General features: G+C 47.1%; 1 protein-coding gene and 1 long non-coding RNA gene across 3 annotated transcripts; one reads left to right on the top strand and one right to left on the bottom strand.

The window, feature by feature from the left end:
• The first annotated feature begins 19,570 nt into the window (after positions 1-19,570).
• On the top strand, positions 19,571-51,168 carry RGS10 (regulator of G protein signaling 10). 2 transcript variants are annotated; one of them, XM_053585621.1, is made up of 6 exons: positions 24,678-24,937; positions 26,283-26,325; positions 30,557-30,687; positions 31,851-31,937; positions 40,830-40,973; positions 50,830-51,168. In XM_053585621.1, exons 1-6 carry the CDS (start codon positions 24,851-24,853, stop codon positions 50,974-50,976), a joined length of 639 nt encoding a protein of 212 aa, XP_053441596.1. In that variant the 5' UTR covers positions 24,678-24,850; the 3' UTR covers positions 50,977-51,168. The 2 variants fall into 2 exon arrangements, with proteins under 2 accessions (XP_053441597.1, XP_053441596.1); XM_053585622.1 differs by lacking the exons at positions 24,678-24,937; positions 26,283-26,325 and adding an exon at positions 19,571-19,722.
• Positions 51,169-51,304: 136 nt separating this feature from the next.
• Positions 51,305-57,800, bottom strand: LOC128582083 (uncharacterized). Its single transcript, XR_008378982.1, has 4 exons — positions 57,673-57,800; positions 53,689-53,781; positions 52,747-52,830; positions 51,305-52,342 (listed from the first exon to the last, which is right to left on the bottom strand). It is a non-coding gene; the product is annotated as an uncharacterized LOC128582083 (long non-coding RNA).
• Positions 57,801-59,254: the final 1,454 nt, after the last annotated feature.

Below are 59,254 nucleotides of genomic sequence, written 5' to 3'. Positions count from 1 at the left end.
AATTGCTTAAATGTGAAAATTCAATTTCTATCTAGGAAATAGGGGTGGGGGAACAATACATATTATTTTTACCTTAAGGGGAAGAAAGGTCCTAATGGCAATTGACCCTTTCATAGAAGTAGGCTGTTTGGGGAAAGAGATTAATATTAATCTCCATAACTTTGATGGATAGGTTTTTTGGAGGGTTTTTTTGGAGATGGTCTCATTATGTCGCCCTTGGTAGAGTGCTGTGGCGTCACAGCTCACAGCCACCTCAAGCTCTTAGGCTTAAGTGATTCTGTTGCCTCAGCCTCCCAGGTAGCTGGGACTACAGGTGCCCACAACACCCGGCCATTTTTTTGTTGTTGCAGTTGTTTGGCAGGCCCGGGCTGGGTTTGAACCCGCCAGCCCCAGCGTATGTGTCTGGCATCCTAGCCACTGAGCTACAGGTGCCGAGCCTGATGGATGGTTTTTAAACAAAAATGCCAGTTAGACTAAAGTTTGACCCCCAAAAATAATAATAATAAATGATTTCCTTAGCATTTTAACTCAGTTTTATGACATCTCAAATTGTAACTTTTCCAGTTTTTTGCACTGGAAATTCACTATTAAATTTAAACTATTATTTCTCTGACATGTTCCTCTGGGACAATGATGCACATTTAATGTTTTGACATTAGCTATGAAAATTTGCAAACATGAGTAAAGCTGAAGTGATTTTGAGTAGCTGTTAGAGGATAGCCAGGCAATTATAGGCTGTAAAGTTATCTCAGGACTGAGCTGTCTCGTTGATCTTGCAGCTGGGCTTACTTAACTTGCCTGTAGACCCACCCTCCTCTTTTGACTATCCTTCCTTCATTCTTGTGAACTGGCAAGAATTTTGCAACAAGCCTGTTACTGTGTGGTGCTGTGGAATTGTGGCATGTTTAGGTAAATCAGATTTTGCTACATACAAGCAATAGATAGCATAACTTGTCCAACTATGTGGGTTTGTTTTTGTTTTTTCTTATTCTTTTATCTTCTTTAGGTTTGAGTATACCAAATGAAGAGAAGTCCGAAACTATCTGTACAAAATGGGCATGAACTAGGTAGCCACATACAACTGCATATTCTGAGAATTGATGTATAAATCTCAGGTTTTCACGTTCAGTTTATTTTATTGGTTAAGAGTTGCTCGGTGCCCGTAGCTCAGTGGGTAAGGCGCTAGCCCCGTACACTGAGGCTGGCCAGTTTGAACCCAGCACTGGCCAGCTGAACAACAATAACAACTGCAACAAAAAATAGCCGGGCGTTGTGGCGGGCACCTGTAGTCCCAGCTACTTGGGAGGCTGAGGCAAGAGAATCGCTTAAGCTCAAGAGTTTGAAGTTGCTGTGAGCTATGATGATACAGCACTCGACCAAGGGTGACATAGTGAAACTGTCTCAAAAAAAAAAAAAGTGAGTTGAGTTGTTCCGCATGTGGGTTGCTCACAAAAATAATGTGGAAGGCTTAACATAGCTAAGAAAAAAAAAACCAAAACTACCCATTTAATAACCTTCGTTTGCTTCCCTTTTTTTTTTTTTTTTTTTTTGCGACAATCTTACTCTGTCACCCTGGATAGGGTGTCGTGGCATCATCATAGCTCACAACAACCTCAAACTCTTTGGCTCAAGCAAGCCTCTTGCCTCAGTTTCCCAAGTAGCTGGGACTATAGGGATAGGTACCTGCCATGACCCAGGCTAGTTTTTCTGTTTTTTAGTAGAGATGGAGGTCTCATTCTTACTCAGGGTAGTCTTGAACTCTTGAGCTCAAGCAATCCGCCTCAGCCTCCCACCGTGCCAGGATTACAGGTGTGAGCCACTGTGTCTGACTTCAAAAACATTTCTAACAATTTTTCTCTGGCTAGGTTATCCTTAGCTTATGCAATATGGGTTCTAACTGCCTTTGAGCATTTTCAGTAAAAATTAGGACATCCTTTTAAATCCACAGTTATTAATAATTACACTCAGGGGTATCCTATAATCCTAGAATGACAGGCCTGTAGTTCTTGGCATGTTCAGTAAGGTGGATTCATGAATGTGATTGAGGAAAGTGTACGTGTATTTTAGCTCCCTCTTGAAACCAGAACACTACCTGATACTCTACCTGAATAGAACTTGATCAGACTGGGTGCTTGTTAAAATGCAGATTTAGGGGCTCTCCAGTTGTGGGTGGTGGTCATAGTCTGAAATTAAAATTAAGTAGCCTGGCCTAGATTCCTTTTTTCTTCCTGGCTTTTGACTTAGGAGAAGAAAGTGTCACTGGCTGTGGCACCAAAGGTTTTCTTGGAGTTAATGATGCCAAGCGTCTTTTAAAGGTGATGGGGTATACTCCTAGTGCAAAAGTACCTGGGTGTACCAAGCGGAAACCGTAGTAGCCTCTGCATGGCACTGTTTGAGAATGTGGGTGACACTGGGCTGTGGTGTCAGACAGCTTTGGAGGGACATTTTTTAGGAAAAGGGTCTGCCGGCACAGCAGGATTGGGTTTCTGGATAAAAGGTATCTAAGAATAATGGACAAAAAAGAAACTACCCTTGGGAAGTGACACGGTTGAGATTCTTAACGTGCCGATTATGTGTGTAGAGTCAGCAGAGTGCTTCAAAATATTTACTAGTCAACTGGCTAGAATAGAAGGAAGTTGCTCAATTGTTTAAGTGACAGTGATGTTAATACAAATTATAAAAGATTGATAGCAATCCTGAGAACACAGTAGGCAATTTGTTGGTGTGATCTTTCACTGTTGGTGTGAAGGCACAGTGTGTTACCTAAAATGTGGTTTGTCCTATCATGAAAGCCTTACATTTTATGTTCTTTGGTTGGGTCCATGTGTGTGCCCTGGATATTTTTGTGCTGTCAAATGCAGAGGTTTTTAATTTTAATATATGAAATAACTTGCATATGTATAGCCTTACTCAAATTCATAACCTCTTTCAGGCAAATGCTTTGTTTTGACATTAGATTTGCTGATGATTTTATAACTCACTAGACTGGTGAAAAAATGCAAAATCAGAAACAACAAAAAATTAAAACGTCACTTTATAAATCCCATTTTTATCTACTCTCTTCCTACCCTAGTATAAACCAATATCTTCTTTCATCTGGACTACTGGCGTATATTCCTACCTGGCTTTCACTATATATATGTATGTAGATTTAATACCCAGAAAAGTGCACATACGTGCACAGTCCGAATCTCACACAGTGGACACGTTGCTGTGAAGCACACAAAGTACCCCAGAGGCCTCCTGCTCTCCTCGTCTCTGACTTCCACTCTTACCCTAAGATACCCACTAGTCTGATTTTGTACAACCACAGACTAGTTTGCCTATTTTTTAACCCTGTCAATGATGGTAGCAGTGTATTTTCTTTTGTCTCTAACTTAATACAGTAAATTTCATTCTCGTTCCATGTAGCTGATGGTGTTCAGAGCTGTGGGATTCTCTTACGAGAATGTGTTAAAATGTATCCATTCTAGATTAACATTAAACATCGGGCTTTCTATTTAGAGGCATGTATAGTGCTGTTAGGAATTTTTAAGAATGTCTTTTTGGGGAACATATATACAGATTTCTATGGAGTATCTACCTAGGAATGGAATTCTGGGTAGTGGGATACGTGCTTTAGTAGATGACGCCCAACGCTTTTGAAAGTGGTTGCGTGGATTTACACTTGCGCCTGGTTCTGTGTGTGAAGATTCCAGGTGTGCCTCACGTCGCCAGAACCAGACACAATCAGGTTTTTCTTGTGTTAACTGTTCTGGCATCTTACCTAAGCTTTTAACCTTTCCACTTTCTTTTTTTTTTTTTTTTGTAGAGACAGAGTCTCACTTTATGGCCCTCGGTAGAGTGCCGTGGCCTCACACAGCTCACAGCAACCTCCAACTCCTGGGCCTAAGCGATTCTCCTGCCTCCGCCTCCTGAGCAGCTGGGACTACAGGCGCCCGCCACAACGCCCAGCTATTTTTTTGGTTGCAGTTTGGCCGGGGCCGGGTTTGAACCCGCCACCCTCGGTATATGGGGCCGGCGCCCCACCAACTGAGCCACAGGCGCCGCCCCTAACCTTTCCACTTTCTATACAGCAGGCACAGGGACTTTTAAATTTTAATTTAATGTGTTGTTAATATGGGTAATTTTAATTTAATTTGTTGTTAATATGGGTAATTTTAAAGTGTAGTGCACAACACAAAAGGTATAAAAAAGATACACAGTAAAAGCTCCCCCCATCTCTCTTAGCCCTCTAGTCCCCATCTAAAGCACCAGTGGTGACCAGTGTCACCAATGTCCTGTATTTTTCCAGAGATACTCACTCAAACCTTTACATTCCCTCCCTTTCCCCCAGAAATAATAGCATGCTGTCTGTGCTGTTCTTCACCTTTCTTTTTCACTAGAGATTATTATAGTATAAATAGTTATATAAATTCTCTAAAATGTCAGTCTAATAATACATCTAGCCCCCAAATTCCTCAGTGACTTCCCATTGCCCCAGCATAAAATCCCAGTCTTTGGGCTTTACAACCTTGCACAGCTGGGCACCTACCACCCACCTGCCCTCCGGTCCCCCTCTCCTTGAGCTTTCTCACCTCAGGCTCTTGTATTTACTTTCCTCTTAACCTAGAAAAGAAGTTCTTCTCCACCTTCTAGCTGGCTATTCTCTTCAGCTTGGCTTTTTTTTTGAAAAGTCTTCCTTACTTTGCCCCGTCTCCTCATTTAACTTAAGAATCCCTCAGTTACATTTTTCAGTATCTCTTCGTATTTTTCTTTATGGCCCTTAATAACTACATATTTGTGTGATTATTTACTTAATGACGTTCTACCAGACAATCACTTTGACAGGGCTATGGGGATTTTTTCTGCTTCTATTAGAGTAAGGTAAGTGCAAAGGCATTAGTGTAGGAAGCAGTATTCGGTCTATTTTCCGAGGCACAGTTGCTGCATTTCCCACGTTGCAGCTCAGGTATCTCCCTGAATTGTTGAGAGCATCTCCTGGCAGCCTACGGTGGCTACTGCTAGGGGTGGGAGCCTCTGCATTTTCAGCTGTCTTGGAGAACAGGCAAGTTGGCTTCCTCTAAGGAGCTTGTGGTTAGAGGTTGGGACAAAAATCACCAAGAGAAAAGCCAGTCTGGGTGCAAATGCTTCCCTTCTCCTGCTCCCGTCACACCTGTCTACCTCCACTTCTCTGCTAGCGCGAATCTGTTCACCCAAACTGCTACCACGTTCACTGTGGAATGAACTTAACTTGTCTCCTCCCTGATGGACTTTTCAGCAGGAATATTCTAAGCTGGGTTATTAGTGACTAGAAGAAGGATAAAATGTTCAAAAGAAAGAATAAATGCAATTTTGAGAGGCCAACATCACCTTCTGCTGAGACCCACAGATCCAGGAGCTTAGAGCTATGGGTTGCCAGTGGACCCTTCACAACAGTTTAACCCAACCTTAAGCCCTGAGTCTTCTCAGATGCCTCCTAAAGAAAACCAGGAAGGGGCGGCGCCTGTGGCTCAGTGAGTAGGGCGCCGGCCCCATATGCCGAGGGTGGCGGGTTCAAACCCAGCCCCGGCCAAACCGCAACAAAAAATAGCCGGGCGTTGTGGCGGGCGCCTGCAGTCCCAGCTACTCGGGAGGCTGAGGCAAGAGAATCGCTTAAGCCCAAGAGTTAGAGGTTGCTGTGAGCTGTGTGACGCCACGGCACTCTACCCGAGGGCGGTACAGTGAGACTCTGTCTATACAAAAAAAAAAAAAAAAAGAAAACCAGGAAGATTCAGCAACCCTTCATCACCTCTGCTCAGACATGTTAATAAAAAACCTTAGAAACTTTACTCTCAACCCTGGTACCAAATTCCCTTGCCCTCTACCAGAAGGTTCAATTCAATGGCAGGACAGAAAAGATCTTTACAGGCGATCAGAGAATCAGAGACAGCTTGCCCTCCAGGAGGAGAGGAGCCAGGAGAGAAAGGACTGGAACGCTGAGATACCACTTACTCACGCGACAGGTTTTCTTGGGTTGAAAAAAAAACTAACAGACGTTGAGCTTCAGGGAGTTCAGGATGAATCAAGAAATGAACCATTCAACTATGGCTGCAGTCACAGCTTTCATCATAGGATCCTTCTGAGAAAGCTAGAATGGAGAATGTTATGACACAGCTGACTTAGCTTTATTTTTGCTTGTACTATTCTTTCCTGCCAGTGATTTTATGCAGCTGGTTGAGAAAGGTACTTCATGCTAGGATAGATGTATACTAATAATTTTGATAACCTATGGTGAGTCCTGTGATGGATGTCTTTCCTCATCTCTTCCTGACTTGGAATTTACAAGGAATCTGTGTAGTCTGAATGTATTTGAATGACTTCAGTATACTTTATTTCTACTTTTTAATTTGACCCAGGGAAGTATTAATAAGTCTCAAGTATTTGTGGTTTTCCAGAGCTTCAAGGCAGTGAACAGATGGAGCCTAACATCAAGAATTTGAAGCAGGGGCTCAGCGCCTGTGGCTTAAGCGGCTAAGGTGCCAGCCACATACACCTGAGCTGGCGGGTTCCAATCCAGCCTGGGCCCGCCAAACAACAACGACGGCTGCAACCAAAAAATAGCCGGGCGTTGTAGCAGGCACCTGTAGTCTCAGCTACTTGGGAGGTGGAGGCAGGAGACTTGCTTGAGCCCAGGAGTTGGAGGTTGCTGTGAGCTGTTATGCCATGGCACTCTACCCAGGGCGACATAATGAGACTCTGTCTCTAAATAAATGAATAAATAAATAAATAAATAAAATAAGAATTTGGAGCAAGGTAACTTGTAGGGGAAAGAATATAAAGAAAACACTGGGTAGGTTTACTACAGCCTAATTAGGGTAGATAATTAGATTTTCTAGTTTTCAAAAATTTGAATTGGAATAAAAGGAAATTTTGATGTGCTGTTTCAATTTTCAGTTGCAAATATGTGTATAGAGGAACTTACTAAAATTGATGTATTTGTATTTAGTATTTTTAAAAAGAATAAGTAGAAGTCTAAAGTTAATAAAAATACCTTGAAGTTTAAACATTTTTAACTTCTAGGAACAATGATCTTTTCAATTATATACATTTTTAGTTTATATTTTATTTTAATTTTTTGAGACAGAGTCTCACCTTGTTGCCCTCGGTAGAGTGCCGTGGCATCACAGCTCACAGCAACTTCAAACTCTTGGTGTCAGGTGAACTCCTTGCCTCAGCCTCCAGAGTAGCTGGGACTAGAGGCACCCACCACAAAGCCTGGATATTTTTAGAGACAGGGTCTTGCTCTGGCTCAGGTGATCTACCCGCCTCAGGCTCCCAGAGTGGTAGGATTATAGACATGAGCCACCATGAGGGCCACATTTTCAAATATCTAGAAATCTTAGACAAGTTTCTCCAATTCTTTTTCAATTTTTCGTAACTTTTTTTTTTTTTTGAGACGAGTCTCACTCTGCATCCTGGGTAGAGTGCCGTGGCATCACAGCTCACAGCAACCTCAAACTCTTGGGCTCAAGCAATCTTCTTGCCTCAGCTTCCCAAGTAGCTGGGACTAAGGCACCTGCCACAATGCCTGTCTAATTTTTCTATTTTTTAGTAGAGACGGGGGTCTCACTGTGGCTCAGGCTGGTCTCAAACTCCTGAGCTCAGGCTATCTAGCCACCTTGGCCTCCCAGAGTACTAGGATTACAGGCGCAATTTTCAATAACTTTAAACTGGAAACTTTACTGTGCATGTACAAATATATTCATAAGCATTTGGATAGAAATTAACAAGTGCTGGGAAGGTTGTGGAAAAACTGCAGCACTTGTGCCCTGTTGGTGGAATGTAAAATGGTCCAGCTGCTGTGGAAAACCATTTGGAGATTCCCTCCCCCCCCACACAAAAAAATGAAATTACCATATGATCCAGCAATCCCACTTCTGGGTTTGTTTTTTTTTTTTTTGGAATAATGAACGTTTATTACATGAACTAAGACAGGAAAGAGGAAGGCTTCTTGCCTGTAGCAGTCGGTACGGCGCCACTTCTGTGTTTATGTCCAAAAGAATAGAAAACAGGTTCTTGAAGGGATATTTGCACATCATGTTTATAGCAGCACCATTTACCATAGCCAGGAGATGGAAGCAACCCAAACGTCCAACAGACAAATGTGTAAACAAATTACGGTACATACATACATACAAGGCAATATTATTCAGCCTTAAAAGGAAATGAAATTCCGACCCATGCTATAATAGGGCCGAACTTTGAGGATGTTACATTAAGAGAAGCCAGTCACAAAAAAAGACAAACACTGGGATTCTACTTAAATATAACTTACAAAAAACTTACAAATGTAACTTATAAAGTAGTCACATTCATGGAAATCAAAAGTAGAGTGGTAGTTGCCAGAGGCTTAAGGAAGGGGATATGGGAAGTTGTTTATGGGTAAAGAGCTTTAGGTTTGCAAGAGAAAAAATTTCTAGAGATCTGTTTCCCAACAAGGTGAATATATTTAACGCTCCTGAACGATATGCTTTAAAAAATGGTTGAGATGGTAAATGTAATGGCGTGTGTTTTTCAGCACAGTAAAAAAGTATATAATTGTTAAATTTTACAGATCACATTTGAAAAATACTAAACAGGAGAACTATTACTACTTGGGGCTCAATACTATTCTCCTTTGAGATATGTCACTGCCTTCCAAATTATTCTCATTTGCTCTCTGGCAGAATTAGAGTCCCAGTGTAAACATACTCAACTTTCTTTTAGTTAGGTAACTGTTGTCAATTTTTTTCCATTTGAGAAACAGTATTCTTGCATATCTTTGCCGTATCATGTGTTCATTCCATAAAACAGAACTTAGTTATTATATTTAAAACCAGAGGCGAATGAAGGTCTCAGCTCACCATCATGTTGTTGGTAGATTTTCCCGTGATTCAAATCGCTTTAAGGTGATTTTAATCTACTGTCTTTTTTTTCATCTAAGGGCATAAAAATATTAGACATGAAGAAATAAAGTGGGTTAGCAACCTCAATGATACTACTAGGTCCTGAATACCTGCAAGGTGTAGCAGATACCAGACTTTTATTCTTCAACAGCCACATACTCAGCCTATAAAGTCAAGAACGGTATGTGAGCATTTGGAAAATTTACTGCTGTTTATGTGAAGGGTGAAAAAACTTTTTGGTGACTCTGACTAAAAAAGGTTGAGGGTAGTGGTGGTTGAGGACAGCTGGAAAGATTGTTTGAGGTTGTAAATAGTGCCTGGCAACTAATTTTACCTGTAGGTATAAATCCTTGCAAAACATGGAGTGGATTCAAAATGGCACTCTATATCTTATTATGTGAATGTGTGGGACTTAACAGTCATTAAAGAAAGTATTCTGGTATTTATGACTGGAGCATATGAAACTAAGCACTCTTAATGGAGTCTCCCATCTTTACTGATAGAAATCATCTAATGATCCTGGTAACAAAGAATTAGTGATATTTTACTCCTCATAAGGAGTCTTTGGGCTTAAAACTTTGCACCTGACAATTGCCAGATCTCTATGTGGGATTAATGCCTATTCTCGAGAGATGTGAGCTGCGTAGACTGTCTCTAAAATGTGTTTATCTAGCTGCTGGACCAATAACCCTCACTGCTTTTCAGCTTGCTTACAAATTCATTTTTTTTTGAGACAGAGTCTCACTATGTTGCCCTCAGTAGCATGCCGTGGTGTCACAGCTCACAGCAACCTCAAACTCCTGGGCTTAAGCAATTCTCTTGCCTCAGCCTCCCAGCTAGCTGGGACTATAGGCACCTGCCACAGCGCCCAGCTATTTTTTTGTTGCAGTTGTCATTGTTGCTTAGCTGGCTCACGGTATGTGGCTGGCGCCGTAACCACTGTGCTATGGGTGCTGAGCCTAAACTCATTTAAATTAAACATGTGAACATACTCGTGTGTCTGCATGTGTACATATATGTGCACATGCAGACATTTTTCCTCAAGTAACTATCTTCAAAATCTAAATTTTGACTTTATTATTCCAGTTTTTTTCCCCTTTAGGGTGCAAAATGCCTGAGTCATTCTTAATAAGAGCACACATTATGTTCCTTTAACACCTGATAAAAAACCATCAAACTTGTGAGCCAAAGTACATTTTCTGAGAATTTAACCAATATCTGTCTAGAAATTAATGATTCCAGAAAGTTTCCAGTTGGCTAAAATGTAAGTAAAAACAACACGTTATGCGGATGATTTTGTCACATTTACTACTTTTCTGGACAGATTTTCTATGACAACATGTAAAACAGGTATAAAGTAGCCCGTACCTGAAATTTGATTTGATTAAAAGGTTTTTGGAAATCAGAAATGAGAACATTTTGATACGTGGTCTGTCTCTTCAAGGTTGCTTTCTGTTTCTTAGTTGGGTTTTATGATTTTAAAAAGCTTTTAAAGCGTTTTAGATTAGTTTATAAGCACAGATGAGTAACCGGAAGACTTACTGAAAATTGTCAAACTTATTTTTCAATATCAAAGAAATGCAGGTGAATAGACTTAGGTTAAAAACAGATTTTTAAATGTCTTTTTAAAAATTTTGTCTTGTGGGGCCTATTAGTTCACAAAATATCCATTATTTTTACTAAGTAGGGACGTCTGTGGGTATATCATACATACATCTGATAGCCACAACTTTGGTAATGTAACTTAATGCTTTTGTAAAGTGAGCCGATTTGAATCATGCCAGATAATATCTCCAAAATGGGGAATGTGTGTTTGTCTGAAAAAGCAGTCATCTGGAATCCTCTTCCCAAATGCTGATTCTGTTAAGTCATTTTGAGCATGGTTTATGAGGCACACCAGTGAATTGGCCACATCTCCTCCCTGTCCCTCCAAGCATCCCCAGCATTTCACAACTGTCATTACCCACCTCATTGCTTTTGGCAGTTTCCTACCAGTTAGTTCTAGATAGTTCTAGAAATTCCCAAGGGAATGAAAATGACATTCCAAAGAAGTTTGTGAGAAGCCCTGAGCAGGGGTAGCTGCCTGGTGGACTCGGTGGAGTGTGAGTGCGCACAGTGAACGAGACAACACTTTTTGGGAAGTGGATATTGCCTTATGACTATTTTAAAAGACAAGCCGCCCACCCCAGAACAGTGGTAGTAAGTTATATTCACACTTCGTATGTGTGTGAGTGTATGTACACAAACGAAACTTTGTTTCTTTTTTTGCTTTTTAGAGAACATCTTTGTATCTAGATTTGAAGGAAGATTTTCTGAAATGTTGAACTTTTTGCCTTTAACTTGTAAAAACAGCACAAGGGAACAATTTACAAAGTAGACGCCCGAAACAGTGATTTTTTTTTTAAACCAATTTTTCATGGGGACGGGGACCATCGTGTAAAGAATTAGCATCAGGAGCCAAGAGACCTGAATTCGAACTCAGCTTTCCCTCTTTTAACTGTGGCATTGAACAGTTCTCTTCATCTGAGACCCAATTTCTGTATCTCTAAATTCCTATAGCACAAAATTTAGTAAAGATCAAAAAAAGTGTGAATCGTGTTTTTCAATCCATGAAGAGCCCTGAGTTTACTTACAGCTCGTCTTCCACCTGCATTAGAGGCAGTCTAAGACGGGTGGTTGTTTAATAAGAACAGTGTTTAAAATAGTGCTTAGCAAAGTGCCACATATATAGTAGATATTCCATGAAAATTAGCTACTGCTATTATTGGTGATATCACCAAGTTTCTCCTCTTTTGTTATGAACTAAGCAAGTTCTGATTATCAGAATTTTTAAATTAAATCATAACTGTGCACATTAATGTAATCATGGGGTACAATGTGCTAGGTTTATATACAATTTGAAATGTTTTCATCAAACTGGTTAACATAGCCTTCACCGCATTTTCTTAGTTATTGTGTTAAGACTAAATTAACTTAGTAAATTTAACATGTGCCCTTGTAAAATGCATGGTAGGTGTGGTCCCACCATTTACCCTCCCTCTACCCATCCTCTCCCCCCTCATTATTAGAATTTTTAAAAAATTTTATTTTCATTAAAATGATATACATGAAGCCTTTTACATTTTGACAGGTGTACACCTATGAAAACATCACTACAATCAAGATAATGAATATATCCATCACTTCAAATGTTTCTTGTACCCCTTGGAAATCTGTCCTTCCACCCAGTCCCTGTATCCCTCCTGCTGTCTTTCATTCCCAAGCAGTCACTGGTCTGTTTCTATCACTGTGGTTGGGTTTGCATTTTCTAGAATTTTGCATAAATGAAACCATACAGTATGTATTGCTTTTGGTCTGGCTGTTTGCACTGAAGCTACTTGAGATTCATCTGTTATTGAATATATCAATAAGTCATTCTTTTTTATTGATGAGGAGTAGTCCATTGTATATATGTAGCACGATCGTTTATCCATTCAGCTGTTGGAGATCACTGGGTTGTTCCCAGTTTAGGGCTATTACAAATAAAGCTACTATGAACATTCGTATACAAATCTTTGTATGGACGTATGCCTTCCTTTTTCTTGGGTAAATGCCTAGGATTGGAGTGTTTGGATTATATGATTATATGATAGGTAACTTCTTAAGAAACATCCAAACCACTTTCCAAAAGTGGTTGAAACATTTAATATTCCTATCAGTAGTGTGCTTTTTGGAAATTGTCTTTATGTTTTGAAATTCATGCTGGTTTACTTTGTTGTAGGTCTGACATTGTGCCCACTTGATGGGCTCCTTCAATTTGGAGATGAATTTTCTACATCTTTCTCCCTTTTCTTCCCTTCCCTGTCCCCTTCCTTTCCCCCTTTCTTATTTATTTCAGACAGAGTCTTGCTTTCTTGCCCTGGCTAGAGTACAACGGCATCATCATAGCTCACTGCAGCCTCAAGCTCCTGGTCTCAAACAATCCTCCTACCTCAGCTTCTCCAAGTGCTAGGAGGAGAGCAATGGACACTGGTTTTTTGTTTTTTTTTTTAACGGATGGGGTCTCCCTATATTGCCCAGGGTGGAAAGCAGTGACTATTCACAGGCCTGATTATAGTGCGCTAGATCCCCAAACTCCTGGGCTCATGGGATCCCCCCAGCTCAGCTTCCTCTAGAGTAGCTGGGACTACAGGCCTCACCCAGCTATGTCTGGGAATTTTTCTTGGGTTATAAATTCAATTTCCCTTCCAACATTTTCTCTATAATGTTTTTCTAGAGTTCCTGTTACTTGGGTTGATTCTCCAATATTTCTCTCCCATTGTACATTTCTTCATCTGTTCTAATTTTCAGGTGGTTTCCTTGACTTTACCCTCAACCCCTTTTATTGAAAATGTTTTGTTTCCACTTTATTTTTATAGTCCAATTTCTCTTTCTTCTTTTTGTATGAATGAAATTGCTTCTCTCTCTCCCTAAGATAATCACAGTATTTAAAAAGATTTATTTCTGCTCTCTCTTTTGTCTTTCTCCTGGATTCCTATTTTCTGTTTTTTGTCTTTCTCTCTCTCATACTTAGAGGCATTCCTTAAATATCTGAGATCTTTGCATGGCCCTCATATTTGAAAGGAGGGTGTCAAAAGCTCTTTGGGAGCACTGTGCTGTGAAAGAGCCTTGTATACTATGTAACTTTTCTGAGATTGGGCAATGCTAACTTTATTCATATCTATTGTGTTTCTGTTTGTTAATTATTCTCAGGGAGATATTGAATCTGTCTAGAACATCTGGCTGCTGGGGAAGGAGCCTGGGAAGAAGGGCCTCACAATTCTGTGTGCAGATCTTGACCTAACTCTCTGGTGGAAGCTCAGAGCACATCTGCCCCTCAGCTCAGCCAGTAGTCCCTTAGCCCAGAGCCTCCCTGCCTCAATCATTCCCAAGGTAACTTCTGTTTCCTGGAGTGAGAAGAGGGGGCTGGAAGCCTCCGTGTACAGACGTGTACAATCCCTGGCTTTCAGCCCTTGCCTGCCCTGCTTTCTGTGGTCTGTGCCCATCAGTCAGGAGCTCTGAGCTCTGCAGGGTGAACTGGCTTCTTCTCACCACCACCCTGTGCCCACGTGGAGGTTGTAGCTCTTTCTTTTTGGTAAGTCAGTTTCTGCTTCTCCATCTTTCAAATTGCTTGAAATCTCTTCCGTTTTCGCTGCCTCCTTTTTCATATTCCTGTTCCAGGTGGGGTTATACCTTATTTTTAATGCATTTTCTGGTATCTTAGTGGAATTTTGGGAGAGGAGAAATAAGTATTTTTCTTTCCTCAATTCGTCAACACATTTTTGTGGAGTGTTTCCTCTGAGACAGACACTCTTGTAGGTGCTGTGAACAAAACAGTGACAAATCCCTGCCTCCATGGAGCCCAAGGCAGCATAATGCAGGTGGTGCAGGGACTGCAGGGAGAGGCAGGCGGTGGGCCCCCAAAGGAAACATTATCTGTAGGAGGGGACACTACGGAGATGGAGAACAAAGAGACGCAGAAGTGCAGGTGGAGGGGCTGCTCAGTGGTGACACTGGATTAAAGCCCAAAGAAACCAAGGGAGTGTGCCAGACAGAAGGATCGCACACAGGTTATGAGGTGGGATGATGAGGAGGAGGCCGCATGCCAGGATGGAATGAGGGAGGCGAGTACAGGTGGGGTTGCCAGAAAGGAGGTTGGGGGATGGAGGCTGGGCCTGTGGGTTGTGACAGCAGCCAAACAAAGAAAGTGGTTGAAGAGGGAGGGTAGCCATCAACAGAGTCCAGTGCTGAAGATGGATGGGGTAAGAGAGGAGCTGAGAACTGAGGTTTCCCAAGTTGGAAGTCATGGGTGACCCGCACAAGAGAAGTTTCTTGTGGCATGGAGGTCAGACCAGAGAGGGTTAGGAGAGTAGGGGAGTAGGGGAGCGGAATTGGGGACAGGGAGTACGGCTGACTCATCAGAAGCACTTGGCTGAAAAGTGCTGAAGTGAAATGGGGCAATGGAGATGTTTTGTTTTTAAATTTATTTTTTTATTTATTCTATTTAAAAATTTAATTGACAAAAGTTGTATGCTATGTATACTCAAGGTGTACAACACAATGATTTGATGTATGCACATACTGTGTAGTGATCATCACAGTCATATTAACTAACACCTGCCCCACCGCCCAGGCTGGGCGGGAGATCCCCAGAATCTGTTCTTCCAACTGGAAGTTTGTACCCTTTGATCAATTTTTCCCATTTCTCCCATTCCCTGTCCCCTGGAAACCACTGTTCTGCTTTGACCAATTTGGGTACCTTATTCTATGTATAAGTAGAATCAGACCATACGTGTCTGTGTATGCCTGTTTTATGTCACTTAGTGTGATGTCCTCCAAGTTCACACATGTCGCTACAGTGACAAGATCTCCTTCTTTTTCATGGCTGATTGTTTTTGTTTTGAGAATGGAGAAATACAAGTATGACTGCAAGCCGATATAACTAATCTGCCCTGTTTAACTGGAAATCCTAACGAGAACTTAAAACTCACCTAAAGGTCTTATAAGGTGCATCTTCAATGGGTGCAGAATGCTGTACCAGGCAGGCCACCGGCCCAGCATCCCCGCCAGTCACAGGGGAGTTTCGCTGCTGACTGATTATGGCCTCAGTTTCCTGATCTGCACATAATACGTTGATCTCCAAGGATCACTCCAGCTGTGATATGCCAGGAATGTGGGACTTGAAGTGCAAGAGAGATCAAAGATGGGAAAGGCAGCCGGTGTCTGCTTGCTCCTTCCATGGGGAATTACAAGTTTTGTGAAAGCAAAACTAATGTTGCGAAATGAGGGTTTGCACATTTGTAGCATCAAACCCAGATTCCACCACTTTCTAATAACTGATTCCTCACCCCTGATTTAAAAGCATATGCAGTGCAGAAATTTTATGAAACAGGAAAATGTAATTTGAAAATTTAAATCACCCATTATCCTATCATCCAGAGATAAATTCTAATAATATTTTGGTGTTGTTTACATAAATATACTATATTTTCTCCTCCTCCCCTGCACTGAAATTTTTCTCTATATTTGCATCCTGAGTTTGTCAATGAGAGCTTGTCATAAGCATGTTCTCACATCACCCAAGATTCCTCACACTGTTTTTTTTTTTTTAACAATGGTTAGATATTCTATCATAGGAATATGCTGTATCTTAGTCATTCTCTTAATGAGCATTTTTAGCTACTATAAAAGCACTGATAAAAAGAAGTGTTATGATGTTTAATTTTGCATATAAACCTTTGATTCATTTGTTCTTCTTTGGGCACAAATTGCCAGTTGTAGAATTTATTCGCCAGTCCAATGGGTATAAACGTTTCGGACACTCTTACATATATTGTCAAATACGCATCTCAACACATCTGCCTCCCTTGCCTTCCAGAGAGGCTGTACTGATTTCCTTTCCCCTGCCCTCCATGCCACAGCAACTCTATGAGGATCATACCATCATTAATCCTGCCACCTTTCTATAATTAAAAAAAAAATTCAACTTTTGACTGTGTATAAGATAAAGTTGATTGTTTATCAAAATGGCATTGTAGGGGGAGTAATTCAGACTCCAGTAGGTTTTTGTGTATCGACACGTGCTGGGCACTATGCCAGATGCTTTTTTGTTCATTGTAATTGAATAGGTGGCATCCTTTCCTCGTCCTGCCCCCTGAGGCTGTGATGTGTCTAAGGACACACAGTTGCTCTGGGGTATTGTTAAGGGTTGGTGCCCCAGGCTCTTGACTTCAAGTCAGGCACTTGTTTGTTTATTTTACTAACCTCATCAGCTCCTAATGACCTAGAATAGTTCTGTTCTACATATTCTGGCTATAAGAAAGAGACTGTAAAATGTATTTACAGCTGACCAATATTCTGAAGTTTCTAAGTAAAATAGAAAATATTAAACTCCTGGGCGGTGCCTGTGGCTCAGTGGGCAGGGTGCCGGCCCCATATATCAAGGGTGGCGGGTTCAAACCCAGCCCCGGCCAAACTGCAACAAAAAAAATAGCCTGGCGCATGGCAGGCGCCTGTGGTCCCAGCCATTTGGGAGACTGAGGCAAGAGAATCACCTAAGCCCAGGAGTTGGAGGTTGCTGTGAGCTGTGTGACGCCATGGCACTCTACTGAGGGTGATAAAGTGAGACTCTGTCTCTACAAAAAGAAAAAGAAAATACCAAAATGTGGTATTTTCAATGATGCTGCTGGAATTCTGCTTTACTGGACAACATCTGGGGCTCTTGCTTCTCGCCTGATCTGAAGGTTGTTGAACCAAAGGTGAGACCAGCAGGGGGAGAAAGGTGCTGAACTGCTCATCCTCTTCCCCAAATTGGCTACCCCGGTTTGCTTGCCAACGCTTGACTGAGACAGCTACAGAAGGCAGGTGCTGGACTCACGCAGGAGCAAAGCTATTCAGATGGGAAGCACCTTCAATCCAAATGGAAACCATGGGCAGAACTTAGTGGTGTGTGTGAGAGAGAGAGAAACTTGGAAGCTGTGAGGCTTTATACTTAGTCTCCTGCATGGTAAACAATGAAAACTGGCTTTTTGATCTTTAAACACTTAATTATTATTATTATTATTATTTTTGAGATAGAGTCTCACCAGAGTGCTGCGGCGTCAGCCCAGCTCACAGCAACCTCAAACTCCTGGGCACAAGTGATCCTCCTGCCTCAGCCTCCCAGGGAGCTGAGGCTACAGGTGCCTGCCACAATGCCTAATTTTTCTATTTCTGGCTCTTGCTCTAGCTGGTCTCAAACTCCTGAGCTCAGGCAATCCACCCACCTCAGCCTCCCAGAGTGCTAGGATTACAGGTGTGAGCCACTCCACTGGTCCTGATATTTAGATGATTAAAAGAGGCATTTATAGCAATTTCAGGAGGACAGTCTTTCAATGTCCCAAACGCAAACTTTAAACTTGTCTACATTAAACCCGCTAAGACCCGGTTACATGCCTCCTTATTTTTGTACTTACTATCTGATGTTCTAATAGGATAAAGTGATTTGAAGCTGTTATATTTTCCTTTTATTTAAGAGAGGCCTGGGGTTCTTAGCTGAGGAGGGATTTGTAAGCATCACTGAAGCCAGAGTTTTTCAGGACACACAATAGTGGACGTGAAAACCAGCATAGCACAACATTTATCTGGCCGTGCCTGACTTTACCCGTTTGTTTCCGTGTCCTGATTTTCCTGCATTAAGATTTGTAATTTGGTGCAGGGGAAGTTTTCTGGATGGGTGTGTTGGCTTGTCATTGTTATGAGAATGCAGTGACTTCATTTGGATCCAGGACTCGGTCAGGATTTAAAATCCTACTTTTACAAAACGTGAAACTCCTGCCTAAAGTTCAAATGTCGCAGCCTCATCCCTTTACCACGGAGTGGAAGCTTGTCCCCAGAGTGGGCCAAGAGAAGGAAATGGTTTTTTAAGGTGGGGCTGCTCAGGTTGAGTTCTAAGCCTGTTCATGGTCCCGTGGTCGCTTCCAGGGTATCCTTCAGGAGCCTGGAAATCCAGGGGGGAGTGCGTGGAAGGGCTGTAAGGAACACGACTTTGAGAGCCAAACGAGAAGCGACCACAGGACAGACATGGCGTGGAACTGGGATGTGGGGCGGGTAGAGGGAGAGAGGAAAAGTGAACAGAACAGGCGGCGCAGAATCGCAGATACAAAAGAAAGTGCCAACTAGTGAAAATACTGCAAAAGAATGGGGGGGGGACGACTGGGGAACAGTTTAGAAAAATAGCAATTAGTACAGCTAAAAATAAAGACCAATTTTAAGACAAAGCCAGATACACAAGGAGAAAAACAAAATTTGCCAGAAAGACAATTTCTTGCAAACCACATGTTCAAGAAAATGGGGCTAATGACACCCCTTCTTGGGCAGTTCTGAAGAAACGAAATAACAGAGGAGAGTGGAGCGCGCGGCGCCAAGCAGGTGACCCGGTGTGGGAGAGGAGAACGCAGCGGGGCCCTGAGCGATGTTGGTCCCTGAGGCTGCCGGAGGGACCCACGAGTCCCTAAAGTTAGAGAAGTGCCCCGGGAGCGCAAGGGTGCGGACAGAGCGCAGCTCCACGCTGAAACCTGAGGGGCTCCGCGGAAATCCCGGAGGCCTATCCCTGGAGCCTCAAGGCCAAGGGGAGAACGCGCGGGTGCGGCCGGCACGGGCCGGGAGGGGGCGCCCACAGGCGGCTCGGCTCGGGGCTCCGGGGACTCCCCGCCCGCCCTGGCGCCGTGGGAAGGCCCGAGCGCACGGGGATCCCCATCCCGGGGGCGGGAGACCGAGACCACAGGCCGAGTCGCGCACGGACTGGGCGGATCCGCGAGGTCGCGGCTTCCCGGCCTGTGATCCCGGAGGGGAGCCCGCCAGCCGCCCCGCGGAGGTGCGCCCCGCGCAGAGCCCTCTCCCCGGGGCTGCAGGGAGTGGGCAGCCGGGCGGGGCGGCATCTCGCACGAGCCCCGCTGCGCGGCCAGGGGCCTGGGCTCGCCGACCGCCTCGGCAGGGGCGCCTAAGTCCCCGGCGGGCGCGGGACCCGCTCCGGGCAACTGGGGGCGGCCGGGGACGCCCCGCCCCGTCCGGGCACCTAGGGCCCTGCCGGCGCGGGCTGTTCGGGCGCACCGAGCGCGCCACGCGGCGCCTCGCCGGGAGGAGGGCGGCAGGCGGGGGCCGGGGCGGTGCCGCGCGGGCTCCTCCCCTCGCCCTCCTCCTCCTCGCCTTCCTCCGGCTTCTCCGCCGCGCCGCACGGCTGCAGCTCCTTCCTCCCCGGCGTCCGCGGCGATGTTTAACCGCGCCGTGAGCCGACTGAGCAGGAAGCGGCCGCCGTCAGGTAAGCCGGGCGCCGGGCATCCTTCCCTCCTTCCCGGGCTCGGGCGCGGCTTGGCGATGCAGCCCGACAGGAACCCGGCCGAGCGCGCCGCTTCTCCCCGCTGCGCCCGGCGCCCGCGGTCCCAATCGCGAGGGGAGCGCAGAGCCCTGGGAGGCGCCCGGGGAGGAAGTTTGGGTGAAAAGGGGAACAACAACAGTTTTCTTTTTAGTGATGATCTGGGAGAAAAGGGAGACGAACATATCCCCAAAGTTTGGAGGTAGCTTAGGATCTGGATTCCGAAAGCAGAAGGGCGGGCGGGTTTCACCCTGGTCTGGAGGTGGTGTCTGCGCGGCGGGCGTGGGTGGGAACGGTGCCCGTGCGCGCCAGTTGCAGGCGCGGCTGGACCTCAAGCCCCCAGCTGGGCAGCCGGGCCTGGGACACCGGAGACCTTCGGTTTTGCAGCGCGGAGCAGAAAGGTGGGGCCCGCGAAGGTGGCCGAACTCCAGGATGGAGATGGGCACGTCTGTAAACCCGTGCCAGCGAAGTTCTGGCTGTCACGCTGGACCAGCCTGAGCCACAGTTTAAGGCAGTTTTATATGACAAAGAACCCACGGTAAAGATGATACCCTGCTCTTCTTTCCAATTCTCTTGTCTTGTCTTCTTCATAATAATAGCCACGATCTATCCAGCGCTTAGCGGGTAGCTCACTGCGTCCTGTGAATTCTCTTCACCGTTAGGCCAACTCGGTGGAGACCAAGGAACAAACTGAAGCCAGAAGCTTTTAGGTAACTTGCCCCCAAGTCACTCTTAGATGGTGGAGAAATCTTTCACGCTCAGGTCTGCTTCCTGTCCTGCCCACTCAGAGGCTGGACGAGAATGCAGGTCCGTTTTCTTTTCTCACCTAACATCATGTTTCTAAGGGACATTGTGACTAAAAGTCTGGAACCAAATTGGCTGGCTCAGAATCTCACTTCCACCACTTACTAACTGAGGAACCTCTATGCCTCTGTGCAGAATATCTGCAAAATGGGAAAAGTAATAGCTACCCGTTTATTTAAGCACTTAATTGGAGCCTGTCCCCCACCTATCAAATTATGCAAATCACTCCATTTAATATTTAGGGCAAGCCTAGTAATGCAGCTCTTCATAGGGTTATTGCACAGATCTTACACGGTTGCCCAGCATGCTGTAAGTGCACCATTAGTGTTAGCGGTCAGACCTTCCTGTGTTGTGTGTGAGTTTAAGGACTCTCTGGTGGGTATTGATGTCAGCTCTTCCCTATCTGTGGCCCAGGCCTGTGGAGCTGTGGTCAGAGCCTAGACTTGAGTTAAATTCTTGGTTCTAACCTTGGCTTTGTCATTCAGTCAAGTAACTTCTCTGTGTCTCCCTTGCAATGCTATGCTGGGACTAGCTCAGGCTCTTACAGGAGCCACTTTTAAATCTTCAAGAAATTTGGGAACTGGTAGCTACACCACAGATAGCTGGAGATTTTCTATGGTGGGCTGTTTATGCCATGGCAATTAGCAAATGCTAAAACGCAAGACTGTCTCCTGCCACCCTGGATAGATACCAGCACTCCTCTGCCTCAGTTTCCCTGTCTGTAAAGTAGTTTTCATGGAGTTGTGTGATTAAGTATACTAAAGCATATGACGCTCCTTGTACAATGCCTGGCACATAGTAAAAGGGAACTATTTCCTAGCTGTTATCTTTTCTCCCTTTTCCTATAAGTAGAGATGCTATGAATACCTCTGTACAGATTACTTATTGCTGTGGCTCATTTTGGGGTTTAAGAATCACAAATAGAGGGGCGGCGCCTGTGGCTCAATCGGTAAGGCGCCAGCCCCATATACCGAGGGTGGTGGGTTCAAACCCAGCCCCGGCTGAATTGCAACCAAAAAATAGATGGCCGTTGTGGCGGGCGCCTGTGGTCCCAGCTACTCGGGAGGCTGAGGGAAGAGAATTGCTTAGGCCCAGGAGTTGGAGGTTGCTGTGAGCTGTGTGAGGCCACGGCACTCTACCGAGGGCCATAAAGTGAAACTCTGTCTCTACAAAAAAAAAAAAAAAAAAAAAATAGCCGGGCGTTGTGGCGGGCGCCTGTAGTCCCAGCTGCTCGGGAGGCTGAGGCAAGAGAATCGCGTAAGCCCAAGAGCTGGAGGTTGCTGTGAGCTGCGTGATGCCCCGGCACTCCACCCGAGGGCGGTACAGTGAGACTCTGTCTCTACAAAAAAAAGAATCACAAATAGAGTCATTGAATCATGGAAAATGTGTGGATTTGGGTGCTTTTGCCTATGGCCAAATTGCACACCAGAAAGACTGAGGGCAGGTTTAGGGAGCAAACTGTTTCAGGGCAGTAAGTTTTAAGCCACCTTTAATGAAATGTGGCTATGTCAGCTGAAATGTGGCAAGGTCAGCTGCTAAACATTATGGGTTGGCATTGGATACCTGGGCTCCAAGATCCCTATTTTCTTGGGGACTTTAAGTTGAAATTCTGCTCCTATAATGGGAAAGGACATGAGCCTCTTCCTGCTTGGTCATTACCACCCAGCATTGGGGAAAGGCGTTGAAAGGGGGAATGTGGGCCCAGAGGCTAAGGTATTGGGAAGCCAGACAAGTAATCTTTGGGGGGACTCTGTACTGATATATATATTTTATAATTTTGAATTATTTTTCTTAAACAGGCTCCCAAATGGTATAAGCTTCAGGCCCCACAAAACCTGGATCTGTCCCTGCAAGACTCCTGGTTTGGGCCTGGCTGCAGTCCTGCCTCCCTAAGCACCTTCTACTTTAGACCTTGCCTACTTTTCTTTCTTTCTTTTTTCTTTCCTACTTTTCAGCAAAGTCTTATTGAGGGCTTTGAGTTCCCACCCCCACCTTCCAAGATTCAAAGTGGCATTCTGTTATTCTCCTTTCCAAGTTTTCTCAAAGTGTATTCCACCAATCACGTGGGGGTAACGAAGAACTGTTAAAATGCAGCTTCCCAGGCCTCACCCCCCCCAACCTCCACTGATTCACTCCTGGGGTGGGGAGCACCCAGGTGATTCTAATGCTGCTGAGACGTGAGGCCCCCTTGAAGGGTTCTGTCCATTTACCCTGTCCCTCACAACTTGCATTGTTGATGACAACAACTGGGATGTGTCCACCTGAAAAGCAAATCTAAAGCCACCCCACCCCTAACCCATCCTCGTAGCCAGAGCGAGGGGTGACCCATCAGGAGAATTCCCACCCTGCCAAGGAGGCCTTGGCCTTCCACTGGTGCCTGTGGTACATTATCCCATTAAACCCTTGGGAATGGTTTCAGATTTATTGCTGGGCTTAAGTTTTATTTAAAGATGACAGTCTACATAGCAATTTAATGTCTTTGTTTTAACAAGCCAGCAACGGGCAGTCTTGGCAGCTGGGGAAACTGTCTCGGCATAACATCCCTGGTCCCGGCCTCCAGCAAGCCAGGGCCTGGCCTGCAGGGACACAGAGGCTGGGCCAGGCCCGGGGGCAGTGCTCTGGCAGGTGTGGTCAGCCCACCAGTCTGCGGGACCCTCTGGGTGTGAGGGGCTCATGGGGCTTTATTTGCCTCCACTGATCTGCATTTGGTCTGCTGTCTCCTTTCCTCGTTGTTAGAAAATTTGGAAAGCTAGACAGATGCCTGCCTGGCTTGACCATTTTCTAAGCTTCCTGGGTGAACTGAGTCACTTCCCTCTCTGGGCTCAGCAAGCCCTGGGGCCCCCTGACACTGGGCTCTGGGAACTTGCCTTTTAACTTTTACTAAATTTACTCTCATGAGTTTCTTCTGCTTCCCCTAGATAGCTCCCTGCCGCAGCCGCCCACGGGTGGCGGTGGGAGCAGAGGGGCCTGGGCAGGCAGCAGCGGCAGCCCCTTGATAAGAGCTGTCAGGAGATATCTGCTGGATTGAAGCAGTTCCTTGCAGCCTTCTAGGGACAAATTTCCCTTCCAAGCCAGGGGCATCTGTCAGAGGCCCTACCAAGCACCCTTGGGTCAGCGTTGCTGCCCCCTGCCTGGTGCCCAGGAACCCCTGATCAGCTTGCCCTCCCTCCTAGGCCCATTTCCCTGCTCCACACTCTGCCCTTAGGGGGGGCTAGATACTCCCCCTTCTCCCCAGGTGTCCTCCACCATGCCCCAGTGCCTGGGTCTCCCTCCTCCAGGAGGCCAGCTGCTCCAGGTCCCCCAGTCCTCTGCATCTGAGAGCACAGCCTCTCCGAGCAGGAAGGAACCATTTTGTTTCTCCCTGGACCATGTGAATGAAGGCAATTCTATTTCAAAACAAAAACCAAGGCAGCAACCCAAGAGTATGCTTGTTCTATCCACACAGCTCAAGTGGCAAATCTTCTCTTACCGTTATTCTCCTTTCTTCCCAGGCTGGTGAAGAAAACTTCACGTCAGCTGGTGGCACTGTGTCCAGGTGGCCACCTGGGGACTCCTGATCTTGTCTTCTCCATTCAGTTTAAGTTCCATGAGAAAAAGGGCCCGCCTTTCATTTCTTTCACCTTTCACTATGTGTTCCGTCCCGGGCTCGGCAGCCAGACGACCTGCTCATCCATTTCCTTCCTGGCTGCTTTGTAGCAAGTGACTTAGCCTCTGTGTGCCTCAGTTTCCTCATCTGTGAAAAGGGGCCAGTGATGGAACTGACCCCCAAGGATAGTTATGAAGTTTAGATGGGGTCTAATAAGTGCTCAGTAAATGTCAACTATTTTGTGTCAGCTGTCGTCCCCCTCAGTCCCTTAGCCTCGTGCCTAACTTTGTTCACTCCTTGGAAGATATTTATTATAAAATATATACATGAGAGCCAGACGCTGAAGAGGACACGGCCTTTTCTCTCAAGCAGTACAGGGTCTATGTGACTCATACTGGAGGAGAAAAGTCAATTATTTTGCCTTGAGGTGGGGGCAGGGATATTGAAGTGAAGAGTGAGGCACATTTATACACAAATGTCTGGCCCAGAGGCAGTACAGGCTTCTGGGAAGAGGAGAGAATCAGTGACAGAGTCTTCATTCTCAGGACAGGGACACTGGAGCCTCTGCCTAAAAAGTAGAGATTCTGAGGAGGCTACAAATAACAGTTCGGCGTTCTTATTTCCTTCCCTGTGGTAGAAACTGGAAACAAGTAGCCATCTGTTGTTTGGTCCACTCAAAAGAGGATGTTGAGGCTTGTTTTTCCTTCGGATCCAAGGGTGCTCCGGAGCCTGGCAGTCCCTGCCTTTCTCGTGCAAAGCGTCTCTGAGAAGGTATTGGAGTGGAACTTCTCAGGTGGACCCCTGAGCATGGAACGTAAGGAATGGCCCCCAACCCCTTTAGGAGACATCCTCAGCTTGCCCATCACTGTGGCCTGGCCCGGGGGAGAGCAAGGGCTGGGGGAAGTGCATGGTGCAGACCAGAGGTGTGCAGGTGACCTTGGAAGGACCACCATGTGTACTTGACTTTCTTAGAGGACCAAGCTCTAGTGCAAAAATGCCACCATGTCCTTCCTGAGCCGAGCCAACCACGGCAACCTGTTTTCCTGCTTCTATCTTGGATGCTGGCTGTTATGATGATTATTTTAAAACTTTTCCACTTTTATCATTATTTTCTGCTAACTGCAGTTTCATCAAATCTCCCCAGCAGGGGAATTGCACGCCTGCAGGGTAGTAGTTATTCTCAGAAGCTAGACATTGGGGTTGATAAATACTTAAGTAATATTTAGATACAGTGTTTCCATGACCCACTTTCTCCCCGGCCATACAGGGATGACCAGTTGTAACAAACTGACTTTCTAGGTTGGGATGACTTTTTTTTGTTTGTTTTAATTTAATGTAATACAATTGATGTGGTCTAGGTGATAAGATGCTTCAAATAAGTTCTGTGGGTTATGTACTTTCTTTGAAAGTTCATTGTCAAATAGAGTATTTTATAGGAATAGAGAGTGTGTATGTGCAGGGTACCAAACCAGTTTAGAATTTAGGATTAATGTTTCTGCTTTTTCTTAAACTTGAGTGTTTACTTTTTTATTTTATTTTTTATTTATTTATTTAATTTTTTGTGTTTTTTTTTTTGGCCGGGGCTGAGTTTGAACCCGCCACCTCCGGCATGTGGGACTGGCGCCCTACTCCTTGAACCACAGGCGCCACCCCTTTTTTATTTTTTTTAAATATGCTGTGATTTTGCGGGTACCTAAGACAAATGCTTTGAGGATATAAATTAACTCCAGTGTTGAGGAAGCTGGATATTGAGATGTTACTAAGGTATTATTTGACTTGGGGATATTATCTGTGCAGGATCATTACACAGACCTTCCTGCAGATGAATAGCAGAAACCCTTACTGTGGGCATTCAGTTCTGATGAGTGTTGCAGGTGCTTTTTGAGTATGGGTTTCCAAGGAATTAATGTCTAGAGAAAGTCTCTGTTAGAATGACATCACAGCGTCTATAAATAATGCACCATAAAATGCGCTGCAGGCAACCAGCCCTGGCCATCTGCACCATAATGCTGCACCCATCTTTGAAATAATGGCTTTTACTAACGCCAGAGCCACGTGGCACAACATAAATGTAATGTGTTTGTGTGCCAGATAATTCCACCCCTTCTCTGAGAAGGCATTGGAGTGGAACTTCTCAGGTGGACCCCTGAGCATGGAACGTAAGGAATGGCCCCCAACCCCTTTAGGAGACATCCTCAGCTTGCCCATCACCGTGGCCCTGGCCTGGGGGAGAGCAAGGGCTGGGGGAAGTGCATGGTGCGGTCTGAGATGACTTTTACCTGCTTGGAATCAGACTTTTCCTGAGAAAATTGACCCAATTTTCTCAGTTTTTTTCCCCATAGTGTGATTGTTATCAGTCTCTTCAAGGCTGTTGCCTGCTGGCCTCTGAGTGTGATCATCGGCAGATAACAAAAATAAAAGTGGCAGCTAGGCCTCGTGGTAAAGGGTGTGTGCACTAGAGCCAGACTGCCTGGGTTTGGACCATGGTTCCCCATGGCTGGTGGCCCTTGCAAGTTACTGTGTCTCAGTTTTATCATCGGTAAAGTGGGGATAATATTAACTATATCTAGGGGTTATTGTGCACATTGAATGATTTAACCCGCGTGAAAAGATAGGAGCAGTAGTCAGCACATTGTAAATAATTTGCAAGTGTTAATTCTTATTATTAGCCAATGATAGGTTTATTTGAAGATACATGTATTGAAAAATAAATATTTTTCTTGCAAAAAAATTGAAGATCTAAAATGCTTTAGAGGGCCCAGGGTCTAAAAAACAAACAAACAAAAACATTTGATTCACTGCAAAAATGTTTTACAGTTGAATTAAACAATAAGAAAAAATAAACCAAGCATGACAAAATTGAAACAAACAAATGTTATCACAAATAGCTCCTGACTAACTGGAGAGGTTGTAGAGCAACTTAGAAAACATGTTTACCATTTTTTCCCATCTATGCTTTCTTGTACAATCCATCCCAAATGGAAACTTCGAAGGACAGAAGAATATTAGAAATTTGTGAATCCAGGTGCCAGAAGTTGAGCAGCTGGAAAATCTTGGTTTTGCTTTATTCTTAAATTCAGAATAAACCTACCTGCTGTTGTGAAAGGTTATGCATTTTCCTTGCACATTACTGGACCCATTGTGATATTTGAAGTGAACTTAGATGGTTTAGAAATCCCTCACTTAGTGGGTCTCCTGAGCTGGGGATCTGGAGGAGCAGAAATGCCTGAGTTAAAGGGCAATCCCAAGGGCAAGGCCAAGTGGAGTGGACCTCTGCTTAGTCTCAGTGGAAACTGGGAATAATGACTTGGAAAAGAGAGATGCCGTTAAGTGAATCGAGTTTGCAAACATTGCTCCATCAAGATCTGCCTATACCGATACTAATCAAGAAGGATTAAAAAACGGAGGCAAAAGTCAGAAGCTTGTTATCAAACTTGAAAGATAATCAGGATGTCTTAGAAAAATTCAAGCCAGTATTTCTGGGGAAAGTCAAAACACATGGCAGATAGGGAGAGGGTATCTCAGACAGAAGGAGCATGCAGCAGGCAGAAGGTGGGCAAAAAATCAGGAAGTCTCTCTATCTAGGGCACCAAAGCCAGAAAATGGATAACCATGGTAGTGAGAGGAACTTCATCTTGATGTGCTTCCTGGGCCATCTCTGAAAACTCCACACTCTACTGCCATAAATGTATTTCGTGACATTTGGTGCAAGGGACATGATAGCCCAGGAAAGAACTGAACAGAAGGACCCATCGTTTTTTCAGCTGTGTTCCGAGGAGCCCTGGGATTCTGTAGACTCGGTGGTAGACACAGGTCCCCTTTCATGTAGGTCCCCATCCCGCTTCCGTCCAGTGGTTCTTTATCCGCGTCGCCTTGGACAGGTCATTTTCTCTTCTGGACTTTTGTTTCCCAGGCTACAAAATAAGGGGCAGGACAGTGGGTTTCAAGTTGTAAAACTTTGTGTTTGGATGAAAGCTGACACAGAAAAACCTAATATGCAAAAAACGATTAGAGTACGAACCAAAGAGGGAGGTTAGCAACTATCTAATCGGGGGCAACTGTCTCAGCTCCCCAGGCACTCTGAGGTCCAGTTGGGAATCCACCACGTGTGTTTAATCGTAAGACAGGGTGGTGGTGAAAACCCAAACGTGGTTTGGTTTGTTATTGAAAAAAATGTCAAGAGTTTTGGAATTCTTTCAGACCAATGTTGAAAACTTATGGCCAAAGTAGTTGTTCTGCTGTGGCAAGAGACACCTGGGGCCACCTAAGATTGTTCCTGGAACAGCAAACTTGTGTCTCTGGGTTTATTTACCTAAGAGAAGATCTGCTGGGGAAATGAGTAAACTGTGAAACTGTATTCTCTCGGTGAAGAGCGGAAGAGTAAATTAATGAAATGCTTGGAAGAATGAGCTCTGCTGCAGAAGTTTCTTGTAATAGTGAGCTTTTCATTGGATTTATGCTTTGTTGGATAGAAGCTTGGTGTTCAGATTGCCATCTGAGCACTTATCAAAGAGAGCAGGAAACTGATTGAATGTCCACAAACTGGGAGTCGCTTTAGAAAAGCATTAGGTCCATTTGTTTGAGTTTGCTTCTCAGGGGAATGAATTTGTCTCAAATAATTTTCTAACATATTCTGCCACCACTGAGTATTGAAGCACAGACCCCGCTGGATTTCTGGGTTCTGCTTTAGCCCAAGTCATCCAGCAAATGTCTAAAATCCAGGTAGAGATTTAGAATCCCAGATGATTAAGAGATTAATGTGTATTTTGACACTTAACACCCTGTAGGACATCAGAGATCATAGAAGCTTTTACTATTAAGTAAGTCCAGTGTGTTATGATGGGAATTTTCTCCAAAAATATTTTTAGTTGTGTGGTCCTGTAGCTATTTGCAGCAATTAGTATTTATAAGATTTTTTAAAAATGTATCCTTTAAGGGCAGCACCTGTGGCTCAGTGAGTAGAGTGCCAGCCCCATATACCGAGGGTGGCCTGTTCAAACCTGGCCCCGGCCAAACTGCAACAACAACAAAAAAATAGCCAGGTGTTGTGGTAGGCACCTGTAATCCCAGCTACTCGGGAGGCTGAGGCAAAAGAATCACTTAAGCCCAGGAACTGGAGGTTGCTGTGAGCTGTGATGTCACAGTACTCTACCGAGGGCAACAAAGTGAGACTCTGTCTCAAAATAAATAAATAAATAAATAAATCCTTTAAAGGTGATTAGTTTTGCTGATTTCATAATTAATTAAAAGTTAATTTTTTCTCCTACATTCAAACTTTTTTTTAATAAAAACATGTCTCTAGCTTTGGAAAAAATGTCAATAGAGGAAAAATATTAAGTATTAACTAAAAAACAGTTCATTCGTAGATTGTTATTTTAGAGAAGGGAGAAAGGAACTAACATTTGCTGAGGGTCTCCTGTGACCCAAGGATGCTGCTAGGGGGCCTTATAGCCTTCCTTTTTTCGAATCCTTAGGATAACCTGAGAGAGAGGGGATTATCTTAAAATATATGTAAGAATTTTGCCCAAGGCCTTGTAGTTCTAATTGGCCAAACTGGGTTTTGAACCTGAGCCAATCTGAAATGACATTTCATGGTTTTACTTAACTCCAGGAGAGAGTTAAATTCTGTTGAATGAGGCATTCTTGTTTTGTCACTTCCTCCTTCAGGCAGGTGGCCAAGCGTGTTAGTTGAAGATGCTGTGTTCCCTCCAGGGTGCTTTTAAGTGTCTTGAGTCAGGGTGCCATGGAAGATGTGCAGATGCACTCTACACACCAAAATGTAAGGGGATGGGGTGACAAAAAAAAAAAAAACTCAGGCATTAAGATAAATGATACGTAATGGCAGTGTTCTAAAAGACAAAAATAAATGCAATGATACCCACGATGAACAAAATATCCAAAGTTTAAATAAAAGAAAAGTAACAGTGTGATAGAGCCATGTTGGCACTTGAGGCAATCCTGTCTTTATTTAAAATTGTGTTATGCAAAATCTGATTGTGAGACTGTGTACAAAGTGCGATGGGGAGGCAGCTGCTCTTGAGGGAAGGTTCTCTGGGAGAAGGGCTCCAGTGAGACTGGAGGGCTGCCTTTTAGTTGGTCAGCGGACACAGGTGTGGGAGAAGGATGTGGCAGGAAATGGTAAGTCCCTTCATCACTCCGAGCCTCAGTTATCCTCATCTATAAAATGGAGGGAATAGTAGCGCCAGCTTTATGGGGTTCTTGTGAGTAGAGCGAGTCCGTTGTGTTCAGCACCTGGAATAGAGCCTGGCATGTAGCTTAATGTGGGTTAGCCATGATGGTGGTGGTGGTGGCAGTGGTGACCACTGCATGCAGATTTTTTAAAAGCAGCATCTTTGGGTCCTGTACACAGTGTGAACTTTGTTTTTGCAGACGCCCATGACAGTGATGGTAGTTCCAGCAGCAGCCGCAGCAGCAACCGCCAGAGCCTCAAGAGCACAGCCAAATGGGCAACCTCCCTGGAAAACCTGCTGGAAGACCCTGAAGGCGTGAAGAGATTTAGGGTTTGCCCTTTTCACTGTTAATGGAGTTTGTGGGGGAGAAATAGGCCAGTCTTTAGTACTGTCTGTCCCAACTGGAGAGTAAGAATTTCTCATCTGCCCAGCTACTTGGGAGGCTGAGGCAAGAGAATCGCTTAAGTCCAGGAGTTGGAGGTTGCTGTGAGCTGTGTGAGGCCACGGCACTCTACCTGAGGGCCATAGAGTAAGCCTCTGTCTCTCCAAAAAAAAAAAAAATAGAATTTCTCATGTGTCGTGGCCACGCTTGGCACCATTCTCCCAGGGAGCCCTGGATAGGCACCAGGGGACACGCACAGGCTGTTTCTAGTTCTCATGTAGTTGGGTGGGAGGGATTGGGAAGGGATGGGAAGAAAGACATGGTGCCTATTCGCAGAGTCTGTACAAAGAATTCCCAGCACTGTATCTCTCTGATGTGAAGGTTTGTTCTCTCGTGCTTGGAGGAGTCTCGGGGTGTGTTACTGGCAGAGCTTGAGGCTGGCAATATGAGCCTGGTGAAGGACCTCCTTGAGAGGGTCTGATGGATGGGGAAGTGCAGATGCTACCTGGAAATAGCTTTTTCCTGTTAGGGTGCCCTGGGGGCGGGGTGGTGGCTGCACTGGGAATACTACTTCCTGGACACCAGGCTACTGTCATCAGTGTCCACATCTCAGGGAGGTCTCTGGGTAGCAGAATGGCTGGCCATGTCGCTCACTGCCCAACCTTCTGCCAAAAAAAAAATACACACCCAACTTAAAATAATTTTCATCATGGCATTTTTAGACACGCTGAAAATGTTTTCTTTTCTTTTGTTTAAAAAAAATGGGCCTGATTTTACAGGAATGTACTTTGTTTAAACACTCTCTGGAAGGAACTAATAAATCTTCCACTTTAATTTACTTTTTGGTAATTTATTGTCAGCTAAGAAATGTGAGTAGATTCCTGCTTCATTTTTACTCTTCGTTACGATGTCAAAGCCATTAAGGTCAAATGCATATGAAATTCTAGTTTTGACATTAAACATACTCTTTGTTTTTCAGGGTGGAGTTTTCAAAGGGTAGTTGAACCATGCTCATTTATTGAATTTTGCCAGATCAGACCTTGATGGAAAATATGTCAGTTTTTTTAAGTAGAATGAATATTATATCATTTTCTTTTCTTTTTATCCATAGGAATTTTTAAAAAAGGAATTCAGTGAAGAAAACGTTTTGTTTTGGCTAGCATGTGAAGATTTTAAGAAAACTCAAGATAAAAAGCAGGTATCTCTTCTAATCTACAATCACTTTTTTGATAATTTTTTTCCTTTCCTTACAAAGTCACAACTGCCTTTCCAATAGATGTTGAAATTGCCCAAAGAAAGCTGATTTATATTAGATTTGAGGGACGATGAAAGCTTCAGATTAGGTATCTGATGTTGATCAAATATTAATCATTTTAAATATAGTGAGTTAATCCATTTTTAAATGGAGCTGTTCAATGGACCGATATTTAAAATAAAAGTAATGGTTATGTATTCAGAGCTCATCATTATGTGTGACTTTTTTCCCTCGTGAATAATTTATGAGGATGTTTACCCCAGAGTTTGACATGTTAGCATTTTTGGACGTTGTAAAACAACATGCAGATCTGTAATGATAAAAGCACAGCATGCAGCACATAGATTGTCAATTACTCAGTATATCTTTATAGCCCATAGTTGGCAGTCATCCTACAAAGAAAGTTCCTGAGTGTCCTCTTGGGTAGATGTGTACTCTTTCCAGGAGGTAGCACGTCTTGTCTTTTTTTTAATAAGTTATTTATTTAGAGACGGAGTTTTGCTCTTGTTGCCTGGGCTAGAGTACAGTACATCATAGCTCACACACAGCAACCTCAAACTCCTGAGGTTGAGCGAACCTTCTGCCTCAGCCTCCTGAGTAGCTGGGACTACAGGCTTGCACCACCATGCCTGGCTAATTTTTCTGTTTTTAGTAGAGATGAGGTTTTTGCTCTTGCTTAGTCTGGTCTCAAACTTCTGAGTTCAAGTGATCTTCTTTAGCCTCCCAGAGTGCTGGGATTACAGGTATGAGGCACCTTGTCTGGCCAGGAGGCAGTTGGATTTTCATTCCTGATGTCAGCTTGGTTTTATGTCATCAAAGGTTGGGTGCCAGAGAGGTGGATGATATTATAGGGAAGGAGGCCTGTGCCCTGGGTGGGTTTATGAGGCCCGTGCCTGTGCATTTTTAAGTAACCAAATGCCTACAGGGGCCAGTATGTAATATAAATGAGTGAGACTTTGTGGGAGTGAGGCTGTAGGGAATGGTGGGGAGTGGGACTTCCAGAGGCTGTGGCTGGCTGAGCTTCCCCTGCTTCAGACTGACCCCACCAGCTCACAATGGGACTCCCCTAGGTTTTCGTGTCCCCACCCTAGGGCCCCTTACCCAGGACCCTGAGGGGCTTTCCCTCACAGGCCTCTTCTCTCATCTTCAGTCCAAAGCTGCCTGGTTTTATTTGGAGAATCTGGACATTTGGATTCTTATGTGAAATAATCTGATTTTTAAATGTTGGAACTAATTTTTAAAAAATTTAAAACTTTGCCTGCCAAACAAAACATATCCATGGGCAGATGGGGCTTGTGAGCTGCCAGGTTTTGAGCCTCCGTCTGCAAAAGCTGGAATCCAGGGGCCCATGGCCATTAAGTGTTTGCAGACGCCAGCTTAGAAAATGCATAGCGTGGGTTTATTCAATGGCTCTTCTGGGCCCAGCACACGTCCCCGAGGATGGAGCAGCTTGGCTGCCCCTCTGCCACCTTCTTCTTTGGAGGTGCTAAGGATGGATTCAAAGGTTGGAATTTCCCAGGCCAGCCTAGAAAGCTCGTGCTGGGCATCACCTGTGGCTGTTGCTTTCTGGCTGCTTCTGCCCTCTGGATGACCTTGGCTGGAGCCTCATGGACTGTGAGGGGCCCCAGGGGACAGTGAGAGAGCAGGTGGCCTGCTTTGGAACCCAAGGATTGGGGCTGAGGTCTTTCAGGGTAGGAGCCTTACTGTGCTCCTCTGTCCCCAGCACCCAGACAGGGCCCAGGACAACCATCAGTGATCGTTCAGGACTGAGCAGCCCATGTGCCAGTCTCACCATACACTCGGGGCTCAGAGACAGGCAAGTGAGCGGATGTCTGTGCATCTGCTTTTTAGAGGAGCTGGCCCAGCCCTGCAGTGCAGAGTGGGACATGAGGCAGACAGAGCTGGGACCTGAACAGGCACTCTGAGGTCATGCTGTTGTCCCCCTGCACACCCCGCTGCCCCACACCTCAGTTCAGTTAAATTCCCCAAATCCTTGCAGAGAAGGCACAGGGACGAACCAGGTGAGGGGAACTGGCCTTGGCAAGCGTGAGGAGTGAGCATAGAAATGGAGAGTGTGGGTTGGTCAGCCAGAGCTGGAGCGAGGCGGTGGGCGGATGGGCAGGGCCCCCGGGGGAAGTGACTTTTCAGCTGAGACTCATTTGGGGGTTGGAGTGGGGAGTGGGGCTTCTGGGCAGGGGGTCTGATGGGCCTGGGAGGGGACCTGAGGGGAGATGGTCTCTGAGGGGATGCTGCCTTGCTGTGCTCCTGGCTCGGGCGGCCGCACCTGGGAGCCTGGGCGTCAAGTTGGGGAGGGTCAGGAAAGCCCCTGCTCGGCTTCAGGGGTGTGTGTTGGTGGTTGGGAGGGGTAAAACTTCAGCTATGCCACCTCCAGCCTTTCAGGTTGGGCAGGTCTGGTGTAGGGTTGTCCTGCCTGGTCTCGGAGCTTCCAGAATCAGGCAGCCACCTGCCTTGCCCGGACCCCGACACCCAGCACAGGACTTCTTGAAAGTCTGTGTCTGCAAGCCTGGAATGTGTCAGCTGATCACATCGGTGCCTGAGAAGGTTCTGGCTGGGCCCGGTCTGGGTCATCGTGTGCACAGATGGAGGGGTGTGACCTGACAGGTGGCAGCTTTCTCAAGGCCACTGGCTGGTTACGGACAGAGCCGGTGTTCAGACTCAAGTCTCTGACTCCAGGCTGGGCATTTTCTGGTGGGTTCGGCTGCCAGGGAAGTAAAGCCAGGGAGAACTCTCCGAGTTACTAGCTTACAAAAGGGGAGAAGGACACAGGCACTGGGAGAAGTCCCTGAACTGAATTTCAGTCCAACTTCTCTCGTCCCTTCCTGCAGCAAGGCTGTGGGAGGGCTTATCTCTGTCTGCTGTCAACTGAGGCCACCTCCCTGTTGCCTGCATTGTTTAAAATAGAACCTGTGTTGGTTTGTTTTTCATTCTTTACTTGGATTATCTAGCTCTCACCGACTGGGAGTATCTCGTATACTTCATTTATCTGTCCCCTGCTGTTTGTTTTTTTTCTCTGTCTGTCTGTGGGCCCCATGAGGTGAGGCCCCTCTGTTTTCTCCCACTGTCTAGACCCACGCCTGGCTCACCAGCGCCTCCTCTCTTCTGGTGGGGTGAAGGTTTCTCACCCAGGCCGGATCCTCACCTTGTGCTGTAGCCGCTGCCTTAGCAATGGACTTGAGAGATGAATGTCATCCACTCTGCTGGGCTCTTGTCCTCAGAAGGGCCAAATATTGAAACAGCATGGTATCCTCATCATCTGTGCTTAGCTTCCTGGCAGGTGGGAAAAGTGGTCCCTTAGTTTGTGAGAATCTTGACACTCTGCTTTTATGGCAGGGGTGCTGGAGACTTGGGACATTGGGAAGATGACACATCCCACCCCTGCTTTGGGGTCCCTGCTGTGGTTGAACCGTCCAGGCGTCCACATTCAGCAGTCAACTTTCAAAGCCGTTCTCTCCTTTTGCAATTCCTTTATGGTTTAACATTTTTCTATAAAGTGCCTCTTCCCTATGAATGTATCCATCTTCTTTTTTTTTTTGAGATAGAGTCTCAGGCTGTTGCCCTAGTAGAGTGCTGTGGTGTCACAGCTCACAGCAACCTCGAACTCTTGGGCTTAAATGATTCTCTTGTCTCAGCCTCCCGAGTAGCTGGGACTACAGGCGCCCACCACATGCCTGGCTATTTTTTTTGTTGCAGCTGTCATTGTTGTTTTAGCTGGCCCGGGCCAGGTTTGAACCTGGCAGCCACAGTGTATGTGGTTGGTGCCCTACTGATTGAACTACAGGCACCGCCAATGTATCCATCTTCTAAAACAACCTCTCTGACCCTGCCTCCTACGAAATCACCCCTACATCTTCCTTTGCACCAGCAGGAAAGGGGAGTTTCACGTCCTGGGTTCCCAGCCTTTTCTGTGCTGAGTCATTCATTCCCTGGTTTTTATGGTACATAGCCGGAAACAGCTTCCTGAAAATGGGGACCTGGCAGGGAGGCCTGTGCAGACCTTGTAGAGAGAAAATTTTTTTCCTTCCTCATTGATAACCTGACGGGACATAGAATTCTAGGGCGAGACTCCTTCAGAATGTAGAAGACTTTGTTTCCTAGTCATCCACTTCTATTACAAATCCATATTTTATATGTAAATTTTGTAGTTTTGCTTTTTTTCTCTCTGGAATAGTATAAGATTGTCTTTTCTTCATCAATACTCTAAAACCGTACAGTCAGGGCTTGGGGGGCTTCATGCGTTGTGTGGGTATTCTGTGTGGTCTTGGAATCTGGAAGTTGATGGTTTGGGGAAATGCTGTTAAGTTGTTGCTGTTATTATTTTAGTAACTTTTTTCCTTCTCTTTTCTCTGGTCTCTTTTCCAGTGATGGCCCCTTAGCCTTGGACTGAGCCTTTAATTTTATCTTTTTTTCCTTCCTGTTTTCTTATCTTTCTGGCTTTCAGAGATTTCAATTTGTCTTCATATCCTTCTGCTGAAATTTTTCTGCTTTGGGTTTTTGTTTTCTCCAGACAAGGGCCCTCTAGTCTCCCCTGGTAGGTCGCAAGCCTGATCTGTTCATAAACCGAACGTCTCTCCCGTCAGAGAAGGGAGAAGGTTGCTGGGTCCCTTTATTCAGAGGGTCTTTGAATTTCACTGGGTCCCTTTATTAAGAGGGCCTTTGTCCCTCTATTCTGGAGCCCTCCCCGAGTCCATGTCTTTAGGAAAGACAACTCCACTCTCCTCTTGGAAGGCTGGGATAGCACATGGTCAGCAGGATGGCTCAGGGTCAGGGTAGGGGTTGAGGAGCTGGGGGTCTGGTGTTTCTTCTGCTGCTCCCTGCCCTAAGTGGACACGCTTCCTGCTGGCCTTCCTTCCCACCCCCGCAGGTGCCTGGACGTGTCCTCCTTGTTCTCTTCAGTTATCTGCTATTCCTCCTCTACTTTACATCTCCTGAGCCAGTTCTTAGAAATACTCAGTATCATTCATTTATTTGATATTTTTTGCTCCTCATTCTTTTTCTGAAACTGATAGTGATAAAGGTAGTGGTTTGCTCCTTTCATTTGCTCAGGTGTTCTGTCTCACGTCGTCTACCTCGGGCAGAGGGCTGGGATGCAGAGGACAGGGCTGATTAGAGATGGGTGCGGGAGGGGACAGGAACAGCCTGCGGTGGCAGGTGAGACGGCGGGTGAGCAGGCATTATAGGAGATTGTGGCTTTCAGCTTCCCAGGAAGGGACCACTGCGTTCCTCTGAGTTAAGCTGGGGGTGTCTGTAGGGCATCCCATACCCACATTGCTAGAAATCAGTTGGCTTTGTGGGCCAGGAACTAGAGGAAGGGGGTAGGGCTGAAATCCTAGGAAAGTGTATAAAGTTGCTAGCCAATGGTAGAACTCTGGGAAACCCCAGAATTTATGAAGGGGACAGAGGAACAGCAGCCAGTCAAGGAGACAGAGACACAGGGAGGTCTTGGGAGGCCCTGAGGGGACGGGCAGGGCAGTGAGGGAGCGGGAGCAGGAGGAAGGTGGGAGTGAGCAGTGAACAGGTGCAGAGGGAGCTGGGTGGAGAGAAAGACGTGCATGCTTTTCCTTTGAGGTGTCTCAGTGGGGAATTGGAGGTGGGGAGACCATTAGGGCGTCAAAGGGGGGCTCTTCTGAGCACTGGGCCTCATGACTTTGCTGTTCATCTGCGCAGATGTGTTTCTGGGCCTGATAGGCAGGTGGATTCGCTTCTGCTGATTGTGTGCCTGTGGGAGCAGGGCTGGCTTCTGACTGAGTGTCCTCACTGCTGAGTTGGTGCCAGGCCTCAAAGAAAGGCCCAGACCTATGGGGTGTCTGGGAGGAGCTCACTGGGTGTGCCTGAGTTGACGGGCCCAGGTGGGGACTTATCTGAGCACCTGCTGGGCAGGGATGGATGCTGGGCACACTTGGTCTCCAACGGGAGGGAGTGGCCATCCAGTCTCAGCCAGGGCTGGCAGGTGGGCTGCAGTGTGCAGGTCACACACTCAGGACTGACTTTACTAGTGGGTTGCTATTCCATTCCTGTCTTCACAGTAGCCAGAATAGGGTTAACAAAGCTCTGGAAAAATCTACCAAAATAGCTCAAGAGACTGGTTCTTGTTTTTTGTTAAGTGTTCTCGGCCTGGACACCAGGCCTTCCCGTGACCAGCCTGCGGTCGGCAGTCTCAGGGTTCCCTTTTCAGTCATGCTTCCCAGCCCGGCTGAGATAAGCTCTGTTGCAGCCGCCCCTGATGCTTTGTGTCTGGGCAGCTGGTACCTCAGCCCGCACTGTGCTCAGACTCTGGCAGGAGGGGGCAGGGCCGCAGCACCCAGAGGCTCGTCTCCCTGCAGCCCCTGGGACCTGCTTCCTGTCCCCAGATCCTTCCACCCCCACATCAAAACCTCAAGAAACCCATTACACTCCTTTCTTTCAGAACCACTCACGACAGCCTGGACTCACCTGATCACTATGCACGTGTGTGTGTGTGTATACATGTGTGCACTTGTGTTTACACGTGTGTGTGTGTGAAGGTTCATGGACAGGGAGGCCTCGAGTGATTTCTGCCCCCCGGGCCTTGCGTGGAGTTTGCTCATCTGACCGGCTGAAATTCTACTTTCATGCAGCAGCTTTCAAACAGGAAGTGGTTTTCCAAATATGTTCCTGACAGAGGTGGGTGGGGGCTGGGGGGTCTCACAGCCTTGTGGAGCTAGTGGATCTTAGAGAGGCTAGTGGTTCCGGAGAGCGGCTCCACCAGGGTCTCACTGATGGTGCCCTGGCTCCTGGGATGGTCACATTTATCTCAAGGGGCGTCTGTGTCTTTGAGTCTGGCATCAACCACTCAGGCCGATGGTCAAGAAGGAATGGCCACCGTGGCTTTGGGTGTTGGTCCCACTTGGGCAGTCTTCCTGCGATTATTAGCAAGTTCCGCTTGCCTGGGAGAGCAGGAGGTGGCCGGGCTGCAGCCACTTGGGGTCTCTTGTCATCGGTTCCCAGAACCAAACAAGGGCTACTTTTCTGTGCTTCCAGGCAGCAGTTATGGAAGCCTTTTGGTGGCTTCTACAAAGCCAGGAGGTTTTCTGAGCCTGGGATTTCCTAAGCCAAGCTCTCTGCCCACATGGAGCCCCAGGTGGGCCCTTTGGCAAGGGGGACAGTTTTCTAGGCCCCCAGACCCTGCGTTTTCCCCCATCCCAGCTGTGCAGCTGCATTTCAGAGGCATTCAGCAGCTGTCTTGCTCTGCAGGGCAGGGTAATTAATGCTGTAGACTAGGCGTGCTCAAACTTTTTAAACAGGGGCCCAACTCACTGTCCCTCAGACCGTTGGAAGGCTGGACTATAGTTTTAAAAAAAAAAACTATAAACAAATTCCTGTGCACACTGTACATATCTTATTTTGAAGTGAAAAAACGAAACGGGAACAAATACAATCACACCACCTCATGTGGCCCACGGGCTGCTGTTTGAGGACCTCTGCTCTAGACTGTAACATTTAGAGAAATGGCCCCCATCTCTGCTGCTAACCAGGTGCGTGCACATGAAGACTCTTTTAAAAGAAAATAGAGCTCTGGGGAAGTCCGGGAGGCCTGGGCTCAGGAGGGGGCAGGGTTCTGCAGCCCCTTCCACAAAGCACGCCTTGAAGACAAAGTGCTCACTGTGACATCTGTCTCCTCCCATCAAAGGTGGCCCTCAGCTGCCCTTGGCTGGTTTTAGGTGGACCCCGGTTAGTTGGGCGCCATCTTTCTACTCTGCCTTCAGGATAAAAGGGCGGCCACTGCCTCCGTAGGGCTCTCGCTTCCCATGAAGACTAAACTTGGGACCTCAGTTCAGGCAGCAGAGGCTATCACTGTCGCTTCCACTCAGGGTCTCATTCCCTGAAAGTGAAAACACCCCCCCTGGGGAGACCAACAGGCTGCACAACCCCGGAGGGGGCTAATGTGCCTCCTGGGGTGGAGATGGCAGAATTGAAAGCCTCTAGAACAGTCGGCCCTCAGTCTCCCTGCAGACTCCGTGAGGGAGCCGTGTCAACCTCTCCTGACCTCTGTGTCTTCATTGGGAAAGTGGCACTAATAGGAAAATGGCACTTGGCTGGATGTCCAGGGATTAAGGATATGGGACTGCACCCCGCAGGTGTCCGCAGCAGGCGGGTACTTGATTGTTGCCAGGGATATTGTGGTAAAGTGCACGGAACATAAAATTAACCATTTTGGTAATATTTTAGCGCTCTCATTTTGCCCATTTTAACCATTTTAAAGTACATAATTCAGTGGCATTAAGTATAGTCACAATGTTGTACATTTTTCACCACCTCAAACAATACCCCTTGCCCATTAGCAGCCATTCCCCATTTCTCCCCGTCCTCAGCCCCTGGCAACCATGAATCTTTCTGTCTCTATGGACTTGCCAGTTCTAGGTTTTCCTGTAAATGAGGTCGTACCACACGTGGCCCTTTGTGTGTGGCTCCTTCCTCTCGGCATCATGTGTTCAGGGTCCTCCACGTTGTATGTAGCATGTGTCGATGCTTCATGCTTTTTCATGACTGTGTGATATTCCCATGAGCCCTTAATCTGGAGACATCACGGGATGGTACTAAATAGTATTGTAGGCTTGGTAGCCAGGCATTTCCACATGGCTGGTATAGCAGTGTCGTCACAGGAGGTGTGCCCACTGATGCATGAAGGGCGGGGGCTGGGCTGTGCTGGCCTTTAGGACAGAGCTTCTGCCTGGACGGCTGCAAGGGCTTCCTCTTGCCACGGCATCTTCTCCTGGGCCTGGTTAGAGGGGACAGCAGGGCTCAGGCCAGGAAGGCTGTGTTCGCAGGTGACAAACAGGCCCCCTCTGTCTCCTTCAGATGCAGGAAAAGGCAAAAGAGATCTACACAACCTTTCTGTCCAGTAAGGCCTCGTCACAGGTCAATGTGGAGGGACAATCTCGGCTCGATGAAAAGATCCTGGAAGAGCCACACCCTCTCATGTTCCAGAAACTCCAGGACCAGGTAACACAACTTCCACCCCTGCACCTTGATTTAAAAACCTAAGTTTATTCCAGGCCTGGAAGAAGTCGGTGAAACAGCAAAGGTTAGACTGCCTGGACATCTGGCTGGGCAAGTGAGGCACATGGAAGGGCCGTGGCTGGTGAAAGAGACAGGACTGGAAGTCCAGGCTCAGGGTTTCACTCACGGGATCAGGTTATCTTGATTTTCACCCCAGAGCAGAAAGGAGGCTCGGACCATTTGAGGAACTCCCACTGAGGAAGCAGCGTGTGATAACTGGGAACAGACAGAAAAATCTAGAAAACAAGCAGGAGGGCTGATAATGCCAGGGAAGTTTGTGCAAAGGTTCAAACACCTCCACCTATTTCTGGTGGCCCATTACTGTCAGCTTTTTGTAATATGAAAGTTGAACATTTGGTGACATAGTCCATGTGAATTCTGAATCAAATTTGGTTGTAGAAGGACTTCTGGTTTGCATGGGAGTCTTGCTGAGGGCCTCCTGTAGGTGGTGATTTTGAGCCAATGGGAAAGAAGCACAGACATGGATTTATAGAGGGAAAGGAAGTGGTGTGTATAGTGAAAAGGTGATTTTACTTGGGGATATGCATCCTGCCCTGGACCTCAGAATCTTTTAAAGCTCCCTAGAGTACTTGAAAGTATAGCCAGGGTTGAGAGCCCTGTGCTGTGCTTTTGAGCCGGATGCTGCACTTGGCATGTATTGTCTCATGGACTCTCCAATGAGTATTATTATTCCCATTTTGCTGATGAGAAAAGCAAGGCTCAGGGGTCTGAGTAGTTTGCTAGCATTAAATCACACAGGCAGTAGGAAGCTTGGACACTGGGTTCATTCTTGGCCACCTGCTTTCCATGACCATGCTCCCCTAGTGACCCCACAGCCTGTGTTGGTGTCCCAGTGCCTGCTCTCAAAGTCCCTCCAGGGCTCTGGAGCAGAGGCATGGAGAAGCTGTGTGTCTACAGGCAATCCCATTTCCTAGGACGTCAGAGCCAAGAGAGGAGTGAGGAATCAGGGGCTTGATAGGACTCTGAGCGGTGGCAGCACGGGCTCCTCAAGCTCCAGCTGTCCTGCGGAACATCTCCAAGCACAGCCCAACCTCTGTTGACCAGGCACATCCAGTAGAGTCCTGTACTGGGAGGTTTAGCTGCACAACCTATGTTTAGAGGAAACATAAGAGATAGAGGCTACGTTTTTTTTTTTTTTTTTTTGGTTTATTTTTATTTTTTATTTTTTTTAGAGACAGAGTCTGTCTTTGTTGTCCTCGGTAGAGTGCCGTGGCATCACAGCTCACAGCAGCCTCCAGCTCTTGGGCTTAGGCCAGTCTCCTAACTCAGTCTCCCAAGCAGTGGGGACTACAGGTGCCCGCCACAATGCCCAGCTATTTTTTTTGTTGCAGTTTCGCAGGGGCTAGGTTTGAACCTGCCACCCTCGGCATATGGGGCCAGCGCCCTACTCACTGAACCACAGGCGCCGCCATTTTTTTCTAATAAAATAACTTTTATCTACCTAACATTAAACATCATACATGCTCAATAAAAGAAACTTGGAAAACCAGAGCATAAAGAGGAAAAAACCCGTATGACTCCACCCCTGGCGATAACTCCTAACTAATAATCGACTTCTAGGATGTCCATCTTTTCTATAAATACTCATGTACAGGCGGCGCCTGTGGCTCAAGGAGTAGGGCGCCAGTCCCATATGCTAGAGGTGGCAGATTCAAACCCAGCCCCGGCCAAAAACCAAAAAAAAAAAAAAAATACTCATGTACACACACAAAACAGATGTGATTTAATCAATGGAATGATAGTAAATGTGTTTGTGCACACACAGATGTGCAGTCTCAACTATCGAATGTAAAAAAAGTACTATTACACCCTATTGTTCAGAATCATTTATTAGAGAGAGAAAGCAGAGCTGCTTTCATAGCAAGTCCCTGCGAAGGGCCCCTGGGTTGTATTTCACTTTGGAAAACTCTGCCTCTCCTGGGCCTTGCTGGCAACTGTCAAAATGTGTGCTCAGCACGGTCTGCGGTTCTTTGTTCCCTAAAAGCCCCCTTGAGAGCCTTGTTTGCCTAAATGGAAGAGATCGAAGCTGAAGGAAATGTGTTTGGAGCCACAGATTTCACGGATGGTGCTAAATAAACACCCTGTTCCAGGGTGGCCCCCATGACACAGAATTATCTGGTCTAGATGACAGTGGTACTGAGATTGACAAGCCCTGGCTTCATGCAACGTCCAAAAACGTGGCGGAGTTCTCACGCCTTACCCTCACTAAGCCTTAGGTCCCCACGTGAAAAGCAGCAGAAGCATACCTGTTGGTTTTCTGCAGTGCGGTAGTTCCAGGACAGCGTTAAGCTCACAGTTTACTGCATGTGCTTTCCTCGCATCTCCTTTGACTCTTGAGTAGCTTTGTGGGGGGTGGACCTGGTATCTCGGTGTGTGAATGATGGAGTTCACTGTCCTAGGAGGGCACCGTCACCGCCCACGGTCTCAGAGTGGGAGGAGCGGGGCCAGAACCTGAGCCCAGAGCTTCTGATTTAGCCAGACCCTTTCTACCCTCCTGCTGGCCGGAAGAGGACCGCCGTCCACAGAGGCACTTGTATTAATAGTGGACATGTAGCCCTTGGCCTTCGAGTTCTTACTTTCCTTGATTATCTGTGCTACAATTTCCTTTCATGGATGCTGGGACAGGAGGCGGTGGCCTTGGCATCTAACAACCGATGCCCTCCCCATCCTCTTTTCTGAGTTCCTCTCCGTGCTCAGCTGTGCTGTCCACACCTCTAGCCCTGGCTGATTCTGGTCAGGTGCTGTGAGTCAGCCATACCACAAAGGGGATCAGTTAGTCACAGCAGCCTAACATGCTTTTCTTTGAAAAAGAAATGACAGCATCAGTCTGTGCTGGCCCTGCCAGTGTCACGGCTGAACATGTGTGCCCTGCCAGCCCGTGTGGCCAGAAGCTCCCCAGACGAAGCCGGTGCGGAGCCGGCGACAGCAGCACTTGGCGTGATTGCACATGTGAGTCGGCTCATTATTGCATCATGCGGATTCTGCACAAGTTAAATTTTTTAAATGTTGAACATTTTAAATGTTAACATGTTCATTGTTAAGATAAAGACAAGAAAATTCATGGAATCCAGGGTCTAAAGTTAAAACCCTGCAGGTCCTGCCTCTTCCTTCTCTCTTCCTAGTGGGAAATCCATTGTCAGTCCCTAAGAATGGGGCACTTTGAAGCCTGCTCAGTGACTCAGAGTTGTGCCACGTGAAAGACTGAAAACAAACTTCTGCTCCCACAAGTTTCTCAACACCAGTTTACACACCTGTCTTGCACTGAAGACTCTGGTTTAAATTACACAACATGGCATGATCTGAACAGCCTTGAGCTTTGTGAAGATAGAAAGCCTGGGAGTTTGGTGCATGGTGGGGGAGGGGAGGGTGCTCATTCTTCCATAAATTTTAGGGACCCTGATGCCAAAATGTAAAAGCAGGTTTCTTGAGTTGCCAGGACACCCCCACTAGGCTTCAGGACTGGTGCCAAAGTCTCTTCTGGACAGGCAGAGTGGAAGTGGCCTTCCCCATTCAAAAGGAAGTCCTCAGCCTCTGATGTCTCAGTGAGATGTCAGCGCTCCCAGCCACATCCTTGACAGAGAGAGGAACCATGAATGAGGCCCCATTTTTAGCAGTGTAGTTTTGTTGAATTTTCCCAGAACCCAAGAGGTGAGAAATGCTTCCTTTCTCGATATACATAAGAAGGAGCGAACCAGCCAGTGAGGACTTAGGGTAGGGTAGGGGCTCCAGCCTGCAGGAGTCATCTGGGGGTCTGTTCCCTCTTCCAGACCCTTATTTCTCTAAATAGAGCTCAAGCCAGCCACAGTCCCTCCTTAGGGCTGTGGTGGTGGCCAGAGCTGGGGATTCAGGATGCCTCAGTCTTACGGGCACCAACTGACATTTGCTCAAAAGATCAAACCCAGGCCAGAAATGGGTGTTTTCCAGCACACTCAGCCAGCAAAGGCAGGTTGTGGTTTTTCGTTCTAATGGAAGAAGAGCAGGCTCTTTGCATCTGCCTTGTGGGGGTTGGGGTACGCAGGACAACACTGCAAATACTTAGTGTTTTTACGGCTTTAAAATGGTGTTTGGGGGAGAGAAGAGGGGAACGTGCATGTCTGAAGAATGCTTAATTCCCCTTCCAATGGCAAAAGGCAAAATAAAACGCTTTCTCTCCAAGTAAAAGCATGTCATGTGAGTCTGGACTCCAGGACAAAGTGGACAAACGGCCTCATATGTGGCAACACTACCGAACCCCCAAGCCTGGGAGGGGATTTTGCCCCAGGCAGGCTGTCTCTGGCTCTGTCCATGCCCAGTCTCCTTCTGGAGGTATAGTCCTTCCCAGGCACATCCTCCATCTCTGGCCAGCCTGCCTGGGAAGCCAGAGTGCTGTCCAGGGTGACAGAGCCTTCTGGGTGGCGCACCCTGGCTCTGAGGGCCCAGGCTGACTGGTGCTGCCTTGTCTTCTCACCTGCTCTCTGCCAGCGGCCCCAGACCCTCTCCTGACTGCACCCCTTTCCCTCCAGAGAAGAAGGGGAGGTGGGTTTCACTCCAAGCATGGGCACATTCTTGTGTCTTTTCATGCCCAACCGATTCGCAGGGCTGGAAGGACATTTCTGCCTTTTCACGTGGGGTAGGCACAAAAGCGTGTCTGCAGTTCAGCTGTGCGGGGAGAGAGCTTCAGTCCAGAGACAGCGGTGCTTGCCACCTTCTTTCAGCAATTTCCATATACAGACTAAGCCACATTCTTGAAGCCGATACAAAATCCCATTAATACAATTTTCATCGCTTTAAAGGATTATCACTTTCTTCTTGTACCTGATTGAAATAACATGGCAGAGGGTTTGTAGAAGAAGAGAGGCTGCACGTTTCGTTTAGGTTTCTACTGCACTTGTCTTCAGAGCAGTGTTAAAATGTTTAGTGGACTTGAAATGCAACGAATCAGGACAGTGACAAGATTGGAGCAGCGCATGGATGTTTTTCCGTGCAGGAAGACAGATCCCAATCAATCACTGCAGGGTCTGGGATCTGGAGAGGGCGAGGTGCCTGGGTGATGTAATGACCTCGCGGAGCAGGACGCCATGCACAGTTACACATCTGCAGGAAGGGTCCCTCTCATTTTCCTCCTGGTCCCACCTCCAGCAGCCTGTAGGACTGGATCCCAAGGGAACTGTGCTGAACAGTTTATGGTCTAGGAGTGCAGCTCACGGATGTGGGGGCTGCCCACACCTGAAACCTTACCAAGCCACAGCTGTCTGGGCAAAAAAAAAAGGTTCAGAATGTGGCTCAGCTGCCACTGTGAGCTTTCTGCCTCTTCTTTCATCCTTCCGTCCCACGGACTGATCTACCTCAGCTCTGCCCCAGTGCGTCTGCCTACCTGGAGCCTTCTCCTCATTCCAGACATCTGAATTTTCTTTTTCTTTGTTTTTAGAGTCTAACTTTGTCACTCTGGGTAAAGTGCCATGATGTCATAGCTCATAGCAACTTCAAACTCTTGGGCTCAAGTGATCCTCTTGCCTCAGCCTCCCAAGTAGCTGGGACTACAGGTGCCTACCACAATGCCCAGCTAGTTTTAGAGACAGGGGTCTTGCTCTTGCTCAGGCTGGTCTTGAACTCTGGAGCTCAAACAATCCACCACCTCAGCCTCCCAGAGTGCCAGGATTACAGGCGTGAGCCATCACTCCCGGCCTTGCATTTTCTTCTTTCTCTTCCCTGTAGACAGCCAAAGAGTCTGACTGTGCTGTTCAGGTGCTGACCACAGTCCGGCCCTGGTGAGGCCAGTTCTCCTAAGCTATCTGGGAGCCGTAAGGCCAGCTCATTTTCTGTGCCTGGGTAGGAGTGAGTTGAAATCAATAAGCCAACTATATTAGTTTCCTAAGCTGTTGTAACAAATCATCACAACTCAAGTGGCTTAAAACAGCAGAAACTTATTCTCTCATAGTTCAGGCAGCTAGCAATCTGAAATCAAGGTGTTGGCAGGGCCCTGCTGCTTCTGAAGGCTCTGTGTGAGCATCCTTCCTGCCTCTTCTTAGCTGCCAGCTGTCCTCGGTGGTCTCAATGGTCCTTGGCCTGCAGCTGTCTCCCTCTGATCTCTGCCTCTGACTGTATGGCCTTTTCCATCCACCTATGTGTTCTTTCTTATTCTGACAAGGACCCAGTCTTTGGACTTAGGGCCCACCCAAAATGTAGAATGATTTCATTTTGAGATCCTTAACCAACACTATTTCCAAATAAGGTCACATTCTGCAGTTCCTGGTGGACCTAAGTTTTGTGGGGACACTATTCATCCCAGAAGTGACATTTAGGGGTATTTAGTTTCTAGTTATATACACAAACATACTTTTAAAGAACACATTTGGGATCATTGTTTTTAGTTTTAGTGGATTTTTAAAACTTAGTATCAGTCATTTAACACTGATGGACATATTTCCATGTTAAACACCCTGTGCCGTCCTTGTTTGTAATGACTGCGTGTTGTCAGCCGTGTGAGCGGCAGTGTTGCCTAGTGGTCAGGAATGTGGGCTCCAGAGTCTGCTGGGGTTGGCCTCCCACCCATCTCTCTTATTCCCTAGGATGGGCTGAACTGTGTGTTCCCTCCCCCAATTCACATGTCCTAACCCCCAGCGACTATGACATAATGTGGAGACAGGGCCTTTAATGGGTCATTAATGTTTAATGAGGTCATTGGAGTGGGCCCTCAGTCATCCAGTCTGACAGGTGTCCTTACAAGAAGACAAGATAAAGACACATATGCCCAGGGGGCCCCCATGTGAAGACACAGGCAGAGGATGGCCGTCTGCAAGCCGAGGGGAGCAGCCTTGGACAAAGCCAACCCTGATGGCACCTTGACCTCCAGAACTGCGAGGAAACTAAACCTCTAAGCTCCTATTTCCTCCTCTGTAAAACCAGGGTCCTTGGGGGCTGCGGTGAGGACTGAACGAGAGATTAAAGGAGGAGACCGAATGCCCCTCTGGGGTCAGAAGGCATTGTTAGCTGTGTTCTGTGCCCCTGGGTCATGTCCCCAGCCCTCTGCTGCTGCACAGGGGTGGTCAGCTCTATTCACACACTTGGCAAACTTCTACTGGACCTCTGTCATGGCCACCCTGTGGTAAATAGCCGTGGTCAGTCGCTGGGGCAGCAGCTTTGGCTGTTTCCTTGGCAGAGGTTTGTAGGCATGATCTCTATCCTCTGCCACCTTCCCCGAGCACTGTGCCCAGAGGGCTCAGGATTGGCAGGACCCCGTTGCCGTGTGCATCTGGGCCAGGGCTGGGAGGCCCTTTGGTGGTGGCAGTGGGAAGCCTGCCCTCTGCACCCTGTGTAGAGAGATTCCTCACAGCATAGGAGGATGAGGCCATTGGGGGTGATGTTCTTCCTTTCTCAGGTCTGTCTGGGTCTGATGGCCACAGTGGCCTCCGGGTGGCTCTGAAGGGTTCCCCGAGGAGGAAGCCCCAGTCTGAAGGGCTTCTGCACTCCTGGGCAGCCCGGGCATTTCACACCTGCCAGGGCAGGGTGGGGCCCTTATGTGCGTGTTAAATAGTTTGCAAGCCCCCTCCCCTCAGAGCTGGCACCTGTAGAGTGCTGGTGGAGGGGGAGGACAGTGGAAGGGCAAGCCCTAGCCCCGTTGCAGCCCCCACCCCCTCCCGCCTGAAGCAGCCTTCTTCCTCCCCTCCTCCCCTGCCTGGGTGCCTCCAGCCAGTCTTTTCTTCTCCCCTTTGAAGTCTGAGCCTCAGAGCCACGACAGGCAAACAGGATGTTCCTCTCCCACACGCAGAGCCCTCACATGACACGCCTAGGTGGCACCGCATCCTGCTTGGAGTGGAGGGTCCTGCCCGCTGTGGACCTGGTGTGGGAGCGGGCATGGCACTGGGCACCAGGAGGGCCCTCACGAAGCCTATTTTGTTAGTCACATTTGAAGCCTCCGTTCTGATGTTGAACTAGGTGGGTGTCTGAAGACTCCCTGTGGGGACTCTTGTGTCTGGAAGGGTGAAAAAGGCAGGTGGTGAGGGACGGCGACACCTGCTTAGCATGCTGGTGGTAGGATGACGGCATGCCTTACCCCCTGCCTTTCCCCTGGCTATGATTTCTGTGTTTGGGGGGATTAAAAACTTTTTTCTCCAGACCTCAACCAATCATAATCACATCTAGGATTACAGGATTGCCACAAAGATAAGTGCTCTAGAGAGACAGAGGATGGGGTCTTCAGGAGTCAAGGTCTCTCTGAGCAGCTGAAGAGCTTGGGCAGGGCTGGCAGAGCACCAGGGAACGGGCAGGCACTGGTAAATCCAAAGTCCCAAGTCTTCCCCTGAGTTGTAGACTCTGCTTATAGCAAAATGACCCTGGAAGTTCTGCTGTGATTTGACCCATCTTGGGAAAACAAAGGCGTAAAGGTCAGAGGTTCTTGTCCTCGCCCCCCTGCAAAGCACCTCCCATCCTCTGACCAGATGCTCTGAGTCCTTCGAATCCATCAGATGTTTAATTTACCAAATAGTTTGTGCATGTGTTGGCAGAGGGAGGGTTTTAAAGATGTCAGGGTTTTATCACCCACTTAACAACCCCTCCGGACAATGAGCAGCATTCTAGACCCCGCTGGAACTTTCCACTTATTTGGGCCTGTGTCACTGCCCTAAGTGAAGGCATCAGAGCGCATGCGCCACGGGGAACATCAGTCTGCAGGATGTCCTGAAAGTTAAGTTAAAAGGTCAGAGAGCGAGATGAAAGGTGAGAAAGAGATCATGCCCCTCAACAGCCTTTATGCTTTTTGCCTCTCCTTCCCCTGCTCTTTTGTGGGGTGAGGAAGGAGGGTGACGGTGGGTGGCATAGTATTGGGCAGAGTAGGGTAGAGGGGATGCCGGGGACAGTCATGAAGGTGCAGTAGGGAGGCTGGAGGAGGCATCGGCAAGCACCTGCTGTCCCAGGGCGGGTATCCCATGGAGGCTGGAGGAGGCATCCACAAGCACCTGCTGTCCCAGGGTGGGTATCCCATGGAGGCTGGAGGAGGCATCCGCAAGCACCTGCTGTCCCAGGGCGGGTATCCCATGGAGGCTGGAGGAGGCATCCGCAAGCACCTGCTGTCCCAGGGTGGGTATCCCTCTAATCCAGAGGACCTGGCCCAGTCGGGGGGGGTACCCCACCTCCTTGGCATGCCTCAGAATCGTTCTTTCTGCTCCTCGGTCTGTCTGATTGCACAGATGTTTGCATTCTGCAGCTGGCGACTGTTTTCTTCTGTGAGGACCTGACGCTGAATCCTCTTTGCTGAGCCTGAAGTTTTACTCCCCTGCCCTGCGTTGAATAAGCCTCATTTTGATCCTTGGCACAATGATGGGTTTGTTTGAGATCCTGGATGCCAGACTTACTGGGGTTCGTAACACTATTGGCATCATGTGACGTGACATGGATCTTTTTACGCCACTCTACAGAAACAATTTCTATTCTGCTATCTCGATCTCCTGCAGAAAGGTGTCCTTGTGCTATCTGTCCAAATAGAGAGTCTTAAAGGACCTCTGGAAACGAGGGTATGAATCAGTGCTGTGTGAATCTATACTTCCGTGGAAAATAAACATATGTTCATTCATGTGACTCTCTGGACTATTAATAGACTGATGTATTCCATTGAGATTCTTGCTAATGACCAAAAACATCCAGGAAGCCTGTCTCGCCTAGCATACAACTTTAGCTTTCTTGGTGTGTTTTCTGTATATATTTGTAAACTTTGGCATACAGTAGGTATTTAATAAATGTTTGATGGAATGATTCATGGCCTGGATTAGCCTCGGCTTCACAGTCTTTTTCTTTTCCTCCTTAGATCTTCAATCTCATGAAGTATGACAGCTACAGCCGCTTTCTAAAATCTGACTTGTTTTTAAAACACAAGCAAACCGAGGAAGAAGAAGAAGATCCACCTGATGCTCAGACTGCAGCTAAAAGAGCCTCTAGAATTTATAACACATGAGCCCCCAAAGAGCCGGGACTGACAGCTTTAAGAAGGGAAGGAAGCGACTCTCAGGATCACGCAGGGTTTATAATTGCTTTTGTTGTTTGCAAGGACTGAAGCGTACAGAACCCTTCAGTGGGGTCTGTGTATTTTATTAACTGCTTCACCAGTAAGTTTTGCATGATGCCTAATCTTATATTAAAAAAAATAGCTTTGAAGTTTTAGTTCACAAGACGAACAGAGATTCCTTCGACACTGGACACTTTGAGCGTTTAATAGCTTCATTAAACTTCATGTGAGGCCATTAAGGTGAAAGGCATGGTCACCTTTTTATCTAGAATGCCTTTGCTCCCCGCCCCGGGTGGAGGGTCAGGCATGTCCACAGATTCACGTGACACACTGACCCAAGCACGAGTTGACCTGATAAACTCAGGCTGCTGGGGGTTAAATACTTCTGGAGAGCAAGTTCAGCGATGGAGAGGGACATTCATTCCCTGGCAGCCTCTAAAGCTTCAGGGAGCTTGTGTGCGTGTCACCAAAGGGTTATTTCTTGGGCGTGGGTGGGCCCTGGTTCTGCCTGCAGCCCATGACATTTCATGCAGCACAGATAAATAGTTCACCCCGACAGAAACAAGATCTCAACCAGGAAGGAAAAAAGACAAACGGGAGATTGTTCAGAGTCCCTATGGCAACTCAAGGTGGTGTTGAACAGGATCGTAGCACAACGTGTGTGTTGGTGATGGAGATGGAGATGGTAAGGCGATCCCCTTATCTTATAGCTTATCTGGGGACAAACTGTAACCTTTTTCCTCTCTGCTCTGACCCTGAGCTGGACTTGTTGAGACTTCAACAAGGGAAGAGAAATGCTGTCTTTGAGTCCACAATTGGTAGAGAGGCTTTGGATGAGGTATACTTGACCCAGGCTGCCTTGGCGAGCCCAGATTATCCCTCATTTAGAGAGGAGGCCCCCAGAGCCAAGGTCAGGCTCTGCTCCCTACAGCTAATTGTCCTGCTGGGCCCTGCTGCCAGGCCTTCTGCAGTGTGTGCTGAGCCTTGAGCTCCTGTTTGCACAAAGTGACCAGCCTCTGTTGCTTGTTAACCTCTGAACACAGACTCTCCCATTTGCAAAATCCCTGATGTGGAGGGCAATTGTATAATTTATCAAATCATTCACTTTCGAGAGAGAAGATGGGGTGAGTTTAATAATTACACTGAGACAATGCCTGTTATAAACCATAAACTGGTGCTGTTCTGGGTAAACCAGTTCACATAGTCACTCTGTGGACAGCTCTTCCCTCCTGGGAGCTCTCAGGCAGTCCCCAGCTGCCCTGGCCTTCTTGTCCGTGCACTGAGGTGGAATGCTTCCTGTCCTTCCATGTTGGGCCTGGGGAAGGAAGGGCCTTTGAGTTGCTGTTCACTGCCAAGAACTGAGGAATCCAGTTTAGTATTCATCAGAAACAGCACACACAGGAGGTGCAGTGGCTCCCTCCTATAAATCCAGCACTTTGGGAGGCCAAGGCAGAAAGATCCCTTGAGGCCAGGAGTTTGAGACCAGGCTGAGCAAGAGTGGGACCCCGTCTCTACTAAACATAGGGAAATTAGCTAGGTGTGGTGGTACATGCCTACAGTCCCAGCTACTCAGGAAGCCAAGGAGGAGTACTGCTTGAGCCTAGGAGTTGGAGGCTGCATTGAGCTGTGATGATGCCACTGCACTCTAGGCTGAGTGACAGAGTGAGACTGTCTCAAAACAAATCATCAAACAAACAGCATGAACACAGGGTTTCTCACCATCCTCGGTACTTCCCAGACAGGCCGCCTCTGCGTCTGTCTGCTCTCTGCCTGTCTCCAGAGGCCGAGGAGGAGAGAGTGATGCTGAGAAAGACACGGAGAACCTGTCAGCAGAGATCTAGTCCATTGTCAAGCAATAAACATTAAAATCAACACAGATACTATAGCTCAACTTGCAGCTTATTAACCAAAAAGTTCAGGGGCGCAGACCTAGCCTGCTGTACCTTTGCAGATGCAGGGAGGTTTGGGGGCAATCAGCCTTCGAGAGCCTGTTGAGGGCAGGTCCCAGAGGCCGGAGCGGGCTTGCGGGGGCCTCTCTGACTTTCCCCTTTTACCACGGGGTTTGGAGACCCTTTGAGATGGGATCTCTTAAACATTTGAGTAAAGGAAATGCTGGAGTTAGCTAGAAAATTGTGCACTGAAAGAAAAGCCTGGGCTTTTTTTTTTTTTTTTTTTTTAATTTTCCGCTTAAGAATTGCCTAAAAAACTGAATGCAAGGGGGGTGGTGGCTGCAGAAAGTTAGCCATGGCTTACTCCTCCCAGCCAGTGCTCATGGCCCTTCCTCCAGGCTGTGCCACCCGGGCTGCCTACATCCACACCACGCACAGAACTGAGGCAGACACAGAATTTGGCTTCCTGCAGTGATTGCAAAAGTGAAGTGTAGGAAATGCACATAGCCACCTGGCCCTTGGCTTTCATCCTTATGTCTGTCCCTTTCACCCATCCATCCATCCATTAATTAGTATGTAAATTGCATCTACCAAGTGCAAGGGACTGTGTTAGGTGCCAAGATTCACAGGGAGAAATAAAGTAGCCACGATGATTTGTGCTCCAGTGGTGTTTACAGGTGTATAATAAAATACAGGTTTTATTATTATTCAGGCCTAGTGAGGCCAACTGGCCAGGAGACAATTGCCGCAGGAAAGGCAGTTTGTTACTCACAGTTCCCATGCAGAGGGGCCACACCATGCGTGCAGGATCAGTCAGGAGCAGTACAAGGGAGCACAGGTGGGCAGGAACCTCTGTTGTGGTTTCCTTGGGAAAGGCAAACAGGGTAAGCAGGTTCAGGATTGGTTAGTTTGAATACTTTCCACAGGCTGTGGGGCATAGGGACTATCCCTAGATGTCTGGTACCTGGCCCTGCGGTATTTAGGGCAGGTGGATAGTAACCCAGAGTGCGAGGGCCTGATCAAGGAGGTATCTGGGTTATATTCTCTGCTTTGCGTATGGAAGGCCCACTCCAGTGTTTACTATCTCTAGGAATCGACTAGCCTAGAGATAATCCCTCCTGTGTCAGCAAGGTCCCAGATGTCAAAGCATCAAAATAAAACACATGCTTCATACAACAGTCTGTAGGGACCTCAAACTCTTAGCCTGCAGGCCATAGATGAGTGGTCATGTTTGATGGGGCATACGTTTTAATCCCTCACTGCAAATACCTTGCATAGAGCATGAGCGTAATCTCCACTTGGCCTCAGGCCCCACCATTCCCTATTGCCTTCTAGCAGCCACTCACATATTCACATCATCTGCTAGCTCTGCAGTTTATGCTCACATCTCCAGTTCTCACATGTACATCCAGAGTGTACATCCTGGGTGACCTTGTCCTCTGTGACTTTGCAGTCACTGGTTACACCTCTGAATTCACCTTGCTGACCTGCCTAGCTTTCTGCGAGTAGGCTGTAGTATGTTTCCTCCGCATGGTCCCACACCGTCCTGCCTTCTCAACTGTAGAACTCCCCTCTAAAGTTATGGGAATCACCTCACCCCTGCAGAAAACCTTCCCGAGCGCTTCTTCCCCATTGCTTCATATATAAATCCTTAAAAAGTAGGGGGACAGCTATTCTTTCCGTTTTAGAGATGGGGACACCAGTACAAATGACATGACTGGTGAGTGTGTGGCTGTGAGTGGCACAGTCTGAGGCCAGAGCCAAACCATCTATCCCCTGACCCAATTCCTTTTTTGGTCCATCCCGTCCCTGGATAAGGTCCCGGGAGAATTCAGGGCTGGGATAAAGCTGGCTTTGGGGCAAAGATGCTCATTTAGTCAAACAGCAGCTATTTAATGAGAATCTACTACATGAGGGTCAAATACTAGATATAGGAATGAAGGGGATAAAAGAATGAGGTGTTGACCCTGAGCCTTGGAAGCAACCAGCCAGGAGAAGACACGAAGTCTTCATCAGAAACTGCTTCGAGAAGGAAGGTGACCAGCCCTGTCTGGGTGCAGTGGGATGGCTGGCTAGCTGTACTTACTTATCTTGTAAGTGTACAGCTGGGTGGGTTTGCCTTTTCCCTAAATATTGGGATGTTAAGCTTCATGTTGACACTAACAGTGAAGTGATTTCTTAAAAAAAAAAACACAAACGTGAGCACTCTCTTCTTCTGGGGATAGGCTTTTTATTTCAGCCTCAGATGAGCTCCAGATAATGAAGTGACAATGAGCTAAGTTCCCCCACATCGCTCTGCTAGTAAGGACATGTGTCCTTTTGTGTGTTACAGAGTTGGGGCTGATTAGTTGCTACGCAGCTCCCAGGCCCTGACTGAATTTGGGAGCACGCTTTGTTTACAAGCTTTGCAAACTACTTGAGCCAGGGCGGTCATGACTTGCATTCTGTCTTTTACTTTCTTTTCGGCTGCAGGCTTTTAGAACTTGCATGCATTTAAGTGCTAAATTATCTTGTACCTGGAAACTAATGGCTTCCAGGGTTTTAAAACTTGTTTTTCTTCATAAGGCTAGTTGCGTTAGAGCAATGAGCCCTAAAACAGAATAGATGCCAGATTGAAATGGTCCCATAAACCTTGGGCAGGGCTCAGAGCTCCCCCTGGATCCCCACGGGCACCAGGGACACCACAAACTTTGCAAGTCTAAAGTGGCTCATGGCCACAGGCTATGACCTGCTCCTCTCCCCCAGAATCTGCTCCCTCCAGATTTGGGAACCAGGCCGGGTGCTACTTTCATCAGCCTTCCTAAGGCTGCCTCCTGTGCCTGGAGTGGCTTCCCCTGACCCCAGAACACCCAGTCCCTTCCCTCCTTCAAGTCTCCAGCATCACTTAGCTCCAGAGGACCCCTCTGAGCAGCCCCCACTGCCTGCCCCTCTGGCACATGACTCTTTATCTGTTACTGGTTTGTGACTTCTCTCCCTAAGGAAAGGGACCTGGTCTGTTCACGTGTTCCCAGTGGCCAGCCCAGTGCCTGGCCTGGAGCAGCCACAAGTGGGCATTCCGGAAGTGCTCCCGGCGTGAGTGAGTGAATGCCAGATAGGCCAAGATCCAAAGTTTTGGTTGATCTCATTCACAGCCTGGCACCTTGGTGTTGTCATTTGCAATAGCCAACCCCTGTCATTGTCATAATAGATAGGGCAGATAGGAAAAGCTCACCCTTTCCTGAGTGCCTCCCACACGTGGGGTATTGTGCGAGGTGCCCTGCAGATAGTGTTACCCTCATGCAGTAACTGTGTCAGTGGGGAAGTGATCTTCAGAGCCACTGAACCTGCACGGGGTCACCACAGCTGGCAGTTAGTGGCGCCAGTGACTTTGGATCCTACTGCCCACCGTCTGTCCCTAGGCTGGAGTGACTCCAGATCTGCAAATCTTTGTCCTTTCAGCTAGAAAATGCAACTCTGTCTCTGCTCTCTCAGAGAGAAGGCTGCCACCTATTCAGTCTTGATACATTTTCCTTTTTCTGAAGGATCTGTGGAGGGGCCTGGCCCCAGCCAGGGAGGTGGAGTTAATTTTCTTTTAAAAAGTCTGATGTTATATTTGCAACCATTTTTTTTTTTTTTGTAGAGACAGAGTTTCACTTTATGGCCCTCGGTAGAGTGCCGTGGCCTCACACAGCTCACAGCAGCCTCCAACTCCTGGGCTTAAGCGATTCTGTTGCCTCAGCCTCCCGAGCAGCTGGGACTACAGGCGCCCGCCACAACACCCGGCTATTTTTTGGTTGCAGTTTGGCCGGGGCCAGGTTTGAACCCGCCACCCTCGGTATATGGGGCCGGCACCTTACCGACTGAGCCACAGGCGCCACCCAACCATTTTTTTTCTATAGCAATATATCATGAGCATCATTCCATGCCAATAAACACAATTATACACCATCTTCCCCCCCCCAAAAGTGCTGTTTTGAGATTATCTAGGGAAGATAAATGTTTCCCTTGTGCTAATTCCAGCACAGTTTATATGATGTTTTGCAATGCAGGCAAACTGTTTTCTTCTTATTTAAGCATTTAAACTCTATTTTTTAAACTGTTATGGCGTACAGATCGCTAAGAGTAACAGATGTCTGCTTGATAGAGTTGTTTCCCAGGAAAAGAATTTGCTGCTTCTTGGTCTCCAGAGGAAGGATGACTTTGCAAGGATGTGGCTTTTGGTCTACTTGTTGCCCCTCTTGCCCTGGTAAGAACAGGGGAAGAAATAGAGTGCCAGGGGCTGCCTTGTAAATATCTACATTTACAGATCCTGGCTGGTTACAAAGGCAGAGATGAGACCCTGGTCTCCAGAAGTTGTCTCTACCCCTCCCAGAGGGGGTATTTCTCTGCTTTTTCCTTATCGAGCAAAGTCACTCTCGTGAAAATGCGGGTTCATCTCTACTTAATTTAAAGGTTTCCCCAGACCCTTCTCAGTGATGAACCCCTGCCAGTTATCATTATTTTATTATTATTGTTCTTATGATTTTACTAGTTGTTAGCATGAGAATTTTGGTTACAATCATGTCATGAAGTTCAACCAAGTGAATTCTAATCTGCTGTGACACTTACTAGCTATGCGATCATAGGTTAGTCATGCATCTTTCCAGGCCCAAATTTGCTCACCTGTTAGATTGCGGGGGGATAGTGTTGACTGACCCCTGTGCCTTCGTCTGTTTGAGCTGATGTAAGAAAATGCCTCAGACTGGGTAACTTATAAACAACAGAAATAATTGCTCACAGTTCTGGCGGCTGGGAAATGAAGTCCAAGGTCAAGACACTGACAGATGAGGTGTCTGGTGAGGTCCTGTTCCTCCTAGATGGTGCCTTCTATATGTCCTCACATGCTTGGAGGGGGAAACAAGTTCTGTAGGCCCGCTTTATAAAGGCACTGATCTCAGAACCCTGCGACCCAGTCACGTCCTAAAGGCCCCGCCCCTTAAGGCTGTCACACTGGGGATTAGGTTCCAAGTCATGAATCTGAAGGACACAAGCATTCAGAACATAGCACTATGTCAAATTCAATGAGATATTGCAAGGGGTCCTCAAACTACAGCCCACAGGCCACATGAGGCAGTGTGATTGTATTTGTTCCCGTTTTTGTTTTTTTTTTGTAGAGACAGAGTCTCACTCTATGGCCCTGGGTAGAGTGCCGTGGCCTCACACAGGTCACAGCAACCTCCAACTCCTGGGCTTAAGCGATTCTCTTGCCTCAGCCTCCCAAGTAGCTGGGAGTACAGGCGCCGGCCATAGTGCCCGGCTATTTTTTGGTTGCAGTTTGGCCGGGGCCGGATTTGAACCCGCCACCCTCGGTATATGGGGCCTGAGCCACAGGCACCGCCCCCGTTTTTTTTTTTTTTACTTCAAAATAAGATATGTGCAGTGTGCATAGGAATTTGTTCATTTTTTTAAAAAACTATAGTCTGGCCCTCCAACGGTCTTAGGGACAGTGAATTGGCCCCCTGTTTAAAAAGTTTGAGGACTCCTGGGCCCCATATACCGAGGGTGGCGGGTTCAAACCCGGCCCCGGCCAAACTGCAACCAAAAAATAGCCGGGCGTTGTGGCGGGCGCCTGTAGTCCCAGCTACTCGGAGGCTGAGGCAAGAGAATCGCCTAAGCCCAGGAGTTGGAGGTTGCTGTGAGCTGTGTGAGGCCACGGCACTCTACCGAGGGCCATGAAGTGAGACTCTGTCTCTACAAAAAAAAAAAAAAAAAAGTTTGAGGACTCCTGAGTTATTGCATGTAATGAGCACAGCACGGTGGGTACACAGGGGTCAGTGAATATTGGTGATTATCACGCAGCCATGGAGCCACAGAGAGGTCATGTGACCTGGCCGACATCACACAGGGAACGATAGCAGATTCCTGACTCCCTGTCTGGGGCTCTTTCACTCTCACCACCCCCCACCCACAAGTGCATACTAGTTTTCCCCAGGTTAGAGGAAGGGCCCTAGGGCCAGTGAACTGGGTCTGAATAGCTTTCGAATGATTGCAGTTCCCAAAGCAGATGGGTTCTCAGAGCAGGACAAGGTAAGGGCCCAGGGAAGGATGTTCCAAGGAAAAGTCAGGATATGGCTCCGTTTCCAAACTGGATTTGAGCTGTCTCCTCTCGGGCATTTTGCATCCCAAGGAAGGGATAGGGAATCCAATAGACGTTCTCTGGAGGAGCCGTGCGGATCTCAGTGACTTTTCCTTGGCAAAAATGATAGTTTGCCAGGAAGAGCTTCTCACTCTTTCAGGATGTTCGGAGTTCCCCAGACTCCTGGAGGGAAGGGAACTCTGGGGACCAGGACTGCCTTCCTGAAATTCCCGGCTGGAGCTCA

Source organism: Nycticebus coucang, chromosome 3, assembly GCF_027406575.1.
Source record: "Nycticebus coucang isolate mNycCou1 chromosome 3, mNycCou1.pri, whole genome shotgun sequence".
In the NCBI taxonomy this organism is placed as follows: Eukaryota; Metazoa; Chordata; class Mammalia; order Primates; family Lorisidae; genus Nycticebus; species Nycticebus coucang.
This window is presented reverse-complemented; position numbering and strand designations above follow the sequence as displayed.

Coding starts and splice junctions, on each gene's coding strand:
- RGS10 (XM_053585621.1), top strand. CDS start 24,851: ATGTTGAGGCTTGTTTTTCCTTCGGATCCAAGGGTGCTCCGGAGCCTG. Junction 24,938..26,282: donor TGCAAAGCGTCTCTGAGAAG/GTATTGGAGTGG, acceptor TTCTCTGAGAAG/GCATTGGAGTGGAACTTCTC. Junction 31,938..40,829: donor AAACTCAAGATAAAAAGCAG/GTATCTCTTCTA, acceptor TGTCTCCTTCAG/ATGCAGGAAAAGGCAAAAGA.